Here is a 72,089-nt window from a genome sequence, read left to right as displayed (position 1 = left end):
GAATATGCATAATTTGTGTGCGAAAGCCGATAAGCAAGGTATTAATATAGCTGATTAAGCGCTACGTAAACGCGGAGTATGAATATGTAGCAGTAGTAGAAGAAATAGAAGTCGTATTATTAGTAGTTGTATTAGTAGTAGTAGTAGTAGTAGTAGTAGTAGTAGTAGTAGTAGTATTAGCAATAGTAGTAGCAGCGTTAGGAGTACTTATAGTAGCAACAGCAGCAGTTTAGTAATAGTAAAGGCAGTAAAGGTAATAGTAGTAGTTGAATTTCAGTAGTAGTAGTAGTAGTAGCAGAAGTATTAGTATTATTATTATGTAGTAGTAGTAGTAATACTAGTACCTATAGTAAAATATATGCCAGTAACAATAGTTATGACAGTGTAGTTATGTACAACGCTAGACATAGATTCTTAAACGTACTACGAAAACAAAATGAAAAGTATAGCTACGTTTGCATTTATCAATATACACTGTTGCTCATAACGGTGGAATATTTTTTTTATCCCAATTTATGGAATTATTTTATAAATAATTTAAAAATACTAGATCTAGATAATAGTATACAGTCTCAGATTTTATTGAATAATAATTTGCCAATATGTGTTTTGCGTGACTGCTAAAGCATGTATATTATGCTACTATGTTTATCAACAAGGGGACCTATGCCCTTAAGTCATAAATGACAGTAATGAGGATTAATGCCTCACAAAAGGGCTCTGATATAGCACATCGACACGGTGTTGATCCTGGGGCCTCACAGTTACGAGGCCATTGCTTTGTCACTGAACCATGACTGTACGCAGCGGGGGCTAGGGTAGGGGGCAGTTTCCATAAATTAAAAAAAAAACAGAAAATGCAATAAATATTCAATAATTTATTGCATTCTACCCCGGTCCCCAACATAAAAAAATCCTCTGGACGGCCATGCATTATGGCTCAAGGCATGGGCACACAGAAGATTTTTTTATGTTGGGGACCGGGGTAGAATGCAATAAATTATTGAAAATTTATTGCATTTTCTGTTTTTTTTTAAATTTATGGAAACTGCCCCCTACCATAGCCCCCGCTGCGTACAGTCATGGTTCAGTGACAAAGCAATGGCCTCGTAACTGTGAGGCCCCAGGATCAACACCGTGTCGATGTGCTATATTAGTGCCCTTTTGTGAGGCATTAATCCTCATTACTGTCATTTATGACTTAAGGGCATAGGTCCCCTAGTTAATTAACATAGTAGCATAACATACATGCTTTAGCAGTCACGCAAAACACATATTGGCAAATTATTATTCAATAAAATCTGAGACTGTATACTATTATCTAGATCTAGTATTTTTAAATTATTTTTAAAATGATTCCATAAATTGGGATAAAAAAAAATATTCCACCGTTATGAGCAACAGTGTATATTGATTTTTTTCCTTTCCCTCCAGACTTTGGAAGTCGTCATGGAGTTTACTGTATTCAGTGAGAGGATAACCACGATGTATGCCCAACAGTCTAATCAAAACGCATCCGTATCAACTGATGGAATGGGTAAATTTTAAGTTCAAAGTTTAACTCTTTACCTGCCACGCATTTACTATCCCTGTGCCACTTTGTATCTATCATGTAATATATACATCACAGGCTTCAAGATAAGTTAACTGTTTTAGCACAAGATTATTACCAAATTATTACCGGTGTTAAAAGGAATACCATGGAGCTTATCATAATCGGAAAAAGGTCATTATGCAAAGCCATTTTGATCACTAAGAAATCGTTTCATCAATAATATTGGTGCCTATGGTTTTGTGCAAAATTTGCACCGTTGGCAACTGTGCAGAATGAATGGTAAAGACAGCAACCAAAGCGTTAACAAAAAACGGTGCATATTACGCTGTTTTCAGAACTTGAGATTTAACGTTGCACTTTTTATCCAATATTTACATTTTTCCCTTTGGAGGTTTAATACTGAATCTTTCATATGTGTTAAGTACTAATAGGTCGACATTTCATGCAATGTTACCATTTGTACCTTTCAAGGTTTGAGTTTGTACTTCTTATCACATTTCTTTCTCTCTATATATCTACCCTCCATCTCTGTCTCACTTTTCCCATCTCTATCACTTGAATACCACATACACATACCCCCCCCACACACACACCCACACCCACACACACACACACACACACCTCTACACATACACACACACACACACACACACACACACTCTATCTCTCTCTCTTACTCCCCTCCCATCTCATAGTCATCTTGGTAGAAAACATTGACCGAGCTTCGCCCACCAACTGGTTCACCATCGGAGGCGAAGGCGACATCCAGAGAACTGCGGCATCACTTCAAGACAACCTCTTTTCCGACGCCAGTGCAGCGATACATTGCGATATGGAAAACGTGCAAGATGTTGAAGGTATATCGGGTGTCTAAAAAAATAAAATTAAATAGGGCATTTAGATTCTTAACATTTTAGAATAAGACTTCTGCAGGCATTCTTAATGATATTTCGTAGATCATCCTGAATCTTGAATCTTAAATATATTGCTCATATATTGAGCTATTATTTGGACTGCCCTCCCCTTATATTCCCGAACGCGTCATCAAAGAGTGTTTTTTTTTTGTAAAGAGAATATTATGTTCCATGTCTAAGGTTTGTCAATAAGATTTTTTAAATATATATCAACAACTCAGAAAAAACGTTCTCGTTGCATTCACAAACAACATTGCGAGAACTTTATAACAAAATGGGGGGGGGGGGACCCTCTTACGTCATGAGAACTTTTTGTTGTTGTATATTTAGCGGAAGAATCGTTCAAATTAAACATGTTATTATAGCCATTCTTAATTTGAGCAATTTGGAGTAAATTTGAAAATAATTATGTGGTTTAACCCTGAAAACTTGACCTTCGATTTTGGCCACGAATAACTACTGCCAAATTTCTATAAAGAATTTGCTGATTACGATATGTGTGTTGCGGTTTTAAATTGTTATTATGATGACTTTAAAATCTAAGTGAAAATAAGGGAATATGAAACACGGTTGTATTTTTTATGGATTTTACAGGTTCCCTATCCGTGGCTGTAGTTTATAACGAAATGGTAACCGACGCAGTGGATGATGACGCCTTTGACATCGAAGTTACAGAGTAATTATTATTTTCTGTTAAATTTTATCTATCTTGATACAGGAAGGTCCAGGACTGTATTAAAATATGAGTTTCAAATAATTACTACTTTTACCAAGTGATATTCAATTTTACACCCTGTCAGTGAAATGTTTTTAAACAAAATTGTTGAGAAGACTAGTCTGACTTTTATGCGACCGCGCAAGGACGCGTCGTCCTTGCGCGGTCGCATAAAAGTCAGACTGGGTTCTGTTCGCAGTGTTTTATGATTGATAATATCCGTACCTCTCTTCAGTATATTGAATAAATCTAGTCATCTGATTGGTCGTAATGGGACTCGTGATTTTAGCCATGCCTGCCTACCGGTCATTTTTTTTTTAATGCCCGCACGTCCGGCTACCGGTAAATAGTTGTTTAAAAGATGCCCGTTGCCCCGGTAACGGGCCGCATAAATTCGTTTTGCTGGGATCCCCATTGGTTAAAGTGTCAACAGTTTCTTTGTGAGCGCACGGATACAAAATACAGTGTTTGTGATTCCCGAATGATCGTAACATTCAGGCAACTTTCCATCGAAGATTTTCAGACATTGCCTCAGATTTTCTGTGATGTTTTAGCCAGTCTTTACTCAAGAAAAGGATAAGATAAGAATTCTTTGTAGATTTGTTTGTGAATTCGGTACATCAAAGATATATGGACTGCTTTAATATTCGAAGCATAGCTGTTTCTATACTGGCTCTGGGGACGTTACGTCCTGATGTGACCCCGAGGCGCCCCAGGGCGGTAAGATGTAACGTCCCCTTGAGCCTATAGAAACAGCGATGCCTCTCATAGCAGTCTATTTGTCTATATTATTCCTTATAAGGACCCTGTCGGAAGTGACGATGAAATAAATGAATTATATATCAACGCAAAGCTTATAAGCCATTTTTTTTAACAATAATATAAACTTATTTGCTGTTTAGGGTCTGTCAGAGGAGTATTACAATGGCTCTCTGAAAAGTCGACATTTTTCATGGCTTTGAAAATCAGAAGTTGTCGATCTAAAAACTAGCAATTGACTTCAATATTTTAAGTAGTCAAATGCGCATTGCATGCATTTGTTGCTTCTAGGTAGTACAAACAAAATGGCTTGCTCTAACTAATAACTTGTAATATATGCAATTTACATACTATTGATATAAATTTATTTGGAAGAGGTGAATGAATAATTCGTATCAAGGGACTTTACAAAGACGTATGAACTACATTTAGGGAGCTACTTTAGAATACCCCACCACAAAAATTGACCAGACGTTCGTAGGTTCATCATTAAAGCTAAATATGAAGACTTATATTTCCTAAGTAACACTTTACCTAATCATAGCCCTATCTATAACCATAACTCTAACCCTAACTTAAACTCTATTCGAAAGTCAAGCCAAATTTTGTTGCATTACGAAAATAGTATTCATTAGAATATTGACCGTTGTGTTTGTTGTGTTTTCTTAATGTCACCCTCGTCAGTTGATCTCGTTTTTTTGTTCCTAGCTTGGGCACAAACGGAAATGCCACTGCAATCGAGCAATCTTTGATAAGCGGGGTTTTAAGCTTCACTCTGACTGATCAAGTAAAGAAACATTCCGTTCCTGTCACGTTTACCCTTCGACATGAACAGGTGAAGTATCATTTGAAATAATGATTGAATATGTAATTTGGGCTTCTACCAACTTTAAACTTTGTAGGCAAGCTTCCATCCACTCCTGTGGACTTCCCCGAGCCAAATGATTCTTCACACGGTTTCTAGCTATCTGCTACCTCGGGATCATATAGAGAGAAGATATTTTTAGCCAGAGTCCCTATTCACCAAAGGATTAAAATTTGGATACGAATAGATTCTTCCACCTTTCTTGACCAGACGTCTACTTTAAAGTCAATGATATGGTTATCATCCCATCAAATGTTATGTCCAGTATAAAGGGTGTGTTCTGCTACTGCCGAGTGATATGGATTGCTCAATCTGAGGGCTCTTTTGTGTTCCTTCAATCGATCATTCAGTGTTCCCATTTTTCTCCAACATATGAATTTTGACAATCAATGCATGGTATTTTGTCCACAAGAGTATATTGCTTACTGAACTTTAAGGTTTTTAAAAGCCTAAACGACTTGTTACGATCGCCTTAACCAATATAAATCAGTTTTTTTCTTTGTATTACTTTAAAAAAAATTATTTAATTTTTTTTTTTTTTTTTTTTTTATAAATCTAAATTTAAATTCTAAATCCTTAAAAATGGCACCTGATTTCGTCCTCATTAATTTTTCGATTCATTTTCATTTTTTAAAAAGTCAGCGTTTACTAATTTTCTTTTTACGTCTTTAGAATCAACTTCCTTCATTTTCAGTTGATGAATATACCACCCCAAAATACTGACGAAAAATCAATTATAAATCATATAGAATTCGTCCATAGTGTTATTATTTAACGTATAGTGTTTTTTCTTTGACCAAGGTAAATATTACATTAAACATACTTTTGTGGCATTCTTTCAATACTTTATTTATTCATTAGTTTATTATTATTTTGTTGTTCGTCTATTTATTCATTCATTTCTGAATAGTTCATCGCATTATATTATGATAAAGATGAGAATAAACTTACAATAACCATGATAGCAGAAGACTTAAAAAGGCAATTGCGATAATTTTCAGTAATATTAAGGGAACACACCGAGGCATATGGTAAAATAAAATAATAAAGGCCACTTTTTATGACAGGTCTACGCCAGACCGGTCTTGGCTAGAGCAGTCTAACGAGGAGAGTGGAGACACAATAGTGCCAGGAAGCGTATACAAAACAACAATGTACCTCTTGACCGGCCCAGATCGAAGGCCACGTCAGGTACATATGGTCTTCCCGACCGGCTCGCTTCCTATACCGCTCCAGTATACGCGCCATATTAATAGTAATATTAGTCCAAATTAATAATTAGTCCTACTCACGTGTTGAATCACAGGAGCTTGATGATGACGAACAGACGATCGTGGTCAACGGGAAAACAAGGAAAAGAAAAACCCGGGCTAAATGCGTATTTTGGCGGGAAGCTCGAAGGTGAGAGGTGAAAGGTTTCCATAAGCCACTATCTCATATCGATGCAGTTAACAAAACTCCTCAATTTTTGTTTTGCAATTTAGGGTTGAGTTGTTACCACATTATCAAACTTGACGTTAGTATATATTATTGGAAAGCCTGTTTATTCCTCTTTATATTGATGCCCCATGTGTAATGTTATCATGGAATGTGCAGTAAACCTGAATATGGGAGAAGTCAAAAGTTAAATGTTGCAAAATGTATTAATATTTTCTACACTGAATTATTCAATGAAGAGGGAAAAAAGCATGTTTTTCAATGATATAATATTGAAATATGATAATAAAGTAACAAAAGCGATATCGACGTTCAATCTTGATTTGCATAATACTTTTTTCACAGGATTTCTTCTTCTTCTTTCTTGTTTTTTTTTAAGTTCTCTTCTTTTACTTTATTAATTTCTTCTCATCTTTTTCCCGCTTTCCCTGTGGCTGTCCTTTCCGTTCCTTCACCTTCTATTCTTCTTAATGATTGTTTCTTTATGTATTGACTCTTAATGTGCCATTCAATTAACCTCGCTATTCGCTTTCTGAAACGGAAGATTGACTATTGGCTTGTAGTTTATTTAGATATTTCTAGTACAGCACTAGTCTGAAACACAATGTGATGACAGGATTGTCATGTAACAAATTACGATATGAAATGTGTTACCACACGGCGCTTTGATAAGGCACAGTGCAATCCTCCCTTTATTGGTTCCTATTTCATAAGTCTATGTATTTTATGATTCTGTTCATATTCTGTGATTCTGTAAGCGCTATGATACTTTTTAAGTTTTTAGTGTTCCAAATAGTCGATAATATCCACCAATATCGTTTTTGTCTGCGCCGATCGGCACCCATTGCATGTCTGCAGATTTGGCTCACTTCGTTCCATCAGATCTTCGCGTCGGTTACAAAAACTCTTGTGACTAATCAAGCCCTAATTCGCGAAGGGCCATATGTAACGTGTGGGAAATATACCACGCCTTTCGCCGAAGTGGTGGGCCCAGTTTACCCGACTTTTTTGGAAAAATCTGCGAAAGCTCGCGTCTCGACCCTACACGTCTTACTACAAAATACAGGCATTTGATTTCAAGATTTTTCAACAATGCTAAAGATCAACGTCATTGTCTGACTGTATAGGCATGTTTTCACTGAAGTACATGTGAAACGATTAGTTATATCTTAAGGACTATGTTCTTTATATAAAAATGAGAGTCTTTGCATCCAAATTACCTGAACTTTCTTGAATATGGGGAAATGTTCTCACAAAAGTTCGTGTAACCCGACAACCCGACATGACGCGAAGATCCTATGAAACGTAGTAAATCCTGTAGAATTATGTGAAAATTCGCACTTGTTGCAAATGGAGAGTTTAAAAAGAAACACTTTCATCTAATTTTTCTTTGGTCGATGCAGAGTATGGTCAGATGCTGGGTGCAGTCTACTTTCTAACTCGTCATCGTCCGGGCGGTCATCATGTCGCTGTGCTCATACGACCTCCTTCGCTATCCTTATGCAGGTCGTCGAATACGAGGTCAGTAAAGGGAAGCAATACCATAAAGTGAAATCCAACTTTAAGAATAACCTAATTTAAAAAAGAAAATAGAAAATGAAAGATATAGACCGGTGAAAGTTTGAACTAAACCGGGACAAAATGTGAAAGTCATGATTTTGTGCTATTATCTCGACTTGTTTCCAATCATAACACAAACGTGAGATGATATTGTATTGTTGTAGACAGAATTAACTGAACAACTCACGTAATGACACCTGTCGTGTAAGTTAATCCGGTGATTCCTGCAACAATTATTCAAAACACTAAATATATATTTGTTTACCAAGAGAAGCCCCAGCAATTGCCGGGTATCCATTTACACCTTGTTGGGGAGTTGCAAATGTGGATTAACGTCTTGCCAAATGACGTTGGTGCTGGGCTGGGATTCGAACCCTCATCTCTGGGATTGAGAGTCAAGTGAACGAATCACGATACACGAAACATCTATTAAATGTTTTGTGTCTCATTTCCCGAACTTTCAGATCCCGGCAGTGCACCAAACCGCTCTGAAATGGTTGACCTATGTAGGATGCAGTATCTCCATTTTAGCATTAGTGCTCACCATTTTCACCTTTACTTATCTCGGGTAAGTCTCCAGACGTTTGCGTTCAATTTGTTACTGTTTGATACATGCAATTTCATTTCAATTGAATGTATATATTTGTCCAATGTAAGTTCAACATGGAAACTTATTTCGGTCACGTGTCTAGACAGAGGCTCAAGCATAGTAGTGGCAGAGTAATAATTATACATACTATTTATTTTTGTTAGGTTATAGCTTGTTTTCCGTTTCCTTGTAATTTAGCTGTCTCTTTGTCTGTAAGAAGACAACATTTACATTTACAATATTCAATGATCTTTGTCGCGGTTGAAATCGAGTCTAAAGTGATGAAATTGTAAAAAAAATAAACTCTTTATGTTGTATAGCCTCTCAAGACTGATATTACTTTAACTTTAAAACAATGTTTCTTGATTACAATCGACATATTCGTTTTTCCCCTGTTGAAATGATATATCAGAACAGCATATTCTGAGATTTTCATGGTTCCATCTACCATGGAATGGCCGTAGGCGTTATTTGAAATTTACCGGGAGCATTGGTAAATTTATTATTAATTATTCAATTTCTCGAAAGCAAAAGTGTTTTAGGGGCTAGTGATTACAATACATCCACATGAGCATCCAAATATATCAACATTTTAAAGAATTACTATCCATTCAATTTTCGAAATTGCCTAAAGCTTTGCATTACCTTTAACATCCCTATTTGATGCAGATCTCTTAAATCAGATCGTACGTTTATTCACAAGAACCTGGTAGTGGCTCTCATGATTTCGGATCTTCTGTTCATCGCCGGAGTAGGAGAAACTAAGATTAAGGTGAGAGCTTGGTGATCTTTTGTACTTCATGTAGGCTTTCATTTATACTCCCTAGGGAGCAGAATGTGTAAAATATCATGTCAGGGTTAGCAATTTAATCCATAGAAGCGCTTAGAAACCTAGTAAAAAGCGCTATACACATATTTATACTACGTTTAAAATTCCATTTATACCAACGACAGTGTTCGCAGACCTGACGAAATATTTAATACCATTTTTCTCATATTTAAATAATTATGACAAGCATAATCAAAATTCATGTTTCTTTGAAGGCGTCATTTTTATTTGTAATGACTATGTATTTTTTACAACTTTTTAAGTCTTTTTAAAAAATAAATTGTTGATTCTATTTCATGTCATTATTAACATTACTAACATAGTGCAATTAGCCCCAGGACTATTACTTTGTATCTTTGAATAAACCATATTGAATTGACTTGATTTGAATTATCATATGGTCTCGTTCTTACAGATTGCATGCAAAGTAATTGCCATCCTCCTTCATTTCTTCTACCTATCCGTCTTCTCCTGGATGTTGACGGAGGGACTGCATCTTTACAACATGGTAGTGAGGGTCTTTGGTTCGGAGACCAGTCGCTGGAAGGTATACTCCCTGCTGGGATGGGGAATCCCCGTCTTGGTGGTTGGCATAACAACGGCGATTGACCATGATGGATACGGTTCGGATGGAGGGTTCGTCGCAATTTTATGTTGTTCATCTGATAGTCACTGGAATCACTAGAAAAACCGGGGGTGTAGTTTAATAGGGGAAAGGTACTGAGAGAAGATTGAGAAAGAATGAGAGGGAGCGAAAGAGAATGAGGGAAGAGGGAAGAGGGAGAGAGGAAGAGAGAGAGAGAGAGAGAAAGAGGGGAGACAGAGAGAAAGAGAGAGAGAGAGAGAGGGGGGGGGGAGTAAGGAATACTAGAGTGTCGATGCTTGGGTGGTTTGAACTTTAAGATACAGTATGACAGTTATTTGGGGTGCGCTATTAAAACATCTTTCGTACATTATTTTGGACGAAAACGCCCGGTATGCGCTTGATTTCAACGGAAAAAACGATTGCTTCCTTTCACAGCTCTGTTATTTTTAATATCTAAATATTTACTTTGCTAGATGTTGGCTAATCGTTGAGCGTGGATTTATCTGGGCTTTTGTTGGTCCAGCCGTAGGAATCATCGTGGTAAGTTCCAAATTAATTATTTACCCATCTTAATTTCGTTCATGCAGCGAAGTATCCTGCATATGTACGGAAGCTCAAAAGTGCCGATGAAATGACGACAAGATTTAGGAAAAGTAGACGGGAATAAAATGTGTTGGAATTCGGCAAGTCGACTTTAACATAAGTAGAAGAAGAAGTTGAGATGGCGGATCGTTTCAATTCGACAAGTCGACTTCTTTGGAATGAATACATGAGAGTCAGAAAAGTCAACTTAATTAGGACAAGTTGACTTTGAGAGTTTCAATAACTCGTCTTCTCGTCTTTTAACTTGTGTTCCCGTCTTCACGTCATAAACAAGTTGACTTGTTGAGTTCAAACAACATGTCATCTCGTCATCTTATCCTAAACAAGCCGACTTGCTGAGTTCCCGCGACTTGTCAACTTGTAAAGAAGTCTATACTTTCCGAGTTCCAACAAATCATCTTCTCGTCTTATCCTAAATTATCTCGTCATCTCATCAGCACTTTGAAGCTTCCCTTGCTCTTGATGGGCCCCGTTGTCCTACATGTTTTTATCAATTCCTGTAATTAGATACAGGTTCTGTATTCTGATAAGGAATTAATGAAATCTGCGAAATTCAAAGGTAGTAATCGGGTTGTTTACATATGTATACATCACAATTCTTAAGAAGCCTGCGAGAACTTATTCTGCAGTATCCAGAATTTTATAGTCCTGATGTTTTATGTCAAAATTTTATTTATTTGCATTCAGTAACTAAATATGTATATGCAATTATTCATTCGGATTCAAACATATACGTTGATCTACTGTTTATTAAATCAAGCTTGCCTACATTACTAACACTAACTTTGCATGTTTTTCTCTCTCACTCTTTCTCTCACTCTCTCTCTCTCTCTCTCTCTCTTTCTCTTCTTATCATATTATATGCTATCACAAATGTACCCGTTTCTTGGATTTAACTCTACTTTCCAATAACATGTCATGACATATGCACTCGAAAGTAAACTCGCATTATATACCTTGTTCCTTTACTGCAGGTTAATATGGCTGTCATGTGTATGGTGGTCAAAATCATCATTCAAGCGACGAATGTAAAAGCTGGGAGCAGCAAAGAACAAGCAAAGTAAGACAAATAACTTTTTCGTTTAATGTACAGAGAGGCCTGTGCTGCTCAGGCATCTAAAGCTCCCTTTCTTGCCACTTCCTTTTTGGAATGTGTTATCTCATTCTTCGACAAAAATAATATGTCATAGAATTAAATAAATTTTGCATCGAATATTCACGTTCGTATCAATGCTCATGAGTAGGAAAAAAAAAGGGGGGGGGGGAGATTAATTTATGGAAAACGATTTTGGTAACAAATATTTTTTTATAGCTGAGGGATTAGAAAACTTAGAAAGTCGAGGTATTATTAAGCATGAACAATATTTACATGTATGATGTGTAGTGTAATGTGCACATATTATTTACTTCAGTACGTTTCTAGTTAACTGGTTCAGAAGTTCCATCTAAAACATGACAAATAAGTCATACTTATTTATTCATGCCAGCCTACCTTGAAATACAAGTTAATAACACGATTTAAGATTAGCTATATATCATATGTCATACCTTTCTGGTTTAGTATAATGTTGATATAATAAATATTGATATATTTATGTGGAGGTGTCATAGCCTAGTAGATACATAACCGGACTGTGGATCACATGGTTCGCGGTTCGAGTCCCGACACGGCATTAATATCCGTTGGCAAGATATTAACCTACTTTTGACACGCTTGACCCAGGTGAGGTAAATGGGTCCTTGGCAGGAATTAATTCTTTGAAATGCTAGAGCGATGTAAGGGCACTAGAGGGCAGCCATGCTAAAGCCGGAGTAATACAATTTGACTACCTGGGGTGTTTCACAAACATCCTAAGTCGAACTTAACTCTAAGTTGGACTTGAACATTATGGAAAGCCATTTGTAGCCTTAAAATAAAATATATTCAAAAGCAAAAATTAAATTCCACATCAAGAACATGAATTCTCCTTGATAATAGAAAATATGAATGATTTGAATCAACATGTTATGACTTTTAAAATAACTTTTACAAAATATTTTCAAAGATGCAAACAGCTTTCCATAATTGTTAAGTCCAACTTAGAGATAATTCCAGATTAGGATATTTGGGAAACCCTCCCCGGGGGTGTCAAGTCTGACCGACTTGAGCGCTAAAAAGAACCCACTATTATTTTATATTTTTACAGGGCTGGGGTCAAAGGCGCCATTTTCCTCCTCCCACTACTTGGGTTAACCTGGGCCTTTGGATTGATGGCCATCAACTCGGACACCGTTATCTTTCAGTATCTCTTCACCATCTTCAACTCACTCCAAGGATTTTTCGTTTTCTTTTTCCACTGTCTTATGAATTCAGAGGTTGGTTATATTTTCAAACGATTTCCGAAAGGCGAGAATTTATTATCAATAAGCTTATTATCTTATCAAACCCTGGACTTTGATGAAATAAGGTCCAGGGGGTGTTTTACAAAACTTGTCATCAATGACAAATAACAGTTTTTGTTATAATTTATAAGCTAGTGAAAACCTTGCTTCTGATTGGTTATCAGCAGATTTGTCACTGATTTTTGTCATTTGTCATTGACAAAAGGCTTTGTGAAACACCCCCAGATATTGTTGCCGGTGTACATATTGGAGCACCGGTATACAGTTTTAGTACCCAAACAGTTTAGTTAATAATCCAAAAGTTTTACTTGTTTTATGCCTTACTTTCCATATCAATTTCTGTAATAACTCGTAGGGCGGAATTTCTAAGAGAGAAATGTTGAAACCATTCGGTGATATTGATTAAGTATTTTATTTGTCATTCGTACAGGTTCGACAGGCTTGGCGTCTAAAGCGAAAACAGATTATGCTTTCGAGAGGCGAATTCATCGATTCTAACGCCATCTCTGCTCATCTCGGGCTCAATGCTACAGGCGTATGTAGCTTTCTAATTCAAAATATCATCGACTCAGAAAGAAATGTTAATTTTCAGAAGTACCATGTCTTATCAAACAGTTACCTTTTTTAATCATTACGCTTCTTGCATTCAAGGCGTCGTTTCGATTGCGTCATATATCTATCTATCTATCTATCTATCAGGCTATAGCTCATCCAGACGTTGGACAAATCCATTCTCACAACATTTCCATTCTCTTCTGTCTCAAGCTATCCTAGTCCAAGCGGCCGTTCCCATGTATGATGTTAGGTCATCTATCCATCTTCTCTTCCGCCTTCCTCTTCTTCTCTTTCCCATCCTTGGTTGCCATTCTGTTAAACGATGTGTCCATCTATTGTCCTGAAGTCTTGCTATATGCCCAGCCCATCAATGCATCATAACATGCACTATTAATCAAACCTGTGATTAGAAACTGCCCTATACACTCGTTACTCAAGGCAATATTTGCACTGTTTATTTTTTGTATTCGGGTTTTCATACGATGTCACACTCTTGTGGTGCGTCAAAGGCTTCGCCATTCACAAACGTAGTCTTACGTCAGAAGAAAACTCAGAATTGGGTCAGGGGCGCTAAAGCTTTTCAAATAATTTTGTCAGAGTAAATTTGTCGCCATGTTTCCCTAAGTTGAATGCACATTTGTACAGTAGCTTTCTCGTTAACAAGGAGATATTCTCAGCCTCTATTGAATAAGTACAGACATATTCAGCATTTATCATTCATACTCCCGCTCACGTTTTCCTTTAATACCTACAGTCTTCAGGACAATGTGACCTCAACTGTGTGGATTACGTGATTGACCCGGAAGATATTCGCACGTCTAACCTGAGTAATACCCAAGGAAGTTCTCGCCGTGACAAAGAGAAAACTTCTCGAAGTAATGTACAGGACATTAAGTTGACAGGTGTGAACTTTATTAGATATTGAAATTTGGCCATTTGTGTTTCCTGAGGTGGGACAGGTATTGAAACAGGGGGACTAAAACTTCATTTCTTTTTCCTCTAAATAGTTGTTCACATATTTAAACATTGCAATGGAGGTACTTTTAAGTTTTAACGCATTGTTTTGCTTGTCAGAAAATCAAAGATTTTGCTTCTGATATAATCCTAGACATGCATATAATGTTCCACTGACGCTGTCACTAGCCGCCTTTTCTTTGTGTTACACGATAGCGATATGATCACAACAAGTTTATTTTCCATTTGAATAAGTTTCATCATTACGTGAAAGCCGCACTTTAATTAGGACCATTAAAACAATTAGCATGGTCAGGGTAATTTCATAATAACAACGTATTAACCCCTCAATATTGGAATTTTTTCTTGGATTATGATTCCTGAAGATATTCTTTTTTATTTAATGAATAGCGTGAATATAGACGGTTTCATGTGAATTTAACATCTCTCTATGTGTCACTCTCTCTTTCTCTCTCTTTCTCTCTCTCTCCTGCTCTCTCTCACCCCATCTCTCTCTCTCTCCCCCATATTTCTCTTTCTCTTTCTCTCTCTCTCTCTCTCTCTCTCTCTCTCTCAGGAGCCAGTGACCCATCTCGCGGTCCCGTGACACGCCCCAGGAAGCGCCGCCCACAACCGGTAAATCTATATATAATTTTCGTATTTTATGACATGGAAATAAGAGGGGTTTGATACGTCAACGTTTTAGTCATAACCTGCTCAGGAAGCTAGCCAAATAACTATTTAATGGAGATAATCGTCATGCGATAAAATTTCAGCATAGTTGATAGCTTCCTCACTTTAAAAAAAGAAATAGATGTACAAGCTCTGAAAATGGGACGTTTCTATTAATACTGAGCCAGTAAATATCGCCTCTTATCTAAAAGGGGGTTTCTTATAATATAATGGTAAACGTTTACAAAATGAGAACACGTATCAAAATATAATCTAGTGTTATACCTATGGAGACTTGTGGATGTGCTATGTAATGCCAGAATGCGTTATTTATCATTAACATTCTACAATTGTGAAAAATGGTAGATGACAAATGTAAATTCCGATCTACAGTATTTGATAGCATTCCCTTTCATTTGGATAACATCTAAATATAGGTTCTCCGATGTGAAACCCCGATTGAAGAGAGCATCCCAGGTGCCATCTTGGAGGACACTGATGTGATGGAAGAGGTATGGCAATATTATAATTATTATTATTTTAAGAGTTTAATTCCAAAAGGAGCTAAATTCACTTGAGAATGTGATGAAAATTGATTTATTGATATCAGAACATTGTTCACTTTATAAGTACCCGTCTTTCATCAAAATTATTTACCTAAATTTTGGGAGCCATTATGAAAAATGCACCTTCTAATATCACTATTCCATATTAAAACGCCTATACAAAGTCTGGTAATCAATTTCTCTTTTCTCTGAAGTTACAAATTAATTTAGCTTCTTTTGGAATTAAACGCTTCATTTGTTTATCTTGATTGGGTATATTTGTCAGACCATCAACATTAAAAAAATACAAAATATGTGTTACATTTATCTTGTAGAAAATAAGCAATACTTATAACACTTATAACTTCAACTTTAAACAGACAGTGTAATTTATTTTTTACACGATATATATAAACTGATATGAAATAATTTTATGCTAGAACATAAACATCACAAGACTATGGAAACCAGTACTTTAAAAAAAAAAGCTTTGATGGCACTATTGCCGTTGTATTTGGTGTAGTCTCCTCTATCTCATCTTCCCCATTTTCCTATCAGATTAAGTTTTGGCTCCACTATGGCTCCAAATGTGTTTGTGGGTTTAATCGTGTTGCGTTTGTGTGGGCGTGGATGTTTGTGTTTTTTAAAACCATAATATTATGGGTTTTTCTTTTCAACTCTTTGACAGGTGAGAGTTACACATCGTATCATCGAGAACGATGATTGGACAGTGGAAGAGAAGCGTCACGTGACTCGTAAGATGATGAAGAAGAAGCCCTCGACCAACCAATCAGAACCGAGAGATGGTGTCTCGCACGGCAACGACGCGTCAGCTGACTACACCGGCCCCGCCCAACCTGCTTACGCCACAAGGAAAGGCCCACAATATCCGGCTCCAGGGCAATCTGATGGAAATGAGGCATTGGTACGCACACCGCCAACAAACGACAACAAGGATGAACCGTCCAACGGAAGCATAGATCTCGCAATCAAGAACGCCCTCTTTAATGGAGCGGGTTACACCCAATATTCCAAGGGGAACGGAAAGGGAAAGCTGCCTGTGGCAAAAGGAGCGAATTCTAGGGTAGACCTGCCCGATCTACCTGGATCTAGCCGGATGGACCACCCCTCGCCTACATCCTCCAACGCAGAGGGAGATTCCGATGACGGTGCAGATTTTTAATCTGAATCCATTGAGGTTACGTCATCAGTCATCGACTAATAAATATTTACGGAAAACATCCCCGAAATTCACCTATTTTCTTTAACATTAGACCATAATTACGTTTAAGAATATCAAATATTTTATTATTATATCTATAATTTTTTAGTAAATTAAAAACGATTCGAGAGGTGTGATTTTTTTTGTCAAGATGTAGGTGTATCGTTGAAATGCCGATCCTTTAATGAAACAGACTACATATAAAATACCTTAAATACCGAAAGGTTAATTCGTTACAACAGTAAGCACATGTACCATTACCCGCCTAAAATTGGACTTATGTCATAAATACAAAATACTTATCTAATGGTTATTATCAGAAGTCTCGAGGCTTTGATGGAACCAACAACAACACGATTACTGCACGTTCAGAATATGTAATGAGTACAGAACGCACATATTCATTGGCGTGTTAAGTCGAAAATTATCAAGTCTATTTTGATGTTCAGAGCAGTGACTAAATACAAGTCTCCTTATCGAGGTGCCTTATTTGGGTATTTTCCCGGCTTAAACTAAATTTATGAAGCCAGTAACGCAGCTAAAGACAACTCTGGCCAATTTGCAGATTCAAATTGTAAAAAATCGTGGAAGTAATAGAAACCTTTCAAAAGTAGACAAAGAAAAGATTAATCCTGCCTATGGATAACATCGAGAAGCAGCCTCATTTACGTAATATATAAACTACCTAAACTGTATACAAAGGACAATTACTCGATTTTTATATGAATTTCATTTAAGGGATTAGATAACTTTGTTTCAGATTCTGAAACAAAATCCTGGATTTAGCTCATGCTGCAATGATAATTATAAACCTTTAGGGCAGTCAGTAACCCCATGATTTTTACAAGCCGATCACCTGTCTGATCATTTTATCAAGACATTTATGATTGAAAATCGAAATCAAATTTTGCGTTTTCCTAACGGTTTTTATAACACTACAGTCTACTGGGGAAAACGAGTATCGTAAAACCGGTCACCCAAAGATTTTTATTTTTTTAAGGCACTTCATGATCATTTTGAAGCGCAATTTGTTTAGGGCTTCAATATTACACCATATCAAAGACACTGATAACACATCGGGCCATGCATCTCAGATTTTAAGCGATTTTTAAGCGATGCCTTAATTTAATCACTGTTTAATCAATTAATATCATATCGACTTTATTCGGCCAGTCGAGCATGCATTTTCGAGCGGATTATTTAGACGTGTGTGCCCTATATGTTTATGGTATATTTATAGGTAGGGGTTAGGCAATCTGGTATGATGGTGTACGGCATTTATTGTAGGAGCATTTTATGTTGCTGTAATTTGCCTTTAACAAAATTGATGGTTGGTGTTGTAAGAATTTCACGCATACGTGTTATGCTAGAGTTGGTAAGTTTACGTATCAGTGAAAGCATAAGAAAGAAATAAAACAAATCATCAATTTCGGTGTTAATTATTACATTTCGGTGAGTAGTGATGGGTCAAACAGTTTTATATAATGGCGTACGGGATTAATTGTTAGAACATTCTATGTTGCTTTTATTTCTCTTTAAGAAAATTGATGGTTGATGTTGTAAGAATTTCATACTGTTCTGCTTTTGGGTGCACATGTTCAGTTTTATCTAGCTTTATGTCAAATATTTAAGAAAATGTGAACTTTGTGAATCGTGTTGATAAAGGACGTGACGTGTAAGGAGTATGGCATAAATATATTTTGTATTGAAGTCTATGGTGTAAAGATAGATATCATACTGTTGTTCGTACAGTATACGTAGTGTTTGAATGTTGTTTTAAGAAGTTGATGACTGTTTAGATAGATTTTGGTGATTTCGTTGCGTTCGCAGTTTACATATTTTAAATGGTTGGTAGTGTACAGCTTTTGTTTTATGTTAGAGTTGGTAAGTTACGTATCAGTAAAGCATACATACATGAAAAAGGTTGTAATTATTCGGATTTAATTATTAGATTTTGGTGGGTAGGAGTAAATTATGTATATATTACTGTATCAACTTAGAACAGTGTTTGTTTAAACTGTTTCTTATCAGCATGTTAAGTGCATGTATTGTCAGTGACTTTCCTCTATTAACCTTTATTATACAAAAAAGCTGGAATGTGATAGACTCGTCGCAAGTTGGTAAGATTGTAATAAATTTGCTTAGGAATTGCCAAAAAAGTATAAAAAAAAAAATTAGAACCAAAAAATGACACTGACCGTTACGAAGTGAGTCTACTGTAGAAATTGCCATATTTTGAATCACTGAATCGGGGGAAATCATGAAATCAATCAATATAATACATGATGTAATTTGAATAATTGAATTGATCTTTCTCTCGGTGGACATATCACTTACAGGAGTTATTCCAAACCTATTTACTGAAATAGGATATAAAATATAAATTAATATATTTCGACTGATGAATAGATATATAACAAGATTTTTTTTAACCTCCAATAAAAACATATATTATTAAACTATTGTAAGGCAAAACCAAATAGTTAATTATACATAAATATATTAAGGCGATTTCTTACTTGAGTAAAATCGTTAGTTTCCTTCTTATAATTTTTTTTGTTACTAAATCGTTTAGTGTTATTCAAATCTCGAATATATACCCCTTTTTTCTATTACTAATATAATACTAAAATGGATCGGAAATGGAACAACGGAATATGTTTTACGTGTATCTGTTGATTAAAGCAGATTACTTTATTCAGCATGTATCATTCCAGGTTTCTTTGGCTGCCATCATTGTTAATCATTTTGAAAGATCTCACGGAACTTAGGGCTATAATTGATTCAAATAATGTTAGTTTTGAAAAGTGTCCGTGACTGCGAAAGTATATAATATTCTAAAACAGGATAAGCCTTGAAACTTTCTTAGGATGTCGAGACAAGTAACGGCAAGCACCCCTGATTTGAAATCAAAGACTTGTCAGACTAGGTCAGAGTAGATCATTTTAAATCATTTTTTAGAATATTAGTTTATTTTAGAGACGTATTTTTGGACAAACTAACATTTTACCAGCTAAGAGAGTTTAATATTGAAAGCGAAATGGTACGCATTTTACCTCCTCAGATGCTTAACACTAATTATAACACACCGATTGCCATAGAGATTTTGTTTCACTTTCAAATTGTAGTCAAGTTTCATCGCTTCATTTCATGTGTAATAAAGTGACCGTGTGCATTGTGTAGTTCACATCCTCGCTGTATTTGTTCTTCTTTCATGTATAAAGCTCATGTTTAAATGAAACGAAATGAAAAGGAAATAAGTACAACAAGCTCTCTCTCTCACTCTCCTTTATGTCTTCTCTATTTCTCTCTCCCTCTCTCACTCCCCTTCTCTTTCTCTCTCTCACTCTCTCTCTCTATCTCTCCCTCTCTCTCCCACGCACGCACCACACACCTTATCACACACACACACACACACGCGCGCGCACACCTTATCACACATACACACACACACTCATATGCCCCTCTTGCTCTCATTCTATCTCTATTTATCTTTGTCTCATTACCTTTCTCTTATTCCCTTTTACTTATTCTCCCCCTCTCCCCCTTCCCTTTTTCGATTTCTATCGGATTGCCCCTCTTATCACGTCAGTCACTTTCTATCTTGTTTTAGTCTCTGTCCTTCCCTTTCTCCTCATCACACTTCCTCTATTAAACACCGTTATCCCTCCCCCTTTCTCTCCCTTCCTTTCTCAATCATACCCAAGGGCCCAAATTCACAAAGGAGGTTTGTCGACAAACCTAGGTTTATGTGCGTCATTTGACGCGTTTCGACGCATTTTTACAAACCTTGGTCTGTAAAAACGCGTCAAAACGCGTTCATAAATAATTATGACGCACATAAACATGGGTTTGTCGACAAACCTCCTTTGTGAATTCGGGCCAAAGTGTCTGTGAAATCCCACACTTAAATAAGCACAGGAATAGTAAATTAGCATTCCCGCCCATGCATTTACTACGCAGAATTCTAAGAACAAATATACACAATACAGCAAGGAAATATATAAATAGAACGCTACACTAATGGCTCACTTTTGCGCTACTCTCCAGGAAAGTTTTATGATGTAAACATTCGAATAAAGTTTTGTTTACACAATAACCGGAAAAGAGCCTTCAAATTGGCCGAAAGTGAAATAGGCGTAAGTGGTCTAAGTAGGCTAATATGCTTCATACTTACTCTATTGAAAAGGTCCGCAAATTGAAAAAGGATATCACAAAATTCTACGTAAAAACAATACACCGAAAGTAACATATAATTGTATAATTGAGCTTGAAAGTAGGCCTACAAAAGCTTTACAGTGCGTCCCAGAAAAAACAAAACCAAGAATTATTAATGTTTTATCATAACTTAATCACAGATATAAATAAAAAATGACACATATTTGTAAAGCTTAGATTGTTCTCTTTCATTTGATGCAACTCATATTATGCATATTTCACGCATGTGTGATTACAAATAATTTGAAGGCGAAAGACTTGATGCATGGCTGATCGTCAACGAAACGGAGTTAAGTCTTTTGTCAACTCTGTTTGTTGTTACGGCAGGCAGCCAGTGAAAACGAATTAGTTTAATCAAATTGTGGAAATGCAAGCATTACTTTAAACAAATAGAGCCTTTTTATTCCTGGCTGATATTTCCTGACTAAGGTGTCATATAAAAGTGCAGAATATGAACTTTCTAGAAATGTAATTTTCTCTTTGAAATTCAGATAACGCCTGCCAAATCACTTTTTGGTACCCTCTCTTCAATTTTTTTTAAATCACTCATGCGTGAAATATGCATTATATGAGTTGCATCAAATGAAAAAGTTTTTTCTGGGACGCACTGTATGTATTTACAAACTTCATCAGTCTATTTTGAGAGATCTCTCTTTTATTTATTTATTTATTTATTTATTTATTTATTTATTTATTTCTAATCTTTTGACAGGGTAACCCATTCACCAACAAGTAGTGGTCTTCCATGGGGCCCTGAATGAACATATTTACATAGTTTATAACATTTATACAGAACAGTTACAAAAATAATACTCGGTTACAAAATAAACATAATCATTAACCTAGTAAACAGTAATGTCAATAGGAAAATATTAATTAAGTCGCAATTATGTAAGTCATAAAGTCATGTAAATATTACAGAACATGCACGTAGTGTATGTATGGCTGAACCATTCAAAATTACAACTTTGTTTAAACAATCTCTTAAATGAATTGGCAGAGGAAGCCGTTCTTAATGAATTATATTCCATTCAAATATGGAAGAAACAATTACTTCGCACCCGCGTCCGGTTCATTGCGCGGCGCGCGTATATTATGTACAGTTGTGTTGTTGGTGTTATTGGATGAGTTGTGAGAGGGCGTGTATGGTGCGCTATTTGACCAATAACCCCGATAAAACCTTGTTTATCGCCGAAAAACAGTGTTTATCAAGCGATAAACCAGGTTTATCGTGAGAAACTCTGTATATCGACTGATAAACACAGTTTCTCTCGATTAACAAGGTTTTTCGGCGATAAACATTGTTTATCGAGAGAAACTATGCTTATCGACTGATAAACATAGTTTATCGCTCGCCATTTGCTCAATAATTCATGATAAACAATGTTTATCAACTATAAACAGTGTTTTTCGCTCGATAAACATTGTTTTTCGGCGATAAACAGGGTTTATCGAAAAACACGGTTATTCGTATTTCGTCAGGAGTGGGCGCTTATTAAAGTTGCACCCAGCTAAGAGCACTGCAACGCACGTGTGCTTTACACCGTAGAATATACCAATACCTTAACACTTGCTCGCGCTCATGACCACGAGGGTGCTAAATTATTGTTGGTAGCTAACTTCAGTCAGCATGTGCGTTGTGAGTCGATCCTGCATACATGGATGGACGCGCGCGCGCACGGGTTTAAAGTGACACAAGGGCTATTGAATCAACACATAGACCCCTACATGTAATTATTATAAAGGTATGAAATGAACCATATATTACCTCCTTGGTTTAAGGTGGTTTAACTACCAGTAGATATGAACAGAGAATTGAAGTCTAGTCTCGAGAGGGAATAGCGGGGGGGGGGATACTAATGGTTTCTGGATGGCTAGGGGTAGCCGGAGGGGGGGGGGGGTGGTAAGGTGATATAAAAGGGATATGTTACCTCCTTGGTTTTAGGGTTTAATTTAAATAGGAACAGAGAATGGGACTAGTGTCGGGAGGGGAAAAGGGGGAGGGCATAACAATGTTTTATGGATAGCTAGAGGTAGCCAGGGGAGGGGGGGGGGGGGTAGGCTGGATAAGGGGATATAACGGGGTATATGTTATCTCCTTGGTTTAAGGGTTTCAATTAAATATGAACAGAGAATGGGACTAGTGTCGGGAGGGGAGAAGGGTGTAGCGACTAATGTTACAGTGCATTAATTTATAATTCACTGGTATACATATTGTATTTTCAATCCAAAATGGCTGCCTGAGAAGTCATACAGAGTTCGAGGATTTTGGTATTACGCCATACCTTCAGAACTGGTTTTAACTCGATTTATTACTGAACGATGTTTATTCATTAGTATTTTGATCACATGATGAATTAACATAGATGTACGCGTATTTATTCATAAGTTTTTAGATCACGTGATTAATCAACATACATGTGCGCGTGTTTTGAACCAATCGCGTTGTAGTTGCGATTGGCGCTCTTCTGATTTTCCTGTGCGGGAATCAGTGAGCTGTTTTAATATTGGTATACACACATGCTGTTATTGTGTCGATTATTGTATCTGTAAAATTGTATCCAACGAGGATTGAACTACTACGTCCCCGGACCATTCCCGGTGGACGTGCTCACCTATTTACATCTCGTACGTTATGCAAGATATATTTTGACTCTCTCTTGTGTTCTGCATTGACGACACGTTAATTCGCCGTGCAGTGAGAATAGAACATTCAATATGATCTAACGCTTTTCTCACCAGCATTATTGTTTGACAACCTTTTATCATCGACTTCATATGATATATATTGTCTTGACATTTTGATTCTTCGACCTGCATCGCAAGTTGATCTATTGACCTCGACTACATCATTATTGTATTCGATTGACTGTCTCATCACCATCATCAACGAGACCGTCTTCTGACTCTTCGCCAACGTCATCGCCTTCACCAGCGTTGTCTTCATCTTCGATGTCTTCATCATCGTTATCTTCATCTTCGCTGTCTTCATCATCTCTGTCTTCATCACCGTAGTAATCGTCTTCAGCATCGTTATCTTCATCATCGCTGTATTCATCTAGCGTCGATCATCGTCTGCATTTTCTACGCGATCGACAACCAGCTCATCGACCACCGTTTTCGACTAGCTAGTTTCTACATCTAGAACTTGAAGAAGGTCTACTTTGAATTCAACTCCTGACTCACGTAACGTTAATTATATTGTGATTTATGCATTGCATTGGTTTATCATTGTGATGGTTATTTTGACTGACTGAGTGCCTGTTGTTGAGTGCGTAGGCTCTACGCTTAAATCGTAACACATATTTTCATGTTCATAATTGCACTAGGTCTAGGCCTGGTCTACTGATCTAGATCTGCTATATCTACATCCACCGATATATTGTTGTATTCTCGTGTTGTGCATTCCGTGCACATACACAAGTAGAGATTTGTTTAGTGGTTTTTTGAACCACAATCGTGCCTATGTAAGTAAATCTAAACGCTGTCTAGCTTAGATTTGAGTAGTATTTCCTGACTGTTATTATCCATGCAGTGTGAATGATATTTAACTGACTTGTTTTAGTAATGTCTTAAGTTGTACTGAACAGGACTCCTGATATTTCGAGACTTGTATTAAGCGGTAATCATTAATACCAAAGTTACTAAGTCGAGTCTCCTTTACATTAATGTGCTGTTGGAAGTTATCTATGTTTGATTATTAATAGTAACTACCAAGGGCCTAGTGATAGTTTAGTTGTCTGTCACTGTTGAGATAGACAGAAGAGGTTTCTGATAATTCTGTAATCATTGTTTCTTTTGTGAAATTATAGAATATATAACCAGTTTTTAACCATAATCAATTTGTCTGAATGTGATCATTTATTAAATGTTTTATTGTCTGGAGGGATACTGCTTTTTAGTAGTTTAATTAAAAAGGGAATTACGTGGAATTACTAGTTAACACGCAACATAGTCCATACCCCATGTAGTTTTCTATAAGGGGAAGGGCATAACAATGTTTTATGGATAGCTAGAGGTAGCCAAGGGGGGGGGGGGTAGGCTGGATAAGGGGATATAACGGGGTATATGTTATCTCCTTGGTTTTAGGGTTTCAATTAAATATGAACAGAGAATGGGACTAGTGTCGGGAGGGGAAAAGGGGGAGGGCATAACAATGTTATATGGATGACTAAGGGTAACTAGGGGGGGGGGCCTTGATCATGCTCTGAGGGGGCTCCAGTTATATTTACGATGCCCGCCTTTTTCATACCCTGAGGGGGCTACCCACAGAAGGATGGAGCCCCCAGTCTTCAAAAGGGGTTCCAAAAGAGATGACCAATGCCCTCTAGCTTTGATCATGCTCTGAGGGGCTCCAATTATATTTGCGATGCCCCTAGGCTTTTTTTTTTCATGCTCTGAAGGGGCTACCCACAGAAGTTTGGAGCCCCCAGTCTTCAGAAGTGGTCCACAAAGAGATGACCAGAACCCTCTAGCTTTGATCATGCTAGGAAGGGGCTCCCCAACATCAGGATGGAGCCCATGTCTTCTAAGAGGGCCCACAAGTGATGGGTGATGCGCCCTAGATTTAATCATACTGTGAAGGGGCTCCAAATAGATGGACGGTGCCCCTAGGTTTTTTCCATGCTCGGAAGGACCACCCCAACATAAGGATGGAGTCCCCAGTCTTCAGAAGGGGTCCGAAAAGAGATGACCAGCGCCGTCTAGCTTTGATCATGCTCTGAGGGGGCTCCAATTATATATGTTCAGTGCCCCTAGGCTTTATTCATGCTCGGAGGGGGCTCCCTTTCAGAGCCCCCTGTCTTCTGAGAGGGTCCATACATCAATGGGCAGTGCCCCCGAGCTACCCCCCTCCCTTAGCCAACCCTAGCTATCAGTTTTTCCGACACTAGTCCTATTCTCTGTTCATATTTAAGTAAAACCCTAAAACCAAGAAGGTTACATATGGGGCTTTATATCCCCTTATCCAGCCCTACCCGTCCCCCAGTTACCCTTAGTCATCCATAAAACATAGTTATGCCCTCCCCCTTAAGAGGGTAAGAGGACACTTTTTTTTGTGTCTCAAAATTTGGAAATTTGACATTTTGTTCCGTTGGGGGGGGGGGGGGGTAAGGTCACCTTTTTAAGGTCAGCCATTGGCATAATTTTTTATTATTATTATTTATTTATTTAAAAAACAACAACAAACAAACAAAAGGGGGGCGGTTTCTCAAAAAAAAATACACAAAACTTATACATGAAAAAAACTCAAGGGAGGGGGGGGGGCGTTTAGCCCCAAACCCCCCCCCCCCCCCTGCGTACGCGCCTGCCGCTTTCCACCATCGACTTGCATTATACGGAACAATGTACTATTTTATATTATTTTTATGATAATGATAAGAAAATAATATCATATGATTGATGTCAATGGGAAAATTCCACAGTGTAAGAGTTTAATTAATGAATATTTGATACGTTTAAATAGTGTGCTTCATAAGTGCTTGTATCGTTTCGGAACGTCAGAATATTTTTTGGGGAAAATACTTCCCTTTGGTTGATTTTGTCCTCTCGTTGTACATAATAGTGCGTTCCAGAAAAAACGAAACCGAGAATTATCGATGTTTTATCATAACTAACATTCCGTTGACAATCAGCCGAAGACGAAAGACTTCATGCATGGCTGATTGTCAACGAAACAGAGTGAAGTCTGTTGTCAATTCTGCATGTTGCTATGGCAGGCACCCATTGAAAACGAGTTCGTTTGATAAAATTATGGAAATGCAAGCACTACTCTAAACAAACAGAACTTTTTCATTCCTTGTTCATTTTTCCTGATACGCAAAATATGCATCAAATGAAAGAGGAGGATCTAAGCTTTCCAAATATGTGTCATTTAGTAATTATAAATGTGACTACGTTATGATAAATCAAGGATAATTCTCGGTTTCGCTTTTTTCTGGGACGCACTGTATAGTTTTCTTTCGATTTCCATCATCGTTCTCTCGCTCTCTCTTTATACATTGGGTTTAATTGCTGCAAATTTTTCAAATTCAATAACCACCGACACGAAAAGCAAGTGAAAGGTGAGAGGCAAATGGAGGTATAAACAAAATGTTATGGACTACGTCCTAATCAATAAACAGATGTTGCTTTCCTCATCATTTCTTGAAAAGAAAATTAATTAGTCGAAGACTGGTCGATAAATCGGGCACACGCACATAATGTTAAAGATAAATTTCAGTTCTAGTCATGCGATCGGAAAAGGCTGAACATGTTGCAGATAAGTATTGGTGTATTATGTGATGTTTTCAGGGGCGTAAATCCCGGGGGGATGGGGGGCTGCATCCCCCCTGGCTTGAAGTAGGGGGATGGCCTGTACAAACATTCCCCCCTGATATCATCCCCCCTGCATCCCCCCCCCTGAAAATAATGCTTATTCAGCGGTCGGCTGAGTCGTTGCGAAATTTTCGGCCCGATTTATAAATGTTAAAATCTTGCGTACGCGCCTGGCGTGTAGTATGTGATGGCTATCGCCGATCACCCCCCCCCCCCCAACTCCTCGGTACGGATTTACGCCCCTGGATGTTTTGGAATCAAAATGATAAGACATTTGCCCAGTTTTGCTAGAGGTCATATCCACTTTACGCAGAAATGTGGCTTGAAAGTTGTGGTCCACAACTTTTAGCTGTTACTTGTCATAACAGAATATGTGGGCATCTGTCGAACCCTCCTTTTAAGGGTACATTTTTTATATGATAGACCTACTCTTACAAACTAACATTAAAAGAATGAAGAAATAAGAAAAATCACAAATTTTATCTTCATCTTTCTCACAACTCGACCTTCTTTTTAAAGGGTCAAATTACGTGCCCTAATTACGTTCACCGTGACGTATGAATTAAGTGCCATCGGGAAAGGGCGGTCGATACCTGTGGTCGATTTATTCATATCGGTCTTCCATCAAACTATGACTTTTCTGCATATGTTTACGTTGTAGTCATGACGATGCGATCAACCAACGATTACTTTCTCGAGATTAATCGTCGAATGTAGGCGTACATAAGGCGAAGGGTGGACAAAACTAGATAGGAGGTTGTGTATTCTTCCATTTACTTCCAACCGCTTAGAATGAACGACGAATGTCCTTTTGCTGTAAAGCGTAGCCTAACATTTTCAAGCAACTGAAGCAAATTTGATATGACAGAGTGAATATTACGAAAGATAATATGACGGCGATATCTGCTCGTATCGCTATTCTCCTCGGGGGACTTTTTATTGCCAGGGACGTCCGTGAGTATGATATACAACTATTTTTGATGAATTTGTTATTTGATTGATTATATTTTAGCTAAGATATTTTCTTCTTAATGAAGAAATATCATTAACATGTGACCGTATTGCATATTACTAACGTTAATTTTGCTAAATCATATATGTATTTATAATAAGAACTAAGTTTGTAATCATGCCACAGTTTTAGACATTTGCATAATATGTCACTCTTTTCTTGAGTGTAGGAAATGGTTTCTGAACCTTAGGGCGGCAAGACTAAAGCAGAGGTAATAGTTATACCTTGCAAGTACATTGAACATCACATATGTGCGCATAAGAATGAATTTGAGCTATATAATTATTTTCTTAACTATTGATAATTAACATTATTATAATGATGATGATGATGATGATGATGATGATAGTGATCATCATGATCGTCACCATTACTATTGTTATGAGTTTTATGGTTATCATCATCGTTTTATAATTATTATTATTATTATTATTATTTTGTCATCAATCGTTACCAATGATCTAATTGTCACCAATTTGTCTTGACATGAATTGAGATTGAATGAACTGATCAGAAACGAAATAAAAACAAAATGAAATAAAATCACATCACATCAAACATGTGTGAAATGTATATCCATTCTTTACTCCAATATGATTACAGACGGACAATTTTGTTCTGAAGGATCCCTGAGTCCACATACCGGATTTTGCTACCATGTCCATGCCGAGAAAAAAGCCAAAATCGAGGATGCCCGACTGACATGCCGAAACGACTACGGTGGAGATATACCATCTATCTTCACTGGCGATGAAAACGCATTTATTCACGACCTCCTTAGTAACGAAGGGAGTGAGAGGTATGCATAGTAGTTTGTTACAGGCGCGTACGTAGAGGGGGGGGGTTAACCCCCTCTCCACTTAATTTATTTATATGTGTTGAAAAAAAATTGTGCTAAAGGGTGAGAAAAAACTGACCTTACCCCCCCCCCCCCTCCACCGAACCAAACACCTGTCGGCATAATTTTCCAATTTCCGGGACCAACTCCCCCCCCCCCCCCCCTTGGCAAAAAGCTAGATCCGCCCCTGCAATTAAGTTGGAGTTCAGCTACGTCCTTTGTCTCATCATCACTCACGCTTACGATTTCTAAAGAGAGGCCATCGAAAATTTAAAGTTCTGCATCCTCACATCATATACATTATTTTGTACATGTTCTACGTTGGAGACATAATTCCAGATGAAATTGTCGCCGAAGCATCAATCTTTGATATATATATATGCAGGCGCGTACGCAGGGGAGGGGGGGGGGGGGGGTGCTTAGTAGAACAAATACAAATAATGCTACTTAACCCATTGCTTACTGGAACCTGGTGGCCCATGTATTGAGCCTATGGCAATGAAAGAATTCAGTAGTCAACAGATTAACCCCCCCCCCCCAACTGAGCGAAATATCGGTTGGCGCGATTGTCAAATTTCAGGGGGGAGGAAGGCAAAAAATAAAATAAAATTATTGCTATCGCCTCGGGTTTTTTAGACTGTTCCAAAGGTACCTGGTCTGGTTAATTCTTACTAATTTCTTAGCTGCTATGTATTGCATGTATATGGTTACTGTTTTATAAAATGATGACTTGGATACTAATCAAATGATTGGTTGAGAGCGGACATGTGGCCAGCAGTATATTGTATACCGGTCTTCAGCACCACGACCGGTCATTAGGGACCTTAGATTTGCACGTCGACAGCTTTGACTGCAACGTGTGATGTCATTTTAAGGCACTGCGCATGCGTCACGTCGTCTCGGTCGGCGATCGAGAATGCGTCAACCTTGATTTTCCTAAATCTAGTACGGTACTAGCAGGGTACTAGTATGCCTCGCGCGCATAAAATATACAGTTCCTCAGTTCCTTGTCTACCACAGCAATTGTTGAGGGTAAAATGAGGAACTGTATATTTGTCCTGGGACTTTACTCTCCTCTTTCTTTGTCCGTCATGTTCATAGTGTTACTTCCTACATGCATGTATATCGTCGAGTGCAATCTAAAACAGGCCTTCTCAACTGGCGGCGCGCGCGCCACTTGTGGCGCTTGCGGTCAGTCGGAGTGACGCGCGACTGTTGCAACAACAAAACAAAAAACAGAAAGAGAGAAAGAAAATATATATTTTAGAAATAAATGCTCAGCTACATCAAGAAGTTGCAGTCAAATTTGAGCCCGAAATGCCTGCTTAACAAACAGGAAGAAACGGGAATTTATCGGTTTTTTTACCATTTTATACGAATCTAAACCTAAGATCTGAACAACAATTAGCTTACGATTGGATACCAATTTTAACATTGCCAATCTCTGGAAACATCTTGTTTTTGTTTGTTTGATTTTCCCTTTATTTCGACATTTGCCGTGTTTATTGCACACAAAAAACTACAAATAAATATACCTCCAGCGTAATTGTACCTAGGAATTGTACTAATTTTTTCACATCAATATGAAGTTATGATTGATTATATTGTGGAATGAAATGGTGTTAAAATGCCCCATTTGGGCCTTTAGAAAGCCCTAAATCTGCCCCCTGCTACCCCCGTTAGGGCTTCGCCCCTGGACCCTACCCATTTTCGCTACGCTCCCTCGCAGCACAGTCAACCATACAGGGTGGCACTTCAACTACAAATTCTTTTCGTTTTGGCACTTCTAATAAACTAGTTGAGAAGGCCTGATCTAAAATATTTCTAATTGTAGTCAACATGGGCAGTTGAGTACGTTGACACGCATGATCAGTCGGCGTTCGTCGTGTTCTCGTCCCCTCAATCTAAAAGTCCTTACTATCATTTCTTTCTGTTACGTCTTTCTTTGTATAGAAGTTGCTTCTAGATCTACAAAATATGGAATGGGAGTAATTTATAAAATGACAGCTAGATTCCTGCCACGATGTTATGAAACAAATCAGCATATCATTTTTCAGGCGATACAATCAGGGGCAGATCTAGGGGGGGGGGGGGGGGGGTCGGTGGTTTAACCCCCCCCCCCCCCCCTGGGCGGCCATGTGAAAAGGGGGGAAAATGAAAATAAAAGTAAAACATTTTTTTAATTAATTGAAATATCGGGGACAAATGTTTTTTTTTTTTTTTTTTTTTTTTAGGGCTCACTCCCCCCCTCCCCCACTAGGTGAAATATCGGTCGGAGAGATTTTCGGAAAATCCTTGATCCGCCACTGGATAAAACCCCCCCCCCCCCCCCCCCCCCCCCCCTGGCAAAAAAGCTAGATCCGCCCCTGACAATAATAATCGAAACAGTCCAAACACCTGAGGCTAATGCTTCGGTTGTCCAGACTGTTCCAAAGGTACAGCTTGTGAATAGTTCTTACTAACGCCCTCAATAATATACTGTCTACTATTCTTTGTATTTACCGTGTATGGCATGCAGCAATTACTGGATAGGCGTCAACGATCTTTATGAAGAAGATTTATTTCGCGACGTCATGCTGAACGAGGTACTGACCTACGACAACTGGAAATCAGACGAACCAGATAACGCCTTTGGCTCCGACTGCGCCGTGATGCAGCGAGCCGATGGGGAATGGACAGACTTCACCTGTACAACATTTACCATATTTGCCGCGGGGGTTATTTGTCAGCAACCACCTAATCCCAACCCATTCACTCGTAAGTTATCTATTCCTTTAACGAGACGTGTATATATACTTGTGACCAAATACGAGGTGGTCTGTTTTATTTTGTCACGTTGTTATGTGTCAACGAGAATGATGAAGATGATAGACATGGTGGTGGTGGTGATGTTAAATTATGGTGATGATTTACTAGACCAAGTTTAAAGGGGAAGTCCACCCTTAAATTAAGTTAGTTTTAATAGGAGTAGAAAAATGAGAGAAACAAGTCAGTGAAAGTTTGAGCAAATTCCGATTAAAAATATTAAAGGAAGTTAGGATTTTTGAAGTTGTGATCAATCAAACACAAATTGGCAACTCTATGACGTATCATGCGAGCTCAACTTCCATTTGCTCAGTACTAAAAAAATCTAAAATTTTCATTTTCCCTCAAGAAAAATTTCAACCATACATGCACCCTAAATATAATAATTGCAAATATGTTTCTATACTCCCCCTGCAAGGAACAAATATATATTCCGTCATCAATAACGAAGAAAACATGATTTTATGGAATATTATGCACAAAGCAAATGAAGGAGAGCTCGTATAATAAGTCACAGAGTTGCCAATTTGTATTTGATTGATCACAACTTCAATAATTCATAACTTTCTTATTTTCATTCAGAATTTGCTCAAACTTTCACTCACCTGATTTTCTTATTATGCTGCCTCTATCGAAACAAACTTATTTTGGGGGTGGACTTTCCCTTTAATACTCTTATTGTACCAAGTTTCAATTTGACTATGCCAATTTGGAGATATGAACGTGACGTCATGCGTTATGCCGCTTTATTGACGCAAGGTTGACGTGACTTTATACTTAAAGGGATCCGGTAACTTTGTCTTAGATCCTTTAGAAATAATCCTTGATTTAGCTCATGCTGCAATGATAATTATAAACCTTTAGGTCAGTCAGGAACCCCATGACTTTTACAAGCCGATCGCCTGTCTGATTATCAAGATATTAATGATTGGAATTACAAATTTTGAAAACCGTTCGCCGAACGGTTTTCATAACACTACAGTCTATTGGGGAAAACGAGTATGGTAAAACCGGTCACTCAAAGATTTTTTACTTTTTTGAGGCACTTCTTGATCATTTTGAAGCGCGATTATTTTTAGGGCTTCAATATTACACCGTATCACAAACATTGGTAACATATAGGACCGTGTATCTCAGATTTAACATTGTTAAACGATCCCTTCAATCCCAGCGCGGTCTAGCCTTCGTATGTGGAAGACGACAAACAACATTATTATTCATAATTATTGCTTTTTTAATAGACTTGTATAAATCAGTGCCCGATCTGTATACACGTCTATTAAAAAAAGTAAGCGATGCCCACTTTCAAAGAATCCTGCCTATGCCCTTTGTAATGACTATCATTACCAAGGGCGTAAACAGGAATCTTTGAAAGTTAATCCTCAATTAACTTTTGGAGATTCTTGTTCTTATGTTGGATCATTTCAATATGTACACTCTAAAAACTAAAATGTGCTGTTTCATCATTTGGAGGGCTGTACAGTGTGTATAAAAAGTCTACCCAACTTTGGTAGGTAGGTCTCAATTGAAAAACCATTAACAATATGAACTTTAAATACAAGTTTATTTCATGATCACGAGTAAATTTTTTTCAATCCAATGACACCATATTTTTAATATTTCTGCAACGGGTGACTGAGCACCAGGGTCTTTAATAAGTGTTGTTAAAATCGCCCTGTACCATGTTTGGAGTGATATAACGCCTGTAGATCAAGCCGTATGCATTCGCTTCTTTGGTCTTAAATCATCTTAAAAATAAATTATGGCACGTGCTTCTTTACTCTATTGTTTAAAATAATGCAAGGTATCTAGGCTTTTGCAGCGCATAGGTTAACCTTTAATTATTTTTGACCATCCTACTAACTTCTTTATGTCATGATATCTCAGTTCTCTCTGCTCACTTTTTCCGTTGCGCCATTTCACACGTCTAAGGAGCATACGGTGTTTATCTCGAGTAACGAATGAAAAATCACAGGTTACTTAACCCAAATAAACATGAAAATACATATGACGATAAACATCAAAGAAATTGACTGTAGACTTTCATAAATTTTTTTTCTATCATTCAATGAGAAGGGTTACCTTCAAAGGTGTGAATACAGTTAAGATTGTCAACATTATAACAAAGAGAATATTATAAATTTTAATTGTAATAAGCAGTTCCTTCAATTTAAGTTATTATCAACACCTTTTCATTTCACCTGCATGATATTCAATTTATTAAGAGATCGATATAATTAAGAATCAGATAAAACACATATAATGGCTTTTGACCCACGTTCATTGCTTCAGCCCAAACATGTTACAAGAGGATTTTGACAACACTTTTTTGAAAAGCCTGCTGCTCAGTCATCCGTGGCAGCACAATTATGAATATAATCAGTAGACATGGTATTAGTTACCCTTTACCATGAAAATATGATTCAATGTCAGAAATGATATAACTTTTTGATTAGAAGCTACCAGTTTTAAACAGACAACTGCACAAGCACCAACGCAACGGTTTACAATTCTGTTCTTTGTAAACCTTCTTAACATTAAACTCGTTTTCCTGACATAAAAGATAACACCGTTTTCAGAATAGTTTGCACTTTCAGAAATAACATGCCGAACTCTTTGCTTTCCATCTCAGTTTGCCCTGCCAACATGTTGTCATACACGACCCCTTGGTACACCGAGTGCTACTGGATTTCGATGAAAGAGTATAGAGCACTGGATGCCAGTTTGGAATGTGCGGCCATGGGGTCCAAGTTGGCCTTCATAGAGGACCAAACGCTGAATGACTTTATTCATTCCTATCAACAAAGCTTAGAGTAAGTGTGAGAATTATCAATGGCGTATCTGGTATATTTTGTAGCTAAAGGACGACCCCTCCCCACCTTTGAAAGTCGACGAGAGTTATAAACCTGCAGTAGGACTATATAGGCCTATGGGGGCTACCTAAGCATTGAGAGAAGTAAAGCACAACACAATCATGTAAAATAAAAAGTCGAGTGAAAAATTGCACAACAAGGGGGCTACAACGAGTTTGACCAATCGTAGGGCAGTTATTGGTAAAACATAGGTAATCTGTACTCCATTTGTAGTGAAATATGACAGTGATTGGTAAATGTAAAATCGAAATTGGACATATATGTGTGTGTTTTTTTTAAATTAAAAAAATGACATAAACACAGAGGTCGGTGAACGCTCGCAGGACGTTTATTGCGAGCATTTGACTTTTATTCACACTTTTTTTGTATATAATAAAAATCCGCCGCAGTTTATTGCTTCAACTACGCTTAAGTTTATTTCTCAAAAGTGTTTACAATCGTGTTATGCGCCTGACATATCACCAGAGTTGGAAACGTTACCCGTTTATTTTTATTTTCTCTGCAGGTTTGATACAATGTGGATTGGAACACAACAGATTTTAGACGGCAGTGGACAATTTTACCAATCGGTGGAGTTTGGCACGACGACAACCGCGTATTATGACAACTACATCTCCGAATATTCTGGGGGTGAGTCTCCTGTTTGCGCAGCCATGATCAGAGCAGAAGCCGGCCAGTGGAATCACCTGTCCTGCGAAGATGTTAAACACCCTTACATCTGCCGGTACAATGCGACAGGTATAGTGTACAAATATTTTTTTTTCTACCCCTCCCTTTATGGATCACATGGGTAATTTTCTAATAAAATTTAAACGTGACACTGGGAACCTTGCAGCGCGTGATTGCCGTTCATTTACACGTTTATTAACAAAACAAAAAACCGCGGCGGTTCTTTTCCCTCATTTTTTCACTTTCTTCCACCCCTCTCCTTTCCTCTCGGTTTACCACGTCATATCTGAATTAGCCAAAACCGTAACTTCAAACTTCACCTACAACTAATAGATATATCCTTACCCAAACTCCCGGCCCCCACTCAGTGTTATTTAGGGTACGTACATGCTTGTTCCCTCTTTTTGAAAGCACCCTCTATCTGAGGACTGCCAACATTTCCGAACCCCCCTTTCGTGGGGTTTTCCTGCCTTGGAGACCCCCCTAAATCAAGAAAAATGCTCAATATACCCCCTTAAATTCGGAATAATTTCTCAGGAGTCCAAAGAGATGAGAGAAGAAAAAAAAAATCACCCCTTTTTAAAGAAATCTCCGGGTGAAAAGTCAAATACACCCCTATGTTTTACAATTTTCGGGCCGGACTTTGTGGCACGAAAAGTACCCCTTTACCGGACATTTTGGTAACACGCATGCGGTCATTCCAACCCCGGAGTGGGGGGAGGGGGGGGGGGGGGGGGAGGGGGGGGGGGGGGAGGGGGGGGGAGGGGGGGCGGGACCCAAACTATAGTACCTTTGATGAACATTTTATTTTAAAAGGTTGTAAGCAATTGTCACTAGGGCAAATGTCGGATCACCCTGAAGGAAGTAATCTATTTCCTAAACATAAACAAATCCCCTGATCACATGTTTAATACATGATCCTCCGATTGAACTAGAGAGATTTCAACTAGATTTCAAATGCACAGGGCCAGAGAAAACAAATAATGATAATGAGAATAATAACGATAACAATAATAATGATAATAGTAAAAATGATGATAAGAATAATTACGATAATAATAGGAATATCCATAAATTAAAAAAATAATAATATACTTTTGTTTAAATAGAAATAAAATCAACACCAATAATGATCACAATAACAATAACGATAATGAGAAGATTTTTTTTTATATTCATATAGTGCATTAATAATTCTAGGTGCTTCGTAATGTTACTATTATAATAGCGATATTCCAGCAAACTTTCTAGACATTAACCTTCTCTTTTATGTACAGTATCAAATCAAAATACTACGTCTGCAGCAACTACGGTTGGATCGACAACCACAATGGCCACTACAACACCAACAACTACTCCCAGTCCTACAACAACAGAAGCTACAACTATTCCTACTACAACACCAACAACTACTCCCAGTCCTACAACAACAGAAGCCGCAACAACACAAGCTACAACTATTCCTACTACAACACCAACAACTACTCCCAGTCCTACAACAACAGAAGCCGCAACAACAGAAGCTACAACTATTCCTACTACGACTTCACCAACAACTCCTAGTCCTACAACAGAAGCGACAACAACACTGCCCACTACTACACCAAACACTACACACATCCCTACAACAACAGAACCTACAACATCAGAAGCGACAACGACAGTGCCAAATACTACACCAACCACTACTCACAGCCCCACAACAACAGAAGGTATAACGACTCTGTCCACCACCACTACCAAACTTACTACCAGCCCTTCCACAGCAGAGTCCACAACAACGTTGCCGCTAACCACACCAACAACAAATGTCATCACATCACAATCGACTACAACAGAGAGCACTACCAGTCAAAGTACCACACAGGAGGGATCTTCTTCTGAGGGGTCTACAACATCTGCCACGACACCTACAGAACCCACACCAACAACGTCAGAAACAACACCAACAGTCAGAATGTCTACAGAGGAAACAGGTAGGTATACATGTCGGTAAGGCAAGTCCTGTAGTACACGATGTGTCTGTTGAATGTGTTGTTTGGTCTGTGTTGTCGTTTTTCTGTTGTACCTTTCAAACTGTGAGCGATCGTAACGCGCGCACGCGCACCTGGTCATTGCAGGGTAAGCGATAACCTCAGTTCTCCTTTTTTCCCTTCGTAAAACGCCCTGGCGAAACACCAGAGGCTGCGTTGTTATTTTTATTTTTCTACAGAGTGCTCACAGGTTAATGATGCAGTCTCCAGGAGGTATCTGAAATACAGTTCCCGTTGGTTCTAGAAGTCCGACATTCCAGTTGTCCTGCCTGTCTCAAGGTCTGAAAGCGCTGCGGAAGCCTGTTGTATCTCCTCATCGTCGCGTCGTCGAGAACTCCCATTACAGGACGCCATCTTCGACATGTCACCAGAACGGGCTCCGAGATGACCGAGATCACCGGGAATGACCTCAACATATCAAATTCAGCTGTTTTAAAAGTTATTTCTAAAAATTAAAAAAATGTATGCCGCATAAATTGCCTATCAAGTGTTAGTTCTACACTTGTTTGTCAATTGATGTTTGGTTTCTGTAAAATGAATAAATAACGCGTGTAATTTGAAGTAAATACAAAACATATTCGGTATCTAGTGTATTGTGGGCGATCTGAATATTATCAGAATATCGATATATTTAATATACTATTAATTTTTTACATCCGAATCTTAAGAAGGAAAAGAACAACAGAATATTCAACAAGATATACATGACTTCGATGCATCTTGGTCGTTCGAGAAGATATTTGGAAAGCCTACAAATTACTTTGAAACCCTTCGTAAATCATTGACAACATCTGTCGTGACAATTTAAAAAATAAATTTTATGATAATCTGTTGTTCTGAAGTTGTTATTCGTCGTTTTATTTAAGCATGTTATCCCGTTATCAATTTTAAATAAATATATTACAAACATTGTTTTATTATGTTTTATTGATTTGTTTCGGCCAGGGTTAGAATCTGCCTTAAAAATGAAAACCTTATACATGAGATACGTTGTCTTCAAATAATTGATTGATCAGGATAATCAGGTTTCATGTCAGCTGGAATAATATGAAAGGGGAATATGTGTGATATTTAAGGTACTTCATTTTGGAATCATATTCCCCGTTTGCTGTAAGTCTTCTGATATATCAATGGAATATTAAAGAACAGTTGATTTGTTCAAGTTGTTGTTGTTCACTTCAGTATTATATGGCAATCAGTCACTGGCAATCAGTCAATTTTGATTATTATCACCAATTTTGGTTTTGTTAGTATGAACTTCAATTATAAAAAATCATTCACCTCTTTCTTTGATCTTAATTTTTTTGTTTGTGTCCCTGTATTTTTGTCAGGGCTTTTATTTACATTATGATTAATATGATACTATACCAGGTTACCGAATTCTGTTATTTCTTATTCGGCACCATCCTGACAAACCCGTTCGTATGATACGCGGGTTTCTCGGAACTTTTTAAAGGAAAACAAACTTAATGGTCCGAATTCACGAAGGAGGTTTGTCGACAAACCGAGGTTTATGTACGTCACATGACGCGTTTTGACGCGTTTTTTTTTTACAAACCTGGTTTGTAAAAAACAAAAGGAGGTTTGTCGACAAACCTCCTTTGTGAATTCGGGCCAATATCTCTTTATGTGCCACACAAAGAATCTCCCTGTTCCACATGGTATTCGTCATGGGATAGATACCAAAGACTTCAAGATTATCTATATTGTTACAAGTGCGAGATTATTCCATACCGTTGTTAACAGGGTTGTCAAGCTAATGAAGACTAGGAAATTTTGAATCATTTTGCCAAGCCATTGTGTTGCACAAAGCAGTCCTTCCATCAATTGGTGCCTATTTAATTTTGTGTGTGTGAAATTGCACGTGTGGCAAACGAGCGACCGCGCAGAGAGGCGAAAAAAGCAACCGATTGAATGCAAAAATGAATTAAAATCGAGGAAATCGTGACATTTATTGTGAATGTTCCAAATTATAGTATATATATCTGAAAATTACATAGTATCAAATAGTTAATTTGCAGGAAACAAATCAGGAAATTGAGCTCAAAATGCTGACCATGTGCATAAGAATATTATTTGTCTGCGGTACTATTGTATAGCTGGCAAATGTTGTTTGTATCGTAATGAATGCATACTTATGTTGGGTAAGGGGCCGTTGCCCCGATGAAATTTAATTTACATAGGCAGCTCGTACAGTTGTGCTATCTGGCATCAATTGGTACATGTAAATGAATCGTTCTAGCTTGAGCTTTCAACGAGACAAGTTTTATTTACAATGAAAGTGCGATGTGTTATGTTATGTTATGACATGGGTCTTAAGTGGTCGAGAGTCGAGTGTCATGGTCGAGTGGTTTAAGGCGCTTGACTAGAGATGCGAAGGTCGAGGGTTCGAATCCCGACACGGCACTAATATCCTTTGGCAAGATATTAACCTGCACTTGCTACTTTCCACCCAGGTGTTAAATGGGTACCCGGTAGGATGCGACCGTCATTGTTGTTCAAACAGTTTTTGAGCGTCAAGTAACGCCTGGCTGGAATGCTCCTCAAGGAGTGGAGACTATGCACACAGTGTGTGCGGGCAAGCACTGAATCCGATGACCGGGGTAATAGTATATTTGTAAAGCGTTTAGAGACATTGTATTAAGCGCTATATTAAATCTAAATATTATTATTATTATTGTTAAGGTTTTCCAGAGTTTTTATTCTCGTAGAGTTTTACCTCTGGTTTTTAATCCTGGACCATGGTCGGTCGTGTTTCCTGAAGGAAACGAGAAGAAATGTTTTTTTAAACATTCATATTGAATAAACAGCCGGCTCCCAGTAGTCGTTGTCAGGCTATCACACAATTATTGAAGTGTATTATTGTGTTATTTGTTTGTATTGGGATACAAGAGGGATGACAGACGAAATAATATGTGAAGTTATAGGAGAGAATGTACATATACAAGTAAATGCATTGGAATACAGTCCTGACAGTGATGTCGTTTAGGAATTGTAATTATGATCAAGATTTAGTTTGTTTGTTTACATATATTGCATGAGGAAGACTATGTTATCTTTTATGAAGTGATTAGATGACATTTTGAAGATACAAAAATAGTAATAATAAATACAATTGTATTTGGATATATTTCCTTTAAAAAATACTATTTTCCCCTTCATAACATATAGTTGTAAAATTCATGGAAGGTATTTTCTCGAATTTACTTCCTTAAAGATAAAGGTGAGTTCTGGTAATGCGATTGCATTGTGAAAGAAAAGGTGTGGAATGGATCAGAAACAGTTGATCATATAGCATGTAAGTATTGGTGTGCACTGCAAGGTTCTAGAGTTATCAAAATCATCATAAATTTAGCCGAGTCTTGGTAAAGTAACAAGCACTGTAAACAGAAAGCTATATATTGGACAACACACATGGTGTCGGGGCTAGTACTACCCTGATTTCCTTGTCTTTCTATGTTCATTACTCAGCCAGTATATAAATTTCCTTCCAAAATTGTTTGGCACATGTCATTTATTTGTAATCTTGAACATTCAGTGTAAGTTTCGTTTGATTCTGAGAGAATTAATTTTTTTTTTACCAGAACTGGAGTTTATCTTTAAAACTGTACAGACTCAGCGCAATTTTATGATGGAAGTTCTGTTGTTGGGAAAACCTATTAATAAGTAACAATGCTTAGATAATTTGACATATTTACTGTTTCAACTTGTAAAATGTTATTCTTCTCAATTACTACCGTTTCATCATCATAAAGTTACTGAAATTAATAAATTCTTCTCTCCCTAAGTAAGATATTTGTTACACAAAAAAGATATATATTTAGGGTTTGCTAGATTTATTTAAGAAAAAATATTGGCCCGATTTACGTGTAATAGCAAAACTTTCTTATGATCTTTAATGCCATATTGATGGCAAAACTGTTAGTATCTCACTGTTCACTCATGAATGAACCTTAACCAATTGACTACTTTAATACTATTGTTTAATGATATATGTGAATGAAAATGATGAATTGATAATCAATCTTTTTAAGAAAGGATTGCGATAACTAAATTAAATATTTGTTAAATTGTTAATGAATTGGTTCATATATTACATTGAATTCAAGGACAATTATTGATGAATGAAACGAAGTGGTTGATTTGTCTGATTTTGTGAATGAAATTGATTGAAGAGATGAACGAGAGAGGGGTTTCTTGAGATATGAATTGGACGGCTGATATGCATGATGCTTGTTTGAATACTGAGGTTTATCCTTCCTATTTTTCACATAACATTTCAGCCTCCCCTTCTAATATTTATATTTCTTTTTGTTACATGCTTCTTAAATCCTTTCATACATACAATGTTACGAATACAAATGGAATAATTTATTTTGACCCCTTTTTATGAATTGAATTTGACAAGATGGTTTTATATTGATTCATAAATTGTATCTTCTCAGAACCTTTCGGATCAATCTCTATGACTCTTTAGATTGATCATTCAAGTTCTAATAAGATTACACTTACGAATATACATATAATATAAACTTATCAAGAATGAATCATATCGTCATAATTATTTCATGAAAAGGGGTTAAAAGAAATATTCCAACTTTAAGGGCAACTTTGTACTTTATATTACCTCTGTCGCCTTCTGTTTCCCTCGGTGTTTCGAACGGTTCGAACTTTAAGATTCAGTTAGATCTATCGCACCGAACACCTGGCAGTTACATTTTCTAAAATTTAGAAGCGAGGAAAAATCTCTGTTATCATATAGATTGTAACAATTCTCCCTGTTTCATTTGATTTGAATAAAGAATTAATATGTCTCAGTTTACTTTTCTAATGATATAAGCTCCAAAAATCCAATTTACTACAGTTATTCAAAATTACTTTATTAGTTTCCAGAATGTCGTAAGCCGATTTCTTGACAAAGGATTAACGAATCATTCTATTTGAATAAAATCTTTTTTTTTCTCTCTTTGAGCATATATATCAAATTATGAACCAACAAAACAATAAAGCTTTGTCAAATTATCCCTCTTTCATTTAAATTTTTCTCTCCCTTGGCCATTTGTATTAAATTCTCACTCTCTCTCTCCCACATGCACACACACGCACATACATTCACACACACATACACACACACTCTCTCTCTCTCTCTCTGATACACACTCACACACACGCACACACACACACACCCACACATACACACACACTCTCTCTCTCTCTCTCTGATACACACTCACACACACGCACACACACACACACACACACACTCGCTCTCTCACTTACTCTCTCTCTCTCTCTCTTTCTCGCTCTATCTTGATCGTGAGTCTTGTGGGATTTCTAAAGGTCATAATAAAAATGTTGAGTAACGTTTTACTCTCCTTTTTTTTATACATGTAGTTTTCTTTCGATTTACATCATTGTTTTTCGCTCCCTCTCCATCTCTATTTCTCTTTCTCTCTTTCTCTCTCTCTCTCTCTCTCTCTCTATCTCTCTCTATTCGTCACAAAAAGCAAGTGAAAGATGAAAGGCAAATGAAGGTATACAAATGAATTTACTGGACTACGTCCTAATCTGCCAACAGATGTTGCTTTCCTCATCATTTCTTGAAAAGAAAATTAATTAGTCTAAGACTGGTCGATACATCAAGCACACGCACATAATGTTAAAGATAAATTTGAGTTCTAGTCATGCGACTGCGTTGTGAAAAGAATGTATGGGAGCGATTGGATGTAGCAGATAATTGGTGTAAACTGTGATGTTTTGGTTTAAAATGATAAGAAATTGGCCCTGTTTTGTTAGAGGTCACATTAACTGAAGTACTGTACACAGAAATGTGTAAATGGGACTACACAAACGCGTGGCTTGAAAGTGCACAACCTTTACCTGAACGTTATTTGTCAAAATTCGAATTCGAGAGTATTTGACGACCCATTCTTTTTTTTAAAGGCAATATTTCCTTAATGATAGACCTACTCTTCCAAACTGACATCTAAATAATAAAGAAAAAAAATCATAAATTGTGTCATCACCTTTCCCAGAACTCATCCATCTCTTTAATATGTCTTTGACGACTTACTTGACCTACTTCGGTCGCAAATACACTGACGTATGAATTAAGTGTCATTGGCAAGGTTGATCGATACTGGTCGATTATTCGTATCGGTTTTTCATCAAAATATGAAACGTCTGCATAATATTTACGCTGTAACCATGACGATACGGTCGAAAGCATTACTCTCTCGAGACTGAACGTTGAAATTAAGTAGAAGGCAAAGAGTGGACAAAACTGTAAAGGAGGATGTGAATTCTTTCATTTAATTTTCTCCCAATCACCTAGAATGGATGATGAATTTCCGTTTGCTGTACAGCGTATCCTAACATTTTCAAGCAACTGAAGCTAATTCAATATGACATATTGAATATTTGAAAGGAGAATATGACGTTGATAGTTTGTATTGCTATCCTCCTGGGTGGATTTTTTTGTGCCACGGACGTCCGTGAGTATGATAAACAATTGCATTTGATAAATTTATTATTTGATTGAATATAATTTGGCTAAAAGTTTTTCCTCCCTCATTATTTGAATATCATTACCACGTGACCGTAGGTTAATTTTGCTAAACTATTATTTCAAGAATTATGTCCTTAATCAAGCTACAGTTTCTTTGACGGTTCAGTTAGGGTTCAGTTATCGTTTTATATTTTGTAACCATAATTTTGGAAAGACATTTACATTTGTCAGTCTTATCTCGAGTGTAGGACATGCTTTGTGAACATTAGGACGGCTAGGTTAAAATCGGGGTTAAAGTAAATGCAATAGTTCTACCTTGTAAGCACCTTATCATCACTAATCTTGTGATGGATATATGCGCATGAGAATTCATTTTGAACATCTGTTGTTTCATTCATTATTGATTTTAACTTTATTATGTGGATGATGATAGTGATCACCATCAATCATCGTCATCATTATTATGTTATTAGTGTCATTATTATTAGTGTTAGTATTATTATTATTAAGTATGTCCTCAATCGTCATCATTGATCTAATTGTCACCAAGTTGTAATGAAATAAAATGAAATCACATTAAAAAATGTGTAAAATTGATATGCATTCCTTACTCGAATTTAATTATAGACGGACAATTTTGTTCTGAAGGATCCTTGAGTCCACATACCGGCTTTTGCTACCATGTCCACAAAAAGAATAAAGACAAAATCGAGGATGCTCGACTGGTATGCCGAAACGACTACGGTGGAGATGTACCATCTATCTTCACTGGCGATGAAAACACATTTATTCACGACCTCCTAACCACCGAAGGAACTAAGAGGTTTGCATAATAGTATTCATAGTATGCATTATAGTATTATATATATATATATATATATATATATATATACATGTATATACACAGACACACAAACACAACGAACACACACACATACACACATATAACAAAGATCACCCACAAATATCCACAGATCTTTTTCACATGGACACGCCCCACTTTTCGCAGTTTAGACAAATTAATACCAAAGTGATGAAGGTGCTTCATGCATTTATACCTTTTGTTTGCTTTGTTCCATGCATGAATAATGAATAACATAACTTTGATGAGCACGAAACCAGTATTCGTCTTTTTGTACAAATGACCTATATGCTATAAGCCCATGCGAAGATTTTATCTAAGAACTTGCTCATTGACCAATGATCCCTTGACAAGCACTTATACTATTTAAGTACTAGTTGAAAGCAAGAAGTTACTACTTGTTGAAAGTAAAGCTATAAGACTATTAACGTCAAGCTGTCAGGTTCAGCCCCTAGGGTTCCCCGCCAGAAACAGACCCGTCAATAATTCGGGTCAATTTTACCACATCTACACACAGAGAAATAAAAGGTGTTCCTGGGGAGTAAAACGAAATTGGAAAAATAGGAAGCCCCTTATTACACCTTTTAGTGAGTAAAACACGGAAATACACAAGGGTGAACAGAAAAGTCATTTGAGGGATGTAATTTTACACCCTATTTTAGTCAGACGAGCTCTGATTGGTCAATATATGACCGCGTTTTGCAAAATGCTGCCATGTCGGCGCGATGTACATTTCCAGGGTGTATTCCACGTGTGCCGCAAATCTCAGCTTCGGCTCAGGAAGCTAGGAATCTTGTTTTTCAAGTTTCAAAGTTTTCAACGTGAATTTTAACGGGATTTTCATCCAACTCTTAACTGGGCGTTCCTGTTTCCCCTGTTCCTTCAGCCCTAACCCTAAACCCTATGGTGCCAAAAGAGAGTCGCACTGTAGTCCCACATATCTATTTTCTGTAAATTCCTGCCCTTAGGGTGTAGATTTACTCCCACAGGGTGTTGTGGAATCGATCATATAGGGTATAAAATTCAACCCCACGGGGTGTAAATTTGAACCCATTTTTCATGCAAATTGAACCAAAAGGTATTTATTAAGCACCATTGGGTGCAAATTTCACTACTTCAAGGGAGTCAAATCATTACCTTGGGGTCCACATTTATACCTTCTTGTGGGTCGTAAATTTGCTCCCTACATTGGGGAGTAAATTTACTGCCTGAGGGGTGTCTCTTATGCGACAAGCATTTACTCCCTATAGGGATTAAATTCAAACCTCTTTTCTCTGTGTGTAGCACATTCGCCAAACTTTGTCTAAAAAAGTAAGCAGACTTTACACTAATTAAAAAAGCATGAAAAATGAGAGAAAATTTCGTTGGAAATTCTTATCCCACCACATTGACGGTTGCAACATATTGGATAGGTTCCCATTTACCATCCGGTCGTTGGTGGCCATTCATTCTGTTTTTATCAAATGATGACTTGGATCCTCATCAAATGATTGGTCCTTAGCACTTTCATACGACCATTATTTAGCATTTTTTTCTCGTACGTCTTTCTTTGTAAAATGACATATTCCTGCCACAATGTTATGATATCATTTTTTCAGGCTTTAGTATAATCATCCACCCTCGGTACGTTCGAAACAGTCCAAACACCTTCGGCTAATGCATTGAGTTGTTTAGGTTCAGACTGTTCCAAAGGTACAGCTTGTTAATAGTATACACATAATACACAGCAGTGAGTGAGGGCATTAGTAAGAGTTACCCACACAAGGTGCATTTGGAACAGTCTAACACGCCCGAGGCGATAGCCGATGGTGTTTGGAATGTTTTGAATGTACTGGGTAATTTTACTAATGCCCGAACAAAATGATGTGTATTATTTGTTTCATAAAGTTTTGTTTTATTTGTTTTATAACATTATGTTTTATTTGTTTTATAAAGTGATGTTTTATAACATGATTTTGATAATGACCGGTCATTATCCAAATTACGCGTTAGGCAAAATAAATGCTTGGTCACGTGTACGCTTTCAATCAATCATTTGACTAGGATCCACGTCATTATCTTATAATTGTTATTAGCGCCCTCACTTATACATGTATACTGTCTATTGTTCCTTGTACTTACCGTATATGCAGTCATTACTGGATAGGCGTCAATGATCTTTATGAAGAAGATTTATTTCGCGACTACATGCTGAATGAGGAACTGACCTACAACAACTGGGAATCGGACGAACCAGATAACGAATCTGGCTTCGACTGTGCCAAGATGCTGCGAGACGATGGGAAATGGGTAGCATGCCCCTGTGACAAAGATTCAGATTTTGAAGAGGGGGTTATTTGTCAGCAACCACCTGATCCAAACCCATTCACTCGTAAGTTAACTATCCCTTTAACGAACCTTATTTACTTGTAAAAAAGTAAGGGTCGGGGTTATTTGTCAGCAACCACCTGATCCAAACCCATTCACTGGTAAGTTAACTATCCCTTTAACGAACTTATTTACTTGTGAAAAAGTAAGGGTCTGTCTGATTGTGTTATTATTATGTGACAACCTGAATGATAAATTTGATGAAAAATAATGGTGGTGATATACTACACCAAGTTTAATACTCTGATTGTTCCAAATTTCAATTTGACCATTTCATTTTGGAGAAATAAAAATATTGACGCAAGGTTGACGTGAAGTAATACTTATTCACAGCGCTGAGTGATGGAATGAATGTGGGTCAAGCCATATATGCGTTCGCTTCTTTGGTCTGAAATCCTTTTAAAAGCTAAATCATGGCTCGTACTCCTTTACCTCATTGTTTGAAATGATGCAAAGTATCGAGGCTTTTACAGATCCTTGTTTCAATATATAGGATAACTTTTGATTATTTTTAACAGCCTCCTAGCTTCTTATCTCATGATACCTTAGTGTTCTTTGCTCACTTGTCCGCTGCGCCATGTCACACGTGTAAGGAGTATAGGGTGTATATCTCGAACAGCCAATGAAAACTCAAAGGTTACTAAACCCAAATGAAAGAAAGAATACATATGCTAAAATATTACTCATTTCGGTTGTAGTATCGAAAATAATATCGCTAGTGATATTCATTTGTCTGACGAAGTGTTACAGCAGCGCACGAAACGTCGTGATCTTTTAGATCCCTTGTTGACCACATTGCGAGACAAACGAATATCACTAGCGATATTATTTTCGAAGAATACATGTGTTGATCATTTCAAATAAATTGACAGTAGACCTTATCCGTTTTCTATCATTCAATGAGAAGTGTTACCTTCGAAGGGAGTGCGGATATGGGCAAGATTGTAATCATCATCATAATAATAATAATAATAATACTCAGCTTTTATATGCGCGAATTAGAATTAAGTGTCTAAGCGCTTCCAAACTTGCAGATTATTACCCAGGCTTTAGCGGCTGTGTTGCCATTATAGCGCTCTAGCATTCCAAGGACTTAATTTCTGCCAGGTACCCATTTACATCATCTGGGTTGAGTGTGGCAAATGTAGATCAATATCTTGCCAAAAGACATTAGTGCCGCGGCGGGAATCGAACCGCAGACCCTGTGATCGACAGTCCGGCGACGTAACCACTCGACCATACATTTTGATTGTAATAAGACTTTCTATTGACACCTTCTTTTTTCAACTGAATAATAGTCAATGTATATAAGGGAGCGATTTCTTTTGGAATTAGAAAAAACACAAATAATGGCTTTTGACTCACATTCTTTACTTCAGCCCAAACTTGTGACAGGAGAATTTTAACAATACTTGTTGACCAGCCTACTGCCCAATTATGAATACGGGCTTGGGTGGAATGGGTTTTCGGATTTTAACTGACCAACGATCTCTCATTTCTGTTGATATATGTATTTTTATTCAAAGCTTTTTACGCTGATTTTATTCACAATATTTATCAACTTCGTTAATTCCCTTTTCCCACCATTTGATAAAACGCTCTCAGGTTTTGCACAGTTTACAGGATATTTTCAATTGTGTACAGTTACGCTTTTAAAGCAAACCAGACGTAGCACCACAGGATGGAACCTCGCCAAAGTTACCATTCCCCTTTTTTTCTATCTACAGAATGAGCTTTAAATCTTTAAAAAACAATAGGTACCTTGTACACACTCAAAGTCCTCGGGATGATGTAAATGTTATTGTATGAATTTATTTTGAGATAATTTCTGAATTTTAACCCTACGTTAACTGGGGGGGGGGTCAATTTGACCCCCCCTGTAGAAATTTCGCGACTTCTCCGAAACCGCGGCAGATATAAAATTTTCCTCTCATGACTTTTTACTTTCGAGTCTTACGCATCTTTTAAAACAATTTTTTTGAAAATCGGACCTACGGTTACAAGGTCGCGTGACCTTTTGTCTTTGCATGTCAGCCCGAAAATCGCTCATTTTCGTGATTTGTGTACAAAACATATGTAAAAGTCATTTTTCCTAAAAATAGATAAAACATTGGTTATTCAGTCTTGTTTAAAGTTTAGATGTTTGTTTTGGGGTCAAAATAGTTGAATTGTAGTTATAAATGAAATAAAACAACAAAAACAATAAAATACATAAGTTAAAAAAACAATGAAATACATAAGAAATTATAAAAACATGAGATAACATAAGGAATAACCTGGCTCATCCAATTTTTTGTGTTGTATTATTATTCCAAATGGTCTAATAAATATATGTAGTGAAAACGAATACTTAAATATGAATAATCTATGATTTATGGGCCAAAATGTGAATTTTATGACCTTATTTGCATAAATTACCATAAATATGCAAATGAATGAATTTTTCAAAAATTTGAAATTACCATAGTATTCTATACACTTCACTTGACATGCATGCAAATTTTCGCGGCGATCGGCGGTGAAACGGCCGAGATCTTAGGGGGGGGTCAAATTGACCCCCCCCCCCCCCAGTAAAAACCTGGTCTGAAATAGCCCAGTTAAAATAGGGTTAAACTGTGACTTTTCAATGGTGTTCTAGCTCGCAGATGCTACCCACGATCGCATACACCTCCAGACTACAGTCGTCATACCCCAATGTCGTGCCTTAATTTGTGAGTTGGCTTGTCACTATATCAAAATGCTTTCAGTCAAATCAGAAGATAGCATTTTTAAAGAATATCCCTACTCCGCTTCATTTCATCCTGGGTGGAATTCCGAAAACGATGTTTTTTTTTAATGTTAGTAAAACAAATGCCAGTCGTCATAATGAACAAAACATTGCTTAAGGTCATTGTTCTAAAAGCCGGCAGGGTACGCGTAGTGTTAAAACAAACGACTGCACAAGCACTAACGCGACGATAAGAGTTTACAATTCCGCTCAATGTTAATCTGTTCAACATTAAACTCTTTTTCCTAACACAAAAGATAAAACCGTTTCCAGAATAGTTTGTACTTTCAGAATAATACTCCGTACTCTTTGTTTTTCATCTAAGTTTGCCCTGTTAACATGTTGCCATACACGACCCATTGGTACACCGAATGCTACTGGTTTTCGATGGACGAGCATAGAGCACTGGATGCCAGTTTGGAATGTGCGGCCATGGGGTCCAAATTGGCCTTCATAGAGGACCAAGCGCTGAATGACTTCATTCATTCCTATCAAGAAAGCTCGAAGTAAGTGTGATTTTCGTTATCCATGGCGTATCCGGTATATAATTGCACAATGTGGGGGTTATAATAGGAGTTAGACCTATTTTGGGGCAGTTATTGGCAAAACAAGGGTGATTTAGCTCAATTTGTAGTAAAATATGATAGTGATTGGGAAATATCAAATTTAAATTGGGCATACAATAATTAGACGGACACACGCACACTCGCACGCGCGCACACACACTCACACACATACACACACACGCGCGCGCGCGCATACATAACTGTGTGTATATACACTGTCGCTCATAAAGTTGGAATATTTTTTGTTTTACCCCAATTTATGGAATTATTTTAAAAATAATTTAAAAATAATAGATCTAGACAATAGTATACATTCTCAGATTTTATTGAATAATAATTTGCCAATGTGTGTTTTGCGTGTGTATGCTACTATGCTTATCAACTAGGGGACCTACGCCCCTAAATCATAAATGACAGTAATGAGGATTAATGCCCCACAAAAGGGCAATAATATAGCACATCGACACGGTTTTGATCCTGGGGCCTCACATTTACGAGGCCATTGCTTTGTCACTGAACCATGACTGTACGCAGCGGGGGCTAGGGTAGGGGGCAGTTTCCATAAATGAAAAATAAAAAATAAATGCAATAAATTTTTAATAATTTATTGCATTTTACCCCGGTCCCCAACATTAAAAAAAAATCTTCTGGACGGCCATGCAATATGGCTCAAGGCATGGACATACATATCCTGAAACACCCGTTGTCATGTCAGAGTTGAGAATTCTCGCACTTTTTATCTATATGTGTTTATTATTATATACAATGATGTAAAAACAGAAGTCAGTGAATAAGCGCAGGACCTTTGTTGCGCGCAGTTGACATTCATTCACACTTTATTATTTATTTTAAAAACGCCGCGGTTAACCGCTTCATACGTGCATTAAGATATCTAAATTTTATTTTAATAAGTTATTTCACGAAAGTGTCTACATTTAGTGTTTAACGCCTTACACATTTTCACATCATAGAAGTTGGAAAACCTACCCCGTTTCTGTTTGTATCTCTGCAGGTTGGACACGGTGTGGATCGGAACACAACAGATTTCAGACGGCGGCAGTGGACAGACTTACCTATCGGTAGAGTTTGGCACGACGATACCCGCGTATTATGACTACTTCACATCGGAATATTCTGGGAGTGAGTCCCCTGTTTGCGCAGCCATGATAAGAACAGAAGCCGGCCAGTGGAATCATCTGTCATGCGATGATGCAAAACATGCTTACATCTGCTGGTACAATGCAACAGGTATAGTGTACACACATATTCTATTTTTGTAACCTCTCCCTTTATGAATCACATAATTGTTTGATTTAAGGTTAATTTTCTATTAAAATGCAAACGTGACAATAGGCATAAGTTTGTTAAAAATCTGTTATAACGCTTTGATGGCATTTTTGTATAAAATCATGAGGAAAGACTCCCCTAATTGTATTTTTTGTAACAAAGAAGAAGAGACAATAGTTCATTTATTTTGTGAATGTGAGAAGGTAACACCACTTTGGAATGAATTGTTAACCTTAATTCACCTTAAAGTTGATTCACATTTTAATTTAACCAATTTGAAAAGCTTTTTGGTATCCCTTCTGACAGATTCGTATCATATTAATTCCTTCTCTTAAAATATGTTATATACACCTGTACATTCAAGAGCAGTTTACCAACTAAGATTGCATTAAAATCATTTGTCAAGACACCTAAAGAAACTGAGTATTTCCTTGCAAAACGAGAAACATTCTTTCCACCCATTAAAAAAAAATGGAAATTCGATGTTCAACCTTTTTTAAAATGTAGAATGTATAACGTGCATACAACAAATTGCATGTTTATAGAATAAACATTGGCTCTTTTTCATCCTTGTCCTAACTTTGAAGTTTTCATGTAGATACATGACAGTTTCTGAATATTCGTTGCCAACTCTTGCTCAAAGAATGCGCCGCAGGGGATTCGGGGAGCGGTCTTTATTCCCTGTCGCTGAAGTCTGCCCGTGGTCAACTGGTCAGGTTTCTTTTTTGTATGATCGGGTTGTTTATGCTGGTCTCCAAGCCCCCTGCGGTTGAGTTAAGACATTAGCTTGTCATTGTATTATCTTATGGTATCATGTATTGCTGCTGTGTTTTTGTTTTTGCTTTTTTAAAGTTTTTTTTATAATTGTAATTACACCTATGATTGTTTGTAAAAATGTGATTATGAACGATCAATAAAACATAAATAATTATTTAAAAAATAAAAAAATATCCAAAAAAATCTGGTTTAACAAAGGAAGATAGTCTGAGATCTAATTTTTCTTTCTTTCACGTGATCTTAAACAGGGTCGGGTTGATTTGATTTTTAAAAATTCTAGGAGTTTTAACAGACAAAAACACACCACATACTCCTGCCACACTCACTCCGTGTAACTGCACTAACCACGTTCCAAAATCTAATAAGTACCCTTTACCGAAATATATACCTTTGATGAAAATTTAACAGGACTTCAAGCAATTTTCGGAAGTAATTTTCTCCCTAAATAAAACAATAATCCCCTGATTACATGTTTTGTTTTTTTAATTACGTGAACAGTTCTAGGCGCTTCATAATGTTACTATCATTATAGCCAGGCGCGCCGGAAGCAGTTTGGGATTGGGGGGGCAAACATTCCAGGGGGCTCACCTTCCGAGGGCAGTGACGTAATGAGAAAAAACGTTCGGAAGGGGGGGGGGCAGACGAAAAATCTGCATCACCACCAGTCTTACACGTTACATGCAGGTCCCGCGGAACGTTTTTCAAAGTGAAGTATTAACGATCAGGTAGAGCGTAAATTGGCGTGGGGTCCAGCCTCGGCAGGGTGTCAAGGGGCTGAGCCCCCGGAAGCTCAGGGATTTTAGGTATTTAATTACGGTTAGATGAACATCCAGGGGCCTCTTTAAGGCCATTGACGTGTTCCAGAGGGGGGGGGGGAGCCCCCAGAAGCTCAGAGGTTTTAATATTTAACTACGGTCAGATGAGCAACCAGGGGCCGCCCTAGGGCACTTGGTGGGGTCCAGGGGGCAGGGCCCCCGGAAGCTCAGGGGTTTTAGGTATTGAATAATGGTCAGATGAGCATCCAGGGGCCCGCCTTATAGGGCCCTTGGTGGGGTCCAGGGGGCAGAGCCCCCGGAAGCTCAGGGGTTTTAGGTATTTAATAATGGTCAGGTGAGCATCCAGGGGCCCGCCTTATAGGGCCCTTGGTGGGGTCCAGGGGGCAGAGCCCCCGGAAGCTCAGGGGTTTTAGGTATTTAACTACGGTCAGATGAGCAACCAGGGGCCGCCCTAGGGCACTTGGTGGGGTCCAGGGGGCAGGGCCCCCGGAAGCTCAGGGGTTTTAGGTATTGAATAATGGTCAGATGAGCATCCAGGGGCCCGCCTTATAGGGCCCTTGGTGGGGTCCAGGGGGCAGAGCCCCCGGAAGCTCAGGGGTTTTAGGTATTTAATAATGGTCAGATGAGCATCCAGGGGCCCGCCTTATAGGGCCCTTGGTGGGGTCCAGGGGGCAGAGCCCCCGGAAGCTCAGGGGTTTTAGGTATTTAATTACGGTCAGATGAGCATCCAGGGGCCCGCCTTAGAGCCCTTGGTGGGGTCCAGGGGGCAGAGCCCCCGGAAGCTCAGGGGTTTTAGGTATTTAATTACGGTCAGATGAGCATCCAGGGGCCCGCCTTAGGGCCCTTGGTGGGGTCCGGGGGCGGAGCACCCGTAAGCTCTGGGGTTTTAGGCATTTAATTACGGTCAGATGAGCATTTTTTATGCCTTATTTGTGACATTGGCAGGTCACTTATTTTTTCTCTCCGTCTTTCTTTCTTTTTCTCTTTAACATACTTTTTCAAAAAGTGAGGGGGGAGGGGCTCGAGCCCAGCCACTTTGCAGACCATGTCATAAAGGCTTCTAAATAAGCGTATTTTTCGCCCGACTGTAATTTGGGAATTTCTTATTTTCCAACAAACGCATAAAAAGGTATGACTTAAAAAAAAATGGAGAAAAAATACCGGAAAATCATGTCATAACAGCAACATGTGTAAATCACTGGTATCGTATAGATATACCCCCCCCCCCCCATCAGTACGCCAGCGTTCAGGGGCTCATGTCTTCTCACCCCTATAACAAAACCAAAAAAACAGACACGTTTTCCCATTCTCGCACAATATGTCCACGATATGCGCGTATCGCTATTATAAACCGTATAGGTAGCATGCGCAATGTTTATAAAAATTTAATTCCTGTGAACTTTCCTTTTCTTTGAATGGAATGGTATATGTGCTTTAATTCAGGTTTTTATTATTGTTATGTTCTTTTGGGTTAAAAATACAAACCATGTTTATTCCTTTACTGCTTTTTTTTTTTTTTTTTGGAGGGGGGGGGGGGCGTTTTGGGGGGGCAAAAATGCGTTTTGCCCCCCCACTTTTTTGACTGGGGGGGCAACTGCCCCCCCTGCCCCCCCACTTCCGGCGCCTATGATTATAGCGGTATTCAAGCAAACTTTAAAAACATCAATCCTTTGTCTTCTGTACAGTATATCATCAAAATACTACGTCTGCGGTAACCCCGGTCGGATCGATAACCACAATGGTCACTACAACATCACCAACAACTAATCCCAGTCCTACAATAACAGAAGCTGCAACAACAGAAGCTACAACCATTCCTACCACCATTCCACCAACCACTCCAAGTCCTAACACAACAGACTTTACAATTCCGTTGCCCAATACAACTACGACTACTGCAAGTCCTACAACAACAGAACAGACAACATCAGAAGCGACAATAACTTTGCCCGCTACTACACCAACCACTACTCACAGCCCTACAACAACAGAAGGTTCATCATCAATAGCGACAACAACTTTGCCCATTACTTCACCAACCACTACTCACAGCCCTACAACAGCGGAAGGTACAACGATTCTATCCACCACCACTGCAAATCCTACTACCAGCTCTTCCACAGTAGAGTCTACAACAACGTTGCCACCCATCACACCAACAACAAATGTCATAACATCACAATCGGCTACAACAGAGAGCACTACCAGTCAAAGTACCACACAGGAGGGATCTTCTTCTGTGGGGTCTACAACACCTGCCCCGACAACTACAGAACCCACACCAACTACGTCAGAAACAACACCAACAGTCGGAATCTCTACAGGGGAAACAGGTATGTATATATTTCGGTAAGGCAAGTCTTGTGGTACATGATGTGTTTGTTGAACGTGTTGTATGGTCTCTGTTGTCGTTTTTCTGTTGTAACCTATCAAACTGTGGACAATCGTAACGCGCACACGCGCTCCTGGTCATTGCAAGGTAGGCGATAACCCCGGTTCTTCTTTTTCTCCTTTTGTAAGACGCCCTGGCGAAACACCAGAGGCTGCGTTTTTATTATCATTTTTTTTCCAGGGTGCTTACAGGTTGATAGCGCAGTCTCCGGGAGGTTTCTTTAATATGGTTCCCGTTGGTTCTAGAAGTCATACATTCCAATTCTCCTGCCTGTCTCGAGGTCTTGAAAGCGCTGCCTGAGCCTGCTGGATCTCCTCTTCGTCGCGTCGCGTCGTCCATTGCAAGAACGCCATCTTCGTCAGTCACTCAGAGCAGGCCCCGAGATGACCGAGCGCACTGGGAATGACATTAACATATGAAATTCAGCTGTTCTAAAAGTTTTTTCCAAAGTTTAAAAATATATTTTGCATAAATAGTCTGTCAAGTGTTAGTTTTACACTATTTTGGTAGGTGATGTTTGGTTTCATGTAAAATGAATAATTAACGCATGTAATTTGATGTGAATGCGAAAAATCTTCGGTATGTAATTGTTTGTATTGTCGATGAACAGTATATCGGTATGCCGATATACATGTATACATGATTTTCTATCAATTTTTTAATAAAAATTTCGTAAAAACAAAAACAAGAACAATGGAAAGAAAAGAATATTGGACAAAATATACATGTATGTATTTTGGTTGTTCCAAGAGTTTTATGAAAGCCCTACAAATCAAAATCAAAAGACCTTTGATTTTTATGACAATCTGCTATTCTTAGGTGTTATTCGTCGGTTTATTAAAGCATGTTTCCCATTGTCATTAAATAAAATTTCGATCGGATACATTGTTTTATTATGTTTCATTGATTTGTTTCGTCTAGGGCTTTAAACTGCCTTCAAAGCAAAACAAAGATACTTTTTATTACATGAGAATCGGTTACTTCAAATAATTGATTAGTTATAGGATGATAAGGTTTCATGTTGGCCGGTAAAATATTAGAGGGGGATATTTATCATTTCTAAGGTACTTCATTTTGGGAATCCTAGTTTCCTTTTTGCTATTAGTCTTCTGATATTCAATGGAAGAAGAAGAAGAACGATTGATTTTTTTTTGTATAAGAGAACTTGACTCTTTATATGCCACATAAAGAATCTCCCGGTGCCACATTGTATTCGTAATTGGGTATCTTTCAATTGTTTTCAGTGCGAGGTTATTCTATACCGATGTTAAAAGGGTTGTCAAATAGCTAATGAAAACGCTACATTTTTGAGTAATTTTGTCATCAATCGGTGTGTGTGTGTGTGTGTGTGTGTGTTTTTTGGTGTGTGAAATTACACGTGTTGCAAACGGGCGATCGTGCAGAAAGGCGAAGAAAGCAACCGATGACTGAAATGAAATGAAGTGAAATGGAGGAAACCGAGCCTCATAAAATGAAGTGAGATTTAATGTGAATGTTACAAGATTATTTTAAACATCCAAAAAATAAACAGAATCAAATTGATCATATACAGAAAACAGATCAGAAAAAATGAGCTAGTAACGCTGACCATGTGCATTATACAAGTAAATACATTCAAATACAGTCCTGACGATGATGCTGTTCAGTAAATGTAATTATGAGCAAGAAACATTTAGTATGTTTATATTTTGAGTGAGGAAGGGGATGTTTATTTTAGTGAAGTGCTTTAGATGATATTTTGATAATGCAAAAATAGTAATGAATAATATTTTGGATGGATTTGTTTTTTTTTATCGCCTTCATAACATAAGGTTGTGACATTCATGAAAGATATTCTTTCAGATCTACTTCCCTAAAATTCCTTAAAATTATACAGACACAGCTCAATATTATGATGGAAATTTCTTTTTTTGTGAAAAATTCATCAAATAGTAACGGTGCTCAGACAATTTGACACATTTTTGTTATTGTATATTAGGCTAAAGTATCTATAATTACATCTTAAAAGCGAAACTTTTATTATCTCAATGTTAAATCACAAATGCATTTTAACCCGTTGATTACTTTAATACTATTAACATAATGATATATGTGAATGAACAAGAGGGATGGATTATTAATCTATTCATGAAATATTTATTTATTTACTAATGGATTGATTCATATAGTACACTGAATTAAAGAATAATTATTGATGAATGAAACGAAGTGGCTGATTTTTTTATTTTGTGAATGAAATTGGCTGAAGTATGAAATAGGATAGTGACAATAGAGTAAATGTATTAGCGATTGGTAGACAAAGAAGTAGCATAAATAAATACTGAATATTAATATGATAAACGGTTCAAAGACTTCACTATAAATTAACTGTTGATATTTGCAGAATGAATAGATTGATTTTTGTTCATGACTCGAGTGGTTTAATGTTGGAATTTTGATTGAAGAGATGATCGAGAGAGGGATTTCTTGAGATATGAATCGGACGGCTGATAGGCATGATGTTTGTTTGAATAATGATGTTTTCTCTTTCCAACTTTCATTGTTTTGAAGGTTTCCTTGTTTCACCAGTATAAAAATGCCATTTTCTTCCATCAATTCAATCTTAAAAATCAATTTTTAAATTTAATTTTGATTTTGTTACATGCTTCTTAAATCCTTTCATATATGCACTGTTACACATAAAGTTGGAATAATTAATTGTACCCCTTTTCATGAAATGAATTTGACAAAATGATTTAATTTAGATTCATAAAATGTATCTTTCCATCAGGATCTTTGGGATTAATCTCTATGACTCTTTTAATTGATATTGAAAGTTCAAAGGAAATACACACTTTCGAATATTCTTGATGGGCAACTTTGTAATATATATATATATATATATATATATATATTTTTTTTTTTATCTCTGTCGATTTCTCTTTCTCACAGTGTTTGGAAAAATGTGAGCTTATTCACTTTGATATATGCATCGAACACCAGGCAGTTTATGATTTTCAGAATTAAGAAGCGAGGAAAATTCCCCGTTATCATATAAATTGTTAGAATTCCTCCTGTTTCATGTTATTTTATCAAATAAATAAAGTCACTCAGTTAACTCTTCTAATGATATAAGGTCCAAACATTTTATTAACTTCAGTTATTCAACATTATTATGGGTTTCCAGAATGTTTTCATTTCGTCAGCCGATTTCGTTATGAAGGACCGACAGATTATCGTACTCATAGTACAATTATTTTTTTTATCTCTTCTACATAAAATTATGAACCAACTAAAAATAAAGCATTATCAAGTTTTTTCTCTCTCTCTCTTTCTCAATCTCCCACTCTCTCTCTCTTTCTCTCTCAATCACATTCACCCACTCTCTCTCTCTCTCTCTCTCTTTCAATCACATTCACTCTCTCTCTCTCTCTCTCTCTCACACACACACACACACACCCTCTCTCTCTCTCTCTATCTCCATCTTAGCCATTAACAAAGACATGAGTGACAGAAAGATCATATGGGTAACATTGCGGAAAGCGTTTATTTCGGATTAAGAAGTTTACATTGTTTATGTACTCTACGCTTATTGAGTAAAATAAGAGAAAAATGGTAGATAGTCTTCATGACATACATATATCAGAAATGGAAAGCATAGGGGAAAAATTGCATGTTTTTTAAGCTACCGAAGTTCAATAAAATCTATTGGAAAATGTAATAAATGTTATATGATGTGAAATTGCATTCTGCGAAATAATCAAATATATCTTCATGAATCCTAAATACTACAAAGCGAAAGTGAAAGTGAAATGCATATATTGTTAGCTACAAAGTTAAGAAAGATGGCTTGGCTGAATATCATTCCTAAACATAAGTAATCATACAATACACGAACATGAAAGCTACTTAACGAGCTATCTTTGATAAAATCGGAGAAATTTTTAACGACTCTTCATTATTTGATAATATCACAAACTGAAAGTAGTAGTGAAAATATGCATGTTTTGTAAGCTATGTATAAACCGGAACAGTGGAAAACTTTAAATGAATCAGAAAAGGTACTTAGCATGAAGCAAGTTTCAACAGCTCTGTTTAGAAAAAACTTGAAATATTTCTTCATTAGAGACATATATTAGTCTGAGAAGAAGGAAAGCAAATATGAAAAGAGCTTTGTAAGCTACAAAATTACCATGATTACAGGCATTTCAGAATAATTAATTTGAAACACGAAGAAGACAGAAAAATATACAAACATTAAACATACTCAAGCGGCTACAAATAAAAGAAAAATTATTTGGATGAAAAAAGATTCCCGAGCATTAAGTTATGTCATTATTAAAGGTTATGTTGCGGATGATTGGTCATTATGCGATATGCAACCATTATAAAACTATATAAGAAGTGAGCAGGCAAATACTCCTATCTCGGTCATGTTTGTGATACCAAAAGTCGTTCAGACTGTAGATAACGGTTCATGTTCTTACCAGCTTAATTTCCCCCTCGAAATTCATATACCATTCGCCAAATGACTTTTTGGTTTCCTCTCTCCAAAATCATTTTAATCACTAATGCGTATAAGTTGCATCAAATGAAAGAAGAGGATCTAAGCTTTCCAAATATGTGTCAATTCTTAATTATAAATGTGATTAAGTTATGATAAAACATCGATAATTCTCGGTTTCGTTTTTTCTGGGACGTACTGTATAGCCAAAATGAAGGGGAAAAAGTCCAAAAAAAGTGAAAAAAACCCAGTTAATAACAAAAAAAATCAATTCTAGCTCATTCATCATCCTATATTTTATTCCAAATCCTTGGCCTAAAAACATGTTTCTCGGTCTACTTTTTTTTCGCACTTGAAAAATAACTTGGGAGTCGGTGCTCTGTTACTTGAGACGCTATTTATACACTGCAAGTAATATTAGAGAATAAGTTGTGGTGTTATCCAATAAACCTGAATAACTGTATAAAACCACCGTGACGAGGACTGGATGTCTTTTTTTCTTCTTTTTCGCTCAGTTAAGCATAATAATATGCAATGTGGGTTCATTAATGTTAATACTAGCCTTACTTTTTTTTAAAGCAATCAACAATCATAACATTCACAGCAATTTCAGAACTGAACAAATCTTTGTTGACTTCTTGAAAAAAAGAAAAGTTGGTCAGCGCCTTAAATGTAATTGCGACTTACCCAATATAGTTTTATATCTATAGTGAATAACAGAACATGTGGATGAAAAAAATGTATAAAGAAGTACAATTTACATGTCATTCGATAGTTAATGGTTAACTATATCAATTAAATACCCAATGTTTTGATTGGACAATTTTAATCACGTAGATATCTGACAATGTCACGGTTGTTTAAACGTCATCAACCATTTTTTTCTCGTAAGTCTCGAATTTCAAGGTGATCCAAACTTTCCCCATGAATGATGGTGACTCTATTAGGCCAACCCCGTCCACTGTGTCACAAAATTTATGCAATTACAATGTATTCATATTTCTTCACAATGTGAAACTACACCTTGTGTGATACTGGTCTGCAATTCATTATTTCTTTAGGCACGTTTTTTTAATGACAACCTACTTAACCGACCAAGGTTGAATAAACTATTGGGAGAAGAAAAAGTTCTTTCAAACCTGCGATATTTGTACTCAATGAAGTGTAAATATATCTTTGACTGTTTGCCAATTTTTGTTTACATTTCAGAGAATTTGCTAGAAGGAGGTCAGTGCTTATTGTACTGTATGATAATTAAGATAACCACGGCTCAAATATTCACTTAACTTATCATGTTAATGGTTTAATTGTGTTACTTTAGAGTGTAATGAAATCTAGACTATGATGATGATAATAATAATATAAAATATTAATAATAATAATATAAATAATAATAATAATAATGATAATAATAATAACTATTATTATTATAATAATGATAATCAAAATTATGGCAATGATCGAGGTTATCCCGCTAAATTTCGCAAGAGCTTTCAAGTTCTTGATAGTTGTGAACACCACGGCAAATCAAAAATTCGAATTCATTTTCGTTCGTTCTGGTTCGCTATTCATGAAACGTCATGCGCTTCAAATTAGTCATGTAAATTTGTATAAGGAGCATACGAGTTAACGAATGGTCATTCAATTAAATTTTCTCTCGTTCAGTTTAGTTATCAGTACAAACAATTCTTCGAATGTGTCACCTGAATTTAGGAAAATGGCATGCAATTGAAAGGATTGGCATTCGAAATAAATTTCTTTTTGTTGGAATTAATCATCCTTGCAACAATTTTGTTCGAGTCATTTAGATTTAAACTTGGAGGATTACATTTAGGCAAAAGGTGTCCAAAATCAGATGTAAATTGCCTATTTGAGATTCGCTAAGCTGTAGTGATCTCATATTTCAAACATTCATAATTTCTGTATCATTTCAAACTTCCGTCATTGTCTGAATTTTCAGCTTCCATTCAATTGAAGTTTATACAAGGGTTGTATTTTCCATTAAATGCAGCTTAATTTTATATTTCGAACTTTACCCTTTATTGAGCAGGCTAATTATTAATTTCTTTCCATTTCGGCTCAAGATAAGAGTACATGCCCTGCATATTATTCGTGTGGGAATGATAATTTGACATGTTAATATTACACGATCGGGAATCCCAGGGGGAACTGCCACCCACACCATAGCAACAAGGAATGGGTAATATTGAAAATGTTTTTAACTTGAGTTGTCCGAAGAGGAAAGTTTTAATTTAAACTCGTTGCAAATGTTCACATATGTTTTCTCTTCCTGTATCGAGAGGAATGTAGTATGTCATGTTAAACGCCTTACTATCATTTTCATCAATTCCGATGACCTTCATTGTGAATATCTTAAATGAATCTAACATCTAGGCCGTTTGCATAGAAGTGAAGTAATAGCACGAACGGGACTGTTTTCATAATGATCTAAGCTTGTCAATCTATCACCATATTATTGTTTAAATGATTACTTGGCAAAGTTCTTACATTACATTTCATATCTTTTATAAGATTACTCAAACTCAAAATGTGATATTAAACTACATTTGTTTCAAAGAAATATAGTGTACTTGTTCTAATTTTTAATGATTATCGTGAAAGTCATGTCAAAAACTTGATATTCTATTTGTTTTCTGAATTATCTAATAATATGCGTGTGTATCTACTATCAAGATCACCATCTTCTTTACCAGGTGCTGCTGATTGTGCACTTTGAAAGGCACGTGTGCGGAGCTCCTAACGAGGAATTATTGTTTTGAGAAACTTGTGTTTGTGGATACGCCTCCCAAAAAAGCTTGGCTCTATCAGATACTTTCCACGATTTTAGAACCAATTGACAGATAAAATCAATTTCTGCCCGATAATGTCAACATTTAAAATTCAGTTTCAAAATATGTCGTTGATGTTGATCTAGTGTAAGAGTATATAAAATTACTTTAATTTGCCTTTTTTGTATTGTATTGTATTGTATGTATTTTGCTGCTATTTGTTGTTGTTGTTGTATTTTTTAACCATCTGTTAGAGTTATTTTGTAGTTTTCTTTATTATTTCCACTTATAATAACCTACATAAATATACGTTTTATGTAATTTTATTAAGTCTGGGAACTTACCTAGATAGGCCTTTTGGTCTTTGTCACTCTCACCACATTATTGTGGTAGTAAATCTATGTTTTGAATTTTTGTTTACATATGTTTTTTCTTGTTTTGTTTAAACTGTGAGTGGAAATAAACTTGAGATGAATTGAATCGAGTATAGTACATTGAATTAAGCGATTGCGATGATAATGCGATGATAATGGATTGGTTCATATAGTACATTGAATTTAAGAATATTTGTTGGTGAAAGAAACCAAGTGGGTGTTTAATTTGAATTTGTGAATGAGATTAGTTGATTGATGAAATAGAAAGTGATAATATTGCAATTGGTTGATGTGGAAATACCCAAACCGAATAATGATTGATTTTTTTGAAAAACGGTTGACAGACTCAACTACAATCATTTTGTTATTATTTGCATAATGAACAGACTGAATGTAGTTGAGGAGTTGAGGAGTTTAATTTATATTTTTATTTTTTTTGTTTAGGGTTGACTGAGAGACGGGTGGCTCGAGCTTTATTTCTGGACGAATGATAGGCAGGATTTTGTATGAATAATGAGGTTTTCTCCTTTTTTTAAATCTTTTGCTGTCGTAAAAGTTTCCCTCTTTTACGAATTAAAACATTATGTTTTCTTCCATAACATATTCGTTTTATGTTTTTTTTTTAAAGATGGTTGTAAAATCCTTGGGTTAATATACTGTAGCCCATGAAGTTGGCAAAAAATTACTTTTATTGTGAAGGATTAACATATTATCCCACTGGTAATACAATTTTTCCTCTCTTTAGGGTTTCTATATGAAATTATAAACCAACTAAAATATCGAATTTATTCTACTTTCATATAAACATTCTCTCTCTTCGGCAAGTGAGCCAATACAAAATACACTTTGATCAGGAGCATCGTATTTGTGTCACTGATCGCATGCTATTGACACTCGACTCCACTTTCAATTTTGTTAAAGAATACCAAGAATTTAAACCGAAAAAACACGGTATGATATATGAATTGTTCTTTATTGGTATCATGTTGTATCATAATGACGATTTCATTTTCTCATAAACATTTTTTGCTTAGGCCTACCACTCACTCGTGTTTTTTGTTGGTATTATTATTCCTCTTTTTTCTCTCTCGCTATTACCAACATGTTGTATTAAACCAAGATGGTACATTAACCGGATATCGTAACAACTGGTATACTAACCCTTACCCTAACCCTAAATTCAAAACAATATAACTTATTAAACTAATGCATATTAATGATCCAACCTTTGTTTCTTGGGAGGCCTTTAAGCTAGCTCTGTCTGCAAACGTACGTAGAGGGCAGTACTTCTTTTGTTCAATCGTTAACAGGACACGAAAACGTCCTGCTGATGATCATATCCGTCTAATGACGCCGTAAGGTAAATATTTTTATATACATATATTTCTCAATCTCTCTCTCTCTCTCTCTCTCTCTTTCTCTCTCTCTCTCTCTCTCTCTCTCTCTATATATATATATATATATATATATCTCAAACTCGATCTATGTCTATCACTGTATGACATGGAGTGACACATAGGTGATATTGATTACATTGCGGAAAGCTTTTATTTTGGACTAAAAAGTTTACATTGTTTATCAAATCTACGCTTGTAGAATAACAGAATAAACAATAGTAAATATCATTTAAATATCTTTGTGGCTTACACCCAGTAAATAAGCTCGATTGATTGATCTGTAATTGAAAAACAAGTCAGAAAAAATCTTAGAACCAGCGGGAATTAAACCTGCATCTACTGCTTGCTGGGCAGCTACTCTACCACCTGGCCATCACTGGTCGCTGACTAGCAAGCAGTAGATGCAGGTTCAAGTTCCGCTGGTTCCAAGATAGTTCCTGACTTGTTTTTCAATTACAGATAGATCAATCGATCTTATTTACTGGGTTATAAGCCACAAATATGTTTAAATAATTGAAATTTTTCTCAAGAAGCATTACATTTATAAAAATACAGATATCAGTAAACGAAAGCATAAGCGAAAAAAGATGTGTTTTTTAAAAGCTACTTAACTTCATTAAAAACCTATTTGAAGGAGTTAATTCTGTTTTTAAAAAATACGAATAATACGTTGAAATCTGCAAAATAATCAAATATACTTCAGGAATCACAAATACCGAAAAGTTAAAGCTGCAGTGAAAATAAGCAACAAATATGTTTAAATAATTGAAATTTTTCTCAAGAAGCATTACATTTATACAAAATACAGATATCAGTAAACGAAAGCATAAGCGAAGAATTAATTGTTTTTTAAAAAGCTACTTAACTTCATTAAAAACCTATTTGAAGGAGTTAATTCAGTTTTAAAAAATACGAACAATACGTTGAAATCTGCAAAAAAATCAAATATACTGCAGGAATCACAAATACCGAAAAGTTAAAGCTTCAGTGAAAATACATATATATATATATATATATACATATATATATATATATACATAAAAGATGGCTTGGTTGAATATCATTCCCACACAAAAATTATCGTAAAATGCACAAACATGAAACCTACTTTACGAGCCATCTCTGATAAAATCGGAGAAATTGTGTAATAATATCAGAAAATGAAAGCAATAGCGAAAATATGCATGTTTTGTAAGCTATGTAATCTGGACAATGGCAAAGAAAAGGAAAAGAATTGTTACTGTTTTTAGAAATCAGAAAATGTATCAATCTGAAGCACATTTAAACAGTTATTCTTTCACAAACTGGAAATACTTGTTAATAAGACGCAAATGTACAAATATATTTGTAAGCTACAACATTACCATGAATACAGGCATTTCAAACTAAGTAATTTGAAAAACGAAGAAGTGAGAAAAAAAATTAATGGGAAGCATACTCAAGCGGCTAGAAAATATGATAACAATTTGACTGAAAGCAGATTCCCCAACAAAAAGTTCTGTCATTAAGGTTATGCTGCGGATGGTGGTATATTACGTGGTATGAAGCAAGTATAACAACTATATACGAACTAGAGCGAGCAAATACTCGTGTAGCTCGGTCTTGTGTTTTTGATACCCAAAATCGTTCAGACTCCAGATAACGGTTCGTGTTTTCACCATTTTAGTGTCCGCATCATTTTATAATGACTGTTATTTATATCCTCACCTATGCCCCCAGTGCATAAATCTAGGGTGATGCATTGGATATACATCCCCTTCTTTGGGGTGGGGATGGCCTGTATGAATATACCCTCACTTTTCAACGAAAATATGATTTCAAAATTATTTATTTCCTTCTCGTTGATTAAAGTAAAGAATTAACAAATGAAATAGTACAGTAAATACATTTTGAAAAAAGAACAGTTCAGTAAATAAATTTAAAAAGTAGGAGGAGGCGAAAACACGAAAAGCAGATGCTAGCGTTTGGAACGCTATCATTATGATCAGTTGTTGAATAATTTGTCAAACTTAATCAAAATAAGTGACTCATACAATAGTGAAAATCTCTCTTCGAAATGCTACTAAAACATTGAAAATACGTTTGGAACGTCCTAAAATGAGCCCAATTTTCTCCCTTCAAAATCTCGCATCCGAGGCGTGTGCGTGTGCGTGTTCGCGCGAGAAATATTGGTGCCTGATTAAGATCGACCGTCACCCACCCTGCACACACACACAACGAAATGGATTTGCACCACTGGTTTATATATTTGATATTAGCCCTGGTCAAAAAGTTTGTCTAAAAAATGTCAAAAATAGTGAAATACAGCAAAATTTTTAAAAACATTTTTCAACTGTGGCTCATTCAGCATTATATCTTGTATTACAATTCCGTGGCCTAAAGAACATGTTTTTGGTCTATTTTCTATTTCTTACCCATTAGAAAAGTTTTTCTAGAAAATACAATGAAACTATATTTTGAAAAATGTCCCAAAGATAATTTTAGCATGTTAAAAACGACTAGGGAGACAGTTGGTGCTTCTTTTTTTCTTTTTTTCAAATATGTTTTTACTTGAGACGCTTATTATACATTGCAAGTCACAATAACATAAAAGTTATCGTATTCTCCAATAAACCTGAAATACTTTAACAACTGTGACGATGGACTGAAAGTCGTTTTTCTTTGTTTTGTTGCTCAGTTAAGCATAATAATGTGCAATTTGTTAGAATATTCTGGATTAAAAGCATTAAAGTTACTAGCCTTATGTGATAAGAAATAGCAATTAACAATCCTAAAATGCAGTTATCTCAGAACTGAACAAAATTATGCAAAATTACTGGAGAGAAAATCAATCATTTTGTACAGGAACGGAAGAATCATTGTTGACTTCTTGAAAAGAGAAGAGGTGACCGTGCAACACCATGTTGGAATCAAGTGCGAATATTTTCTCGATGCAAAGACGTTCCTGTGTCGTTTTCTGCTGCTACAGAGACACATAAGAAAGGGTGAAGATTATTATTTTGTTTCATTATCAGTTTACTACCAATCATGATTACTAAGAAAAGAAGTATTACAACCAACGTAAGTGCTATCAGTATTTTCAATTCCCAGGTCACTAGATTCACTTACTATTCCGCATATTACATTACACATTATCCACTTCCTTCAATTTGCACCTTCAATTTAAAAAAAAATATCATGACGAAAGCTATCGAATTCTGACTTTTGTGTGATGAATAAATACATCTGAAATTGCAGTTTTTTTACATAGAAGATTTTTGTTTCAATATAGCAGATTTGCCACGTACTTTGAAAACATTAAGGCAGGTAATTTAACTTCTAGATCATATTTTGAAATATTTTATAATTTGGTCTTGCGTTTTCGTCGAAATAGGTATCATAACCATTTGGCTTCAAAGCGTGCAATTTGTCGAATGGATCACACTTTTAAATTATTATGATGATGATAGGGAATTGTTGTAGAGCGCTGATGTCTGTTAAATCTGGCACTCTTGGCGCTCCACAATTATTATTCCCGTGCTTTTATCACAAAAATGCATAAATTAATTGATTTGATTTGATTTGATTTATTTATATTTTCACTAAAAATATCCAACATTAAAATGACATATAGGCCTATAAACCTTACAGTATTGCAATGTATAATAGAACGATTGATTTATACAAGTAACCACAAAAGTTAAAAGAGTACATTTGAGTTTGAGAATAAGACAAAATATTTTATATTGTTTGAATTAAATGAGAGGGGAAAAATACTATGCCGCCCCACTATTTGGCAAGGTTTTGCCCAAATTCAGTTTCCTTAACCCAACATGGGTCAAAAGGTAGAGTATAGTTTTGTCCCAATTATCTGATCAGTCGAATTCCATCAACAAAATGACGCCAGCGTTTATTTTTCGTTTACCTAATAAGTGTTCTAGACACTAATTTAGAGTTATCATTATCCTTTTCGGAAACAGCAAAAAAAAGAAACTAAAACTACCCGGCGTGATGGGCTTCCAGGTGTATCACATGATACTTTTATACATGGCAGTGGTAAAAGCCGAGAGAAAGCCACTAAAAGACCTGAACCACACAAGGGATACCATCCAAAGACTGGCCCAGGATCAGAAGGAGTGGAAGACTTTTGTTGCTGCCCTATGTGCCAGGAGGCATAATGGGCAGTAAGTAAGTATCCTTTTCAAAATGGAGTATTCTGCACTATCAATCGTTCAGTTGTATGTTACTTACCTATTTATTTTTTAACCCATCGCAATGGTCTCTTCTTTGCAGCAATGAGTGTCAATTTCCCCTCTGAATCCGTCTCGACGATGAAATCACGATGACAAATATCGTCAACTCTAGCTTCGTCGTCTCCATTCTTATTATCGTAATTATCATTCCATCGGATCCTTATTCTTACAGGTGTAGCTTGTTTTACCTTAAAGTTCCACTCATTGCCTGCACTGATTTTCATTTCGTCACCATCAATATTTACAATAATGGCTTTGTGAGTTCGATTTAAAATATGGGTGTGTCGGTTATTTGTAACGATTGCAGCTGTAATGCCAGAGATAGCACTTGTAACTCCTACAGCAACCCCTGCTCCAACAATTAAAGCCATAACTGCAAAATATTCAGAAAAAGGTTAAGAAAAAAACTAATGAGATCAGTGTTTCTATTATTAGGAGAGAAGAATGAACAGCTATACTTCCACAAGGATGACGAGCGTTGAACGACAGCTTGTCAATAGTTTTGATGTCATTAAAGTAAATGAGTAACACCTTCAAACTTCAGCGCTATAAATGTTAAAACGACATACCCGCAAACGGGTGGGTGAAAACAAAAGTTTAACAGAAGTACATGTCATCCGACAGTTAATGATTAACTATAATAATTGAAAACTCAATATTCTGATTGGACAATTCTTATCACATCATTAGTTTACATTCCTGACCCAGTCAGCAATGAGGTACTACGTCACATGGAAAACCACGCAACGATCACCTGATCACATACGCAATGGGAAATAGTTGAACACCTCTCAAAGGGGGGAGATATCTGACAGTGTCACGGGTTGTTTAAACACCATCAGCCATTTTTTTCTACATAAGTCTCGATTTTTAAAGTGATCCAAACTTTCCCCATGAATGATGGTGATTTTATTAGGCACACCCCGGTCGCCCATTCCTTCACAAAATCGATGGATTTACGATGTGTTCGTTCATGTATTTCTTTACAATATGAAAATACACCTCGCGTGATACTGCTTTGCGATTTATTCTTTTTTAAAGATAGGTTTTTACAAACCAACCAAGGTTGAACAAACTATTGGAAGAAGAAGATCTCCTTTCACACCTGCGATATTTGTACTTAATGAAATTTCGTAACGACTCAGCTTTATTATTTTGCTCCCGAAAATTAGAAAATCGCGCCGGCCGAAAAGTTACTTAGTGGGGGGGGGGGGGGGGGGGGTAAGCGGACACTTTTTGTTCCGTTGGGGGGGGGGTAAGGTCACCTTTCTTAGGTCAGCCATTGGCATAATTGTTTTGTTTTTTTCGCAAAAAAACATACACATAAAAAAAACTCAAGGGGCGGGGGGTTAACCCCCCCCCCCCCCGCCTGCGTACGTGCCTGGTTGACACTGTTCTCCATGAGGGCCCTACAATCATATCATTACCTAAGCTTTAGCCAGGATCCCATTATAAGGCGCTCAATCATTCAGGAAATAACCTCATACCAGGTACCCATTACCTTAACCTAGTTGGAGAGCGGCATAATTGTAGATTAATATCTTGCCAAAGGACATCGGTGCGGCGGCGGGAGCAGAAGCGCGTACCATGTGATCCACAATCCGACGTATCCATCAGGCAGTTGCGGCTCCAAGGGGGAAAAAAAAGAAGGAGCAAAAAAAGGAGCAAAAAAAAAAGGGGAAACAAAAGAAGGAAAAAAAAGAAGAGAAAAAAGGAGGAAAAAACAGAGAGAGAGAGAGAGAAGGAAAAGAAGGGAAAGAGGAGAGAACGGGAAAGAAAGAAGAGGAAGAAGAAAAGAAAAGGGGAAGAAGTGATCGGGGGGCGAAAGAGCCTCGCCTCCCCCTCCCCAATAAAAAAAATAAGAGAGAAGGAAGGAAGTAGAAAGAAGGGGGTATCAGTTGCAATTTTTCCGCCAACAAGTTGTGGATTAGGGTGGGGGTGGGGCAAAATGCCCTTGCCTCCCCCCGCCCCGCTAAAAAAAAAGAGAGAAAGAAGGAAAAGGACAAAAGGAGAGCTAAAAGGGACCAAAAAAAAAAGGTAAAAAGAAGGGGAAATAGATCATTTGCAGTTAATCCCGCCAACAACGTGTGGAGAAGGGTGGGGCCGAAATTATTTTGCCTTCATTAACAGCCAGGCAAGAAATATGCTTCGTAAGATGCCTACTTGTCAGGGCCCACGGGACGGCGGGTATCGGGAGCCTCGAGTCCCCCCCCCCCCGTTTTTTTTGGAAAGGCATTTTAAAGAGAAATAGAAAGAAAGAGAGCAAGAAAGAAAGAATAGTTAACTACCGGTGTCACAACAAAATAAGGTATCAAAAATTGCTCATCTGACCGTAATTAAACGCCTAAAACCCCTGAGCTTCAGGGGGCTCTGCCCCCGGGACCAAACCAAGGACCCTTGGGCAGGCCCCTTGATACTCATCTGACCGCAATTAAGTGCCTAAAATCCTTGATCTTCTGGGGGCTCTGCCCGCTGGATCTCGCGCCAATCAGTGTCCTGCCAGTGTCACAAATAAAGTATAAAAATATGTTCATCTGACCGTAATCAAATGCCTAAACTCCTGAGCTTCCGGGGGCTCTGCCCCTTGGACCCCACTGGATGCTAATCTGACGGTAATTAAACGCCTAAAACCCCTGAGCTTCCGGGGGCTCTGCACCCGGGACCCAACCAAGGACCCTTGGGCAGGCCCCTTGATACTCATCTGACCGAAATTAAGTGCCTAAAACCCTTGATCTTCTTGGGGCTCCACCCGCTGGACCTCACGCCAATCGGTGTCCTGCCAGTGTCACAAATAAGGTATACAAATATGTTCATCTGACCGTTATCAAATGCCTGAAACCCCGGAGATTCAGGGGTTTCCGCACCTTCGACCCCACCAGGGGCCCTGAGGCGGGCCCCTGAATGCTTATCTGACCGTAATTTGCCTTCAACCCATGAGTTTCCGAGGGCGGACAAGGTATCAAAATATGTTCATCTGACCGCAGGCGCGTAGCCAGGGGGCAGTGGG

General features: G+C 37.1%; 3 protein-coding genes and 1 long non-coding RNA gene across 4 annotated transcripts; all 4 read left to right on the top strand.

The window, feature by feature from the left end:
- Positions 1–2,234: 2,234 nt before the first annotated feature.
- On the top strand, positions 2,235–4,744 carry LOC105446401. Its single transcript, XR_004063703.1, has 3 exons — positions 2,235–2,412; positions 3,064–3,145; positions 4,652–4,744. It is a non-coding gene; the product is annotated as an uncharacterized LOC105446401 (long non-coding RNA).
- Positions 4,745–6,117: 1,373 nt separating this feature from the next.
- On the top strand, positions 6,118–16,773 carry LOC105446398 (adhesion G-protein coupled receptor D1-like). Its single transcript, XM_030983860.1, has 13 exons — positions 6,118–6,209; positions 7,649–7,766; positions 8,270–8,373; positions 9,064–9,166; positions 9,639–9,859; positions 10,283–10,349; positions 11,387–11,472; positions 12,599–12,767; positions 13,225–13,329; positions 14,104–14,251; positions 14,881–14,939; positions 15,413–15,487; positions 16,209–16,773. Exons 2-13 carry the CDS (start codon positions 7,746–7,748, stop codon positions 16,701–16,703), a joined length of 1,653 nt encoding a protein of 550 aa, XP_030839720.1. The 5' UTR covers positions 6,118–6,209; positions 7,649–7,745; the 3' UTR covers positions 16,704–16,773.
- An 11,092-nt stretch (positions 16,774–27,865) lies between these two features.
- On the top strand, positions 27,866–38,998 carry LOC105444338 (mucin-5AC-like). Its single transcript, XM_030983859.1, has 6 exons — positions 27,866–28,229; positions 28,891–29,086; positions 31,644–31,882; positions 34,563–34,743; positions 35,309–35,541; positions 36,750–38,998. Exons 1-6 carry the CDS (start codon positions 28,166–28,168, stop codon positions 37,466–37,468), a joined length of 1,632 nt encoding a protein of 543 aa, XP_030839719.1. The 5' UTR covers positions 27,866–28,165; the 3' UTR covers positions 37,469–38,998.
- A 4,856-nt stretch (positions 38,999–43,854) lies between these two features.
- LOC105444337 (A-agglutinin anchorage subunit-like) lies at positions 43,855–56,403 on the top strand. Its single transcript, XM_030982815.1, has 6 exons — positions 43,855–43,999; positions 44,641–44,836; positions 47,008–47,246; positions 50,335–50,515; positions 51,588–51,823; positions 55,101–56,403. The coding sequence occupies exons 1-6, from the start codon at positions 43,939–43,941 to the stop codon at positions 55,766–55,768; spliced, it is 1,581 nt and encodes a 526-aa protein (XP_030838675.1). The 5' UTR covers positions 43,855–43,938; the 3' UTR covers positions 55,769–56,403.
- The last annotated feature ends 15,686 nt before the right edge of the window (positions 56,404–72,089 follow it).

This window comes from Strongylocentrotus purpuratus, unplaced genomic scaffold, assembly GCF_000002235.5.
Source record: "Strongylocentrotus purpuratus isolate Spur 01 unplaced genomic scaffold, Spur_5.0 spur5_scaffold_13, whole genome shotgun sequence".
NCBI lineage: Eukaryota > Metazoa > Echinodermata > Echinoidea > Camarodonta > Strongylocentrotidae > Strongylocentrotus > Strongylocentrotus purpuratus.
This window is presented reverse-complemented; position numbering and strand designations above follow the sequence as displayed.

What these genes read in the sequence shown, in the direction of transcription:
- LOC105446398 (XM_030983860.1), top strand. Translation starts at nt 7,746, where the DNA reads ATGCAGGTCGTCGAATACGAG. An exon ending in TGCAGGTCGTCGAATACGAG is followed by an intron (nt 7,767 to 8,269) that starts GTCAGTAAAGGG and finishes CCGAACTTTCAG; the next exon opens with ATCCCGGCAGTGCACCAAAC. An exon ending in ACTGTCTTATGAATTCAGAG is followed by an intron (nt 12,768 to 13,224) that starts GTTGGTTATATT and finishes TCATTCGTACAG; the next exon opens with GTTCGACAGGCTTGGCGTCT.
- LOC105444338 (XM_030983859.1), top strand. Translation starts at nt 28,166, where the DNA reads ATGACGGCGATATCTGCTCGTATCGCTATTCTCCTCGGGGGACTTTTT. An exon ending in TAATCCCAACCCATTCACTC is followed by an intron (nt 31,883 to 34,562) that starts GTAAGTTATCTA and finishes TTTCCATCTCAG; the next exon opens with TTTGCCCTGCCAACATGTTG. An exon ending in TCCTATCAACAAAGCTTAGA is followed by an intron (nt 34,744 to 35,308) that starts GTAAGTGTGAGA and finishes TTTTCTCTGCAG; the next exon opens with GTTTGATACAATGTGGATTG.
- LOC105444337 (XM_030982815.1), top strand. Translation starts at nt 43,939, where the DNA reads ATGACGTTGATAGTTTGTATTGCTATCCTCCTGGGTGGATTTTTTTGT. An exon ending in ACCACCGAAGGAACTAAGAG is followed by an intron (nt 44,837 to 47,007) that starts GTTTGCATAATA and finishes CCGTATATGCAG; the next exon opens with TCATTACTGGATAGGCGTCA. An exon ending in CTGCTGGTACAATGCAACAG is followed by an intron (nt 51,824 to 55,100) that starts GTATAGTGTACA and finishes TCTTCTGTACAG; the next exon opens with TATATCATCAAAATACTACG.